The sequence below is a fragment of the Thamnophis sirtalis genome, unplaced genomic scaffold (genome assembly GCF_051295495.1).
Source record: "Thamnophis sirtalis isolate CommonGarterSnake01/CBP01778 unplaced genomic scaffold, rThaSir2_p1.2 scaffold_4, whole genome shotgun sequence".
Lineage (NCBI taxonomy): Eukaryota > Metazoa > Chordata > Lepidosauria > Squamata > Natricidae > Thamnophis > Thamnophis sirtalis.
The window spans coordinates 35,459,115-35,531,203 of NW_028261384.1; the positions used below are offsets into that span (position 1 = coordinate 35,459,115).

At 37.9% G+C, this 72,089-nt stretch overlaps 2 protein-coding genes across 2 annotated transcripts; both read left to right on the forward strand.

The window, feature by feature from the left end:
- Positions 1–271: 271 nt before the first annotated feature.
- Positions 272–51,479, forward strand: SCIN (scinderin). Its single transcript, XM_014058543.2, has 16 exons — positions 272–676; positions 5,611–5,765; positions 6,681–6,842; positions 11,776–11,925; positions 23,832–23,924; positions 30,792–30,924; positions 31,947–32,035; positions 35,687–35,902; positions 36,910–37,031; positions 38,434–38,524; positions 41,324–41,494; positions 42,407–42,584; positions 42,688–42,809; positions 45,392–45,469; positions 47,633–47,693; positions 49,938–51,479. The coding sequence occupies exons 1-16, from the start codon at positions 475–477 to the stop codon at positions 50,069–50,071; spliced, it is 2,157 nt and encodes a 718-aa protein (XP_013914018.2). The 5' UTR covers positions 272–474; the 3' UTR covers positions 50,072–51,479.
- A 7,930-nt stretch (positions 51,480–59,409) lies between these two features.
- Positions 59,410–61,877, forward strand: ARL4A (ARF like GTPase 4A). Its single transcript, XM_014058542.2, has one exon. It carries the CDS (start codon positions 59,695–59,697, stop codon positions 60,295–60,297), a length of 603 nt encoding a protein of 200 aa, XP_013914017.1. The 5' UTR covers positions 59,410–59,694; the 3' UTR covers positions 60,298–61,877.
- Positions 61,878–72,089: the final 10,212 nt, after the last annotated feature.

A 72,089-nucleotide genomic window follows, 5' to 3' on the forward strand; every position in this document is an offset into this window, starting at 1 on the left:
GCTATAAATGAACATAAAGAGAAAACCAGGTTGCTGGAAGAAAAGCAAGTTTCGCAGCCCTTTGGCCGCCCCGAGGTTTCCTGCTGGCTCTTCCTGAACGAACTCGCTGTTCCCCGAGACAAGTCGTCTTTCAACCGTTCGGAGGCGCGGTCAGTGGACTTCCCTGTTCCCAGTGGAACGTCGAGGCAAGAGGCGGCTCTCCTGCCAAGCCAGCCCAGGTGCGCTTCCGAGCTTAGCGAGGCGTCGGTCTTCTGAGCTGGAGAGCTGGTAAGAAAGTGTAAATAAGACACGCCTATCGGGACCGCTCCCCCTCCCGGGGCGCTGGAGGGCCCGGGCAGACTAAAGTTTATAAAGCGGAGAGAGTTGCTTTGCGTTTCGCAGATGAAACTCAGCAGCTGAGACGTGCACCCGACTGAAGTGAGGACTTTGGTTGGTCAACTTAGTTTGACAGCTTGAAGCAGAAGACGCAACGAGATGGCACCTCCGGAGCTTTATCACAAAGAGTTTGCCCGGGCAGGCCAGAAGGTCGGGCTGCAAATCTGGCGTATAGAGAAGATGGACCTGGTGCCGGTGCCCGAACCTTTGCACGGCGATTTCTACGTCGGCGACGCCTACCTGGTGTTGCACACCGTCAAGAAGAGCAACGCCACCTTCTACAATCTGCACTATTGGCTAGGTAGGGCGCTGGGTCACTTGTTGGGATGGGGCAATTAATGGAGCGAAAAACAAAGCATATCTAAAACCATATTAAAACTTAAATAAGCTTTTTTGAAACTAGAGCTTCCAGAGGGATCAAACTACAATTGCTAACACATTCGATCAACTCTGGTGTAGTCTAGGGATGAGCAGGGTAGCTCTCATTGCAGAGATATAGGGCTGGAAGGAGAAGTTAAGCATAATAGTCCAACATATATTGGAAGAGGAACTGAGTTTAATAGTATCCAACAGAACTAAAAGTACCCACTACTTAGGAGGGGTTAATAATAGTCCAAGATATCTGAAAAGTGCTGCAGTAACAGGAACATGCTTGAAGAAAACTGACTATCTTTGATAATTGAAGTTGCTCTCAGTTAGGAGGAACATATTTGCTGGAAAAGCAGCTATTGTTCCCAGTGGATTTAGAGGGAAAAAATGAAATATCTCAGCTTTTAGCTGAACAGAGCACAAAGAGCTCAAAGTGAACTTAGCAGCCAATTTAGGAATGCATAAATAAGTCTTTCTGTAGAAAATACTTAGCTCACAAATTATTTCTCCTTGTTGCTCGCCAGATGTTGTATGGCTGCAACACATTTAAAGTTTGCTATCCAAATGTTACCCAACTTCACTCAGCTTTTCCTTGCAGTATGTATAGCAAAGGCTGTTGCTACAGTTTAGTTTAGTGGCATAGGCATGCATAGCAAAGTTGATTCTGGAGAACAAAAGTTACATTAAAATGTTACAAAAAGAAGGGAGTCTTGTACTCTAGTTCAGCCTTTCCCAGTTTAGAATTCTCCAGATGTGTTTCAACTGTGGCTTTTATAATTCATAACAAAATTGTTGGCTGTGAGTTCTGGGAGTTCTGTTGCAACATGCCAAGATGAGAAAGTTTGGACTAGATTGTAGACGCCTGGGATAAAAATACAAGTATTTTGTACTCTGTATAAGGCACATGTTCAATAATGGTGGTTCTATTGATATATGAAATAATGTCTACAAATGTATAGTGATATTCCCATAATGCAGCCAGATTTCTGGATAAGGTACCTGGCATTGACAAGATTTCATTTCTGCTAAAGCAGCTGCATTTGCTGCCAATTAGCTAATGATCAGATTCCACATTTTGCTTTTTCCATGTAAATCTACAGTCAATTTGGGAGCAGGATAACTGATAGGTCATCTGTTCTGTTCTCAGCAGTCCTGCTGCATTAATCAAGATTATCAGTGTCAGCAGGTAAGTTATTTGTAGGATCTTCTCTGTAATAGCACCAGCAATCATACTGTGACCTGGAAATGGTGAGGTTTCTACTTAAGGGAGACCAGTTAGCAAGATAGAGCATCTCCAGATTAAGTGGACAAGTTGGCATGAGAAACTATTTATAAATTGCAGAGTACATCACAATTTACTTGATTTACATTATAACTTCATTATTCAATTGATGAAAATTTCATCATTTGCAGCAGTTTATGTGATTTGCATACTGATGCAAATTATTTAATTTGTCATAACTGGTGCAAATAATATGATTTCCATAATGATATTAAGGACATGAGGTAAACTGTAATGGCAATTTGCTCCAGTTAGTTGAATCAAATTCTAGAAGGTGAAGGTTTCAAGGTATTGAACATATTTTATGCACTTTTTAAAGACTTATTGAATGTTGAATGAATGGTTCAATGCTTTTTAATTTTATCTTTTTAATTTATGCTGTTTAATTTATTGTCATTGTCAAATTATTTCAGTAACATATTCGACATTACTTTGTGATGCATTTATGTCAAATGTGTGAAATAAATAATTCAGGGTATTTTGAAAGACAAATTCCAGGAGGGTGAAGTCAATTTCATCTCTTATACTGTAAGAAATGCAGAAAAAAATGTCTTGTTAAAATAAAGCCATTATATTTTTATGGTACCACCAGGAGCTATCTGGTGTAATAGATGTCACTTTCTTACTGGATTTCTGTAGTGCTGGGCAATTATGTATAGCAATAGCATTTACACTTATATATTGCTTATATATATATATATATATATATATATATATATATATATGTATGTATGTATGTATGTATGTATGTATGTATGTATGTATGTATGTATGTATATGTATATGTATATGTATATGTATATGTATATGTATATGTATATGTATATGTATATGTATATGTATATGTATATGTATATGTATATGTATATATATATATATATATATATATATATATATATATATATATATATATATATCTTGTTTATCAACTGCATCTCACCTTTGTCCAGTCAATTCAATAAAAACCTTCGCTTGTATTACACATACATGCATGCGCGCATGCACGCACACGCACACACACACACACACTTTCCAATTCTTCAGACAAGAGTGTTGGTTCATCTGTGTAATTTGGATTATGCTTAGTAGAAATAATTATTTCTGGGTGAAGAAATGATGTAAGGACAGAGGGGAAAAATGTCAGCCCATTTCTCAGGATTCCCTTATCCAAATCAGAACATGAAAATAAACTAGAAAGGAACTGAGAATACTGGCGAACTGAGGAATTCCACATTTTTACTATGAGGTTCTGCTATTTTAAATACAGTACAATGGTATGTAAGTATCCTCTGTAATTTGTAGCTGAGATATTTAAGCAGCTTATGACACAGCGTTTTTCTGGCTCAATTTTGTGTAATTTTTCATATGTTCACATGTGAAAGAAAAAAGTCTTCACTTGCTTAACATGCTTCTTTTAAATATTCAGCTATAGTTACAGTGTTATGCAATATAAATGTATGTTTCTTTGTTCTTGATTTATCTAAAAAAAAAAACCAACTTTTTCCCCAACATTCAATATCAGTGTTTTCTGCATCTGATGGAAAATGATTTGTGCTTAAATATATGAAACTATTTTGTTAATGCTTCTGAGGTAGAGGTGAAACCTCTAGACATGCTTTAAATTAAATTTGGCTGGATAATCTTACATTCACATGGGAGTACAAGTTTCATAAAAAAATGGTGTTCAATTCAGTGGATAGAATTCAACTTCATTTTCAAAGGAAAATAGTCTCTGAGAAAACAGAATTTGGACATTTCAGTTACAGAGATAGTACAGAGATAAAGCTAAATGAAAATTTGTACTCCTAGTTTGGAAGACGAGCAGAAATTTGCTACTGATAAATGATTTATCAACAAATTATTATTCCATAAAATAGGCTTCAAATGGGGGAGATATGCAACTCTGTTACCATTATATCAAATGATAGATTATTTATTGTTAGTTTGGAAATGAAATCAAGCTATAATTTTAAAGCAACGTATCTGTTCCAGAATTCATTTCTTTTTAGCTGTTTGTTGAATAAGTTTGTATAGCAGCCTCACAAAATAAAACAAAAATAATTATGTATTGACAATGTTGTGCCTAACCAAAGTGAACATATGACTGACAATTTCACTAAAAACTGATTTCTTATTGCAAACATTAATTTGCCAATTCAGATAGTGCCCTTATCATGTGGTATGATGGTATGAGTTATATCTAATTTGTAAAGTGAGGTAGTCTCTCATATTTATTCATCATTCTGTTAACATATCAAATAACCAATTTTCCATATGGTTCATTGAGAAAAGGAGACTCTTGATTTCTACAAGAGCTGTGGTGGCTCAGTGGTTAGAGTGCAGTACTGCAGACTACTTCTGCCTCCTGCTGGCTGCCTGCAATTTGACCATTCAATTCTCACCAGGCTCAAGGTTGACTTAGCCTTCCATCCTTTGAGGTCGATAAAATGAGGACCCAGATTGGTGTGAGCAATATGCTGATTCTGTAAACCACTTAGGGCTGTAAAAAGCACCGTGAAGCTATATATAAGTCTAAGTGCTGTTGCTATGTATTTAGGAGAAATGGAACTAGTTACAGTATTTTGCTATAATGAATAATATAAATTTTTCTGAAGGAGTTTTATCATTTTATAAGTTATTAAAAGATAGCCATTAAAAGATTACACTTTCCTGAAACATCCCACTTAGCTTGGATGGTGTCAAAAAGGACAGTGGAAGTCATTGAAAAAGGCAGTGGAAGTCATTGAAACAAGACCAAGCTTGGAAGAAAAGAAATTCATTTCCTGATGTCCTGATTCTTCCTGATGTCCTGATTCTTCAGTTTTGCTAAGTGCTTTTTGGTAGTTCCCATTAAAAAAATGAGCTTAGTTTTTAAAAAAGTGAAATTTTCTGATCCTAACCTGAAAGATGGTATTAGTGATATATTTGCTGTGAAGACAAACCTTCAGCTATGTTTGGATACACAGAACTAAAACAATTTTTGGAGATGAGCAACCCCAACAGAAGTAATTTGCAAAGCCAAAGGGCGGAAACTACGTAACTAAACAATGAAAGTACACAGATTTAATTATTTAAGAAATAAATAGAAGGAAAATACAAAGCATTGGGATTATAGGTAGACCTCCCTATACTTACGAACAGATGCTTAGTAACTGTTCAAATTTTCAATGGACTCTCCAAAAGTTACTTACAACCTGATTTCAGCCTTACAATGACCCAGGCTCCCATGGTTATGTGATTATATTTTGGCTGCTTGGAAACCAACTCACTTTTATGGGTATTCTGTCATCGTATGGGCACATTTTTTGACTTTTTTTTTTTGCTGATATCCTACCATTGGAAGACCCACTGGATAAAATGGATTTGCTTAATGACCATCATAAAAAAATGCTGAAAAGCTGGGTCTGATAAATGATTCCTCAATTTACCATTGTAATGATTTATGACTGTAATTCCAGCTCAATTTCAGTTGTAAGTCAAAGATTACTTTTAGATAATTGAGAATACATCTGTAACTGAGGAGAAGGCAAAAAAATTGTCATCAACTATTTCTTTAAGTAGAACCATACTATACTTCCTCATAGGTAAAGAATGTACTCAGGACGAAAGCACTGCAGCAGCCATCTTTACTGTTCAGCTGGATGATTATCTTGGAGGGAAACCTGTGCAGCACCGAGAAATCCAAGGCTACGAGTCCACACAATTCGTTGGATACTTCAAAGGAGGCATTAAATATAAGGTATAGCATGACAATAAGAGTCTTTTTCAAGAATTATTTACATTAAAGAATCAGTGTAATATTAAATGTGAAATCAAAGGAGGTCGCAACCCTCCTATCCATTTTAAATAATATGCATAATTACTACCAAGCCTCTTTAGCTAAAGAATTATATTATGAACTCAGTGAGATAATTCAGTCGATGAACTCTTAGATTAGTGTACCTTCTTCAGTGTACTAGGAAGTTGTTTCATGAACTATAGTTTCCTGGCTATCAAGGATGATTGTTAATGAAGAAAATGATAGGACTTCTTTTTTCCTATAAGTGTTACTGATATATTTTTTTCAGATTTAAAAATCAGAGTAACATAAGATTAAAAATAGAAAAAAGAAAAAGCAAGAAACAAGAAAAGTCATTAAAATTGCTGTATTGTTCTCTAATTAATTTTTCAGAGAGTTCGGAAACCTAAGCAACTGGACTGCAGAATTTCACTGATGTCAAATGAATAATAGTGGAATTAATCAAGCCTTAAATGTTTTTAAAATGTTAAGATAATATTTTAAAAGCCCCCCAAACTAGAAAAAAATGGGAAGCTGCTTCTAGCATTCCCTCTCTGTTTGCATTGTATAGCCCTGTTTATTATAGCTTCTTTCTGCCAAAAGTACCAAAAGACATATCTGTCTTTGATATGAAGTGATTCTCGTTTATCTCTCATTTCTGCTGAAGTCACTTAGATGGAGTTGTTACTGCTGATTACACCTGAATGTGGGAAAACTAAAGCAAATAAGTTTTATGGTTTGCCTGTATGTAATGGAAGCTTCAAGCATATAGTGCATGCATAGTATCCAAATTTAAGTTTTCTGGAAATGTGTTTTGTTATGATCTCTAATATATGCTTCTAAAGCCTAGGTTCTTTGATGTGCTTGTTGTTCCAGGCAGGTGGCATTGCTTCTGGTTTTAAGCATGTAATTACAAATGACCTAAGTGCTCAGAGACTCCTACATATCAAGGGCCGGAGAGTAGTTAGAGCTACAGAAGTCCCCCTTAGCTGGCAGAGTTTCAACAAAGGAGACTGCTTCATCGTAGATCTTGGAACGGTAAGTTGTCACAAATCTTATGTTTTCAAAACAAACAGGAGAGAGTCCTGCAAATATCATATAATGTATAAATTCAAACCAGAATGTCTTGTCTAGCCGTACTCTGATCTGAATGCTTTGCCAAATGTGTTGGTTAATAACTTTAATAATTCCCCCTTACTGAAAGCACTAGGTTGAGAAAAGGTTTTCTGAAATTTATATGATTTAAGACTCAATATTAAGCATCAGAGGAGGTTTACTACTATTAATTTATAGTTATAGCTTGTACAGGTTACAAAAAGAAAATTTGCAGGAAATCATGTTTCTTAGAAATCCTAAATTTGTCAAATAAAATCTACATTTTATTTAAGTAATCTATAACTTTATCTTTAAAAATGGGTGCATATGTACATATTTCCCTCTGGGTATGTTTTGTTTTGTTTCATTTCGCAATAGAAAGTAGAAATGCTACTGAAGAACTGAAACAATTCTATTCTCACAAGACAAGAGTCAAATTTGATATATCCTCCATTTAGTTTCTTCCCACTATATGTGGTCAGGAGGTATGATTCATAGATAGAAATTTTCATGGAATGTGGGCCAAGGGTCATAGACAGAATTATGAAAAATACTATTGATACGATTTTACTGCAAAAGGAAACAGAAATTGCAGATGTGAAATGCTCAAAAGCAATGGGACGAGAATGAATTACAAATATACCTGTCCATATTATGGTCTTGAGTAGGCCTTTTAGATTACAAGTTAAATAAGAATCTGAAATGTGAAGCAGCTGATAAAAAGGTAAATTAGATATTAGGATTCATTAATACTGTAGGAGTATAGAGTTCAGGGTATGAAAAGTAATTGTTCCACTCTATTCTATCCTGATTAGAGTAATGTGACCAAACATCCCGATTTCAGTGGGACAGTCCCTCTTTTGAACAATTTGTCCCGCATCCTGGGCTTTTAAAAAAAGTCCTGATTTTTTTTAAGATATGAAAAAGCCTCCAGCCGCCTTGAGGCTCTCCTAGCAACTGGGAGCGTATATTCTTCAAGCCGAGTGCATTCCCGCCCACGCGTCCTTGGGAGCTGTTGCCAATGGCTGAGGAAGGAGAACACTTTACTTCATGTGGAGACCGCGGGCTTCCCTCACGGATTTTTTCTTCTTCTGTTGCTTTGAGCAGCCCCTCCCCTCCCTCTTTCTCTCTCTCTCTCTCTCTCTCTCTCGGAGCTGCCAAGCTGTCTCCGAGGCTGTCCAAGCTCTGCCCCTCCCCCGCCCCCGCCCCGGACTGCTGCTTCGCCTCAGCTGCTCGGGGCTTCTAAATTGGCATTGTGTGTTGTTTGGGGAGGGGATTACTGTGCCATAGAAACACAGCATATGTCTCACGTGGCTGATAACCTGGTCTCTATACAGAAGAGGTAACTTTAAAAACTTTGGAGCGAATCCAGAAAGAGGGGAGAAAGAGGCTGAAGGAGTGTTTGCATAGGAGGGGGAATTTATAAATGGCCCAGTGAATCCAGAGGAGGAGTGTGTGTGTGTGTGTGTGTGTGTGTGTGAGAGAGAGAGAGAGAGAGAGAGACTATCACTAAGTGTTGTAGCTTCTGATTCTTGATGAATGTATTCTATTTTATTTTTCTTCATGTACACTGAGAGCATATTCACCAAAGACAAATTCCTTGTGTGTCCAATCACACTTGGCTAATAAACTATTCTATTCTATTCTATTCTATTCTATTCTATTCTACTCTACTCTACTCTACTCTATCCATTTCTATTTCAATTCTAATAAGGAGTTTAGCTTCTCTCTCTTGAAAATGTAAGCTAGCATAAGGCATTATAATGCAAGCTAGCTTTAGCTTTCAAACAGTTCATTTAGTGACCAAAGTTACAATGGCATTGAAAAAAGTTACTGATGACCATTTTCACACTTAGTGACCATTTTCACACTTAGTGACCATTTTCACACTTAGTGACCATTGCAGCATCCTCATGGTCACGTGATCAAAATTTTGATGTTTGGCAACAGATTCGTATTTATGATGGTTTCAGTGTCCTGGGGTCACATAATCACCTTGTGTGACCTTTTGACAAAATATAAAATTTTTAATCAAGCCCCCCCCCCCCCCCCCCCGGTCAATGGTGCCCTCTTTACCAATCTGAAAATCTGGTCACCTTAGATTAGAGCCCACTTTTCTATGCCCCACATTCATAGATTACTCTGACAAATTGGAGCACATTTCAATGATGGCTACCAAGAAACTATGGAGTGGAAACCAAACTTTTGAGGAAATGTTAAATGAATGCATACAGTATGTTTAATCAGTGGTAGATTATTGAAAGGAGATAAGCTATGAGTTTTCAGATAAAGAACCACGTGAAGTTGTAAGTTCTTCTTCTTCAGGGTTCTTCAAATAGAAGCCAGATGGTCATTTGTCAACAATGATGTAATGCATCCTATTCTCTGCAAGAGGCTGGATGAGGTGATGCCTAAAGTCATTCCAGCTTTATGGTTTTATGATTCATGTCATTTAGAAGATTGTGGTCATTTCTCTGGCAGGTAGACAAAGAGAAACATGGAAATATAAAACATGGCTTTTATAGACACAAAGTTTTCCTAGTGGCAAGAATATAGTAATACAGTTTTCATTCATAGAGATTTGGGAAGACAGAAGTTTATTATTCATTAGAAACAGCCTGTAGTAATAAGTGTGGAAATTAAATGGGCCAAGACCAATTGCCAGGCGCTGCTGGTCAGTGTTATGACAAGGAAAGAATTTTGCTATTGGGACCTTGCTTTCTTCCCTTTTCTACTTGCTGTAGAAAAGAAGAATATCTTTTTTGCCTTCCTTATCCTTTTTATTTTTATACTAACTGGCAAACAACACATACACCAATTTTCAAGGAGCTACATGGACCCTATATTAAAAGTTTTTGATCCAGGCTGTCATGGAAATAATGTCTCAATTTGTTAACAGTGGAAAATCCCAGTCTGAACAGGATGTTTCTCCAGAGTTCTGTGTGGGGAAAAGCAGAAGCTATTAATGGAAACCTTGAAACTAGTTCTTTTCATATAAGTGTAGCAATGATTGTTTTACTTCTGATGTTCTAAAAATATACTTCAGGACCTTGTCTTACCTTCTTTTGCTTTAACTCTCTTTACTTTTACCATAGGAAAATTGAAAGAACCGATATTGTCCTTCTCACTCCTTTTATCATTATGTACTGTTTTCTTTTACAAAAAGGACACTGCTAAAATGAAAAGAAAAATTAAACACTTTGTATTTGTATTTGTAATGTGTTCACTATAAGCAGAGAGTTCTTTCTAAATCTATCTGTTCTATTTAGAAAAATCTACCTAATATTATGCAGTGAACCTCAAGCGCATGTGTGTATGTGTGTGTGCATGACACAGACATACACCTGACACAGGTTGCTGCCGAATTACAATTTTTAATCAAGCACAGACAGAAATTGCTACATAAATGGTGATGATATTACCTGTATTTAAATCAATTTAACTTCAGCTAAAACTAAATGTTAATTGAATAGAATTACATGCCAAGCAATCATTCATGCAATATTTATCTAGAACAAATATTAAATATTTTCTAAACAAAATTTTGACGTTAATTTTCTGTTATATGCTTTTATACCATTGAATGTATTTGTAAATTCATAGTACAGTATGATTTTAATTTTTGTTCCTGTTTTGGAATGTATTATGTGCAATAGAAATTGATGGAAATTCAAATGCTCCATTGATATCAAAAACAAAATTAGTTCTGTAACTTTTTCTGAGCAAATGTACCCTAGTGTTCGTAAATAAGAACATGCTATTTGCTTAACTGTTAGTACTATTTATTGCTAAATAACACCCAGTATTAACAGATTATCACATTTTCCTTTTGCTCTATTTTTGGAAGTAAGAGGAAACTTTTTTAGGCTGTGTTTGGACCAATGGATCAGCCATAGCCCCAGAGCTGGCAATTTTTGTACTTGGGTGGCTGAATCATGGAGAATGAAAATGCATCTCATTTTCTTTATATGACTTTTATTGGAGGAGTACGAGTTCTGAGTTCGCTTTTAAAATCCTTGTTTTAAGTCTTCTGAGTTCACCACTCAGTCAAGATGGGTATCTCAAAGTAACACTGCTTAAAATGTGTTTGTCAGCAAGAACAGAATCAATTTCTAATATGAGATAGCTTATACTAATTTTCAGTGTTTTTCATCTCATTTTTTTCATTAGCTAGATGTTAATGGCAGAAAGAATCCTTTGAGAATAAATTTTGTTCAGAACTTGTGATTTATGTATCTGGAATGTATATGCATAGAGAAAAAACATGTGCAACTCTGCTTCATATTATGAAAATAGAACTTTCCTTGTGGAAATATAGAAGCTCCAGAATATTAAGGTTAACCTACTGGATTGTATCATCTCTATTCTGGAACTACAATTCCAGAATTTATAGCCATAAAATATGGAAAGCAAATCTGGAGGCACTAAGCTTGAAAAGACTGGCCTAGAACTTTTCAGAAGAAAAAAAACTTTCATAAATGTAATCCATATTAATATTAAAGAACAACATATAAATTCCTGTGAAGTACAAAGGGGGTTTCACAGTTTTCTCAACTATGCTTCTATATTCTAAGACAAAACAAAAAGAGAGGAAATGTTTAACTTCTGCATTTTGCAAAGAAAGACAAGCACCTGGAATTCTAAAAATAATTTTGTCAGTAAAATACATGTTCAGGGTATTTGCTTGGATTGGGGGCTCATGTTCAAGTCCCTGTTGATCCCAGAGCTTACTGGATGGTGGCTGTCTCTCAGTACCTCCTCACTGATTGTACATCAAATGAAGGAAAGTCCTCAAGCATCCTACAGTTTTCCTACTTCACATTCATGCTTTCCTAAGTAAATTCTGTTAACTGAAATTGTGTTTGTTTTGTTGTAGCATATTTACCAGTGGTGTGGCTCTACCTGCAATAAATATGAGCGCTTGAAAGCTACTCAGGTTGCTGTGGGCATTAGAGACAATGAACGGAATGGGAGAGCACAATTGATTGTTGTGGATGAAGGAAGTGAACCCCGTGAACTCCTAAAGGTATCATATTCATTTGCTTTACAAAATGCCTGTTAGTTGGATAATTTATCTAGCCTGTCTCAGGCCATAGTTCCAAATCTCATGAATGATTTTTTATGTGTGAGATGGTATAAGCATCTTGTCAAGGTTAGAAAGGAACTTTGATTAAAACTCTTATCCTCTCATCCTTGATTTATGTCAGAAGTATCAAAAATGCAGCCCCTAGGCAGGATGTGGCCCATGATAGAATTGTCTCACAGGGTTGTCCTGGAAATGGCGAGAGACAAGCCTGTGCTGCCCCGGGCCTCCCAACCCGGCCATGCCCAACCAGTTGGCCACGATGACCATGCCATGCCATCCCACCCAGCCCCATGGGTAAACAAAATCCTGATACAGCCCACAATGGGATAGACATTCCTGATTTATATAGATCAGTAGTGAGCTGCAGGCTGAAGAAAGTGAAACAAACACCAGAAAGGAATGGGTATTAAAAAGTGACCTGATATAGTTTGAATGAGTGAATGAATGAGCAAATTGAAATGAAATTATCCTATGAGACACCAAAGAATATATCAGTAATTGGACAACTCAGTATAAAATAGGATCAGGAAAGAAATGTTTTTATTCAAAATTTGCATAGTAAATGTTTGTATATTTATACAATAAACAGATTTTATTTCATTCTCCTTCTTCAAGGAAATGTAGAGGCCTGAACAGGCTACATTCTTGAGTTGCCTAGGAGAAGCAATCATATTTAATAAGAAACCATATGGATATGACTTTGGGCAACCAGAGACAAGGTTTATTTGTCATAGTGTATAAGAGACAACTTTATATGATGATAGTGTAGAATTCTGTTGAAAGAATCAGCTGTGGAAATCTTAATACAACAATGCTATATTGCTCTTAAGGAACAGTTTGAAACCTGGGAAAGAAACATTCAGAACTGTTACTTGAACCCCCATACTTCAGTATCACACCAACAGTGGCCGAAGAGAAGGCAAAATTTGGATCCATGCATAGTGATAAAAGTATAGCTGTCTCTGTCCAGTTTGTTTCAAAGGAGACAAAAACAACTCAAGTTGTGCGAGCTTTGGTTTTTTGAGAAATAGTTATGAAAATGACAGGGGATTTGGTGTCAGTAAATTCACAAATTGAACAGAAAAACAAAAACTTGCTTGGAGGATGATTTGCTTTGTTTACAGGCAGCTGTACTTTCCATATAATATAATTTGGAATAATATAACGTAATATATGCATACACACACACACACACACACACACACACACACACACGTTTCCTGTACTTTCAAACTTTTTTAGGCTGTGGAATGTGTTGTTAAAAAAAAAGAAATCCCAGAATTCCTGATCAAGATGCAAAACTTTTATGATGGAAAATTGCCTATGATCAAGCAGACTTTTTTAAACCTTTACTCTCTCACAGAACTTGTGGCTATTTATTATATTAAAATGGCAGAACTGAGTCCAAGGTAATGTATTCAATTTATTTTTATAAAGTCCTTGAACGAATACAACACATGATGATTATAATCTCTAAAGCACAGATTTCTCTACAGAGAAGCCAACAAGAAAGTTATGAGTTTTTGTTCCTCTTACTCAGGATTCTAATTTGCCTAGATAACTGCATGTTGAAAACTATGGGATAGATGTATCTCATTAAATCTTGGAAATAAACACTTATCTTTTAACTAAATTTACTGCCATTTTCTTCCCCCTTTCCTGCTGGCATTATTTCAAGTATAAAATAACTTCCTTATATCCTTCACCGAATAATAAAAGTTAAACAGTACATTCCCTTTTCAACTTGCAGATAAGATGATAAATGATCCATGCAGGGTGACTTGAGATTTAAGAGGCACATGTCAAACCTGCAGAGAGAGAGAGAGAAAAAAAGAGAAAGAGAGAAGGAATAGTCATGTAAAAAAGCACCAGATGGGATAAAGTAATCTGCATTTTCATTTCTGCTCTTTGAGTAATGAATTTGAAGTTCTCTGATTTGACTATAGCTCTAATCCCATCTTTTAGAAGTATGTAAAATTTAACAAATATCACAAATGTGCCATGCTGCTATGCAAACTTTTTGAGAATAGTGAAATAGTGGCTGAAAGTACTATAGTTACAGTATTACCAATAATTAGCAACTGCAGACTTTATTTTATCCTGAAGACCATTGGACCATTTATCAAAGTAGTTGATCATATGCTTCATGAAGTGTGCAATAGTCGTTAAAGACTGAGGGTGGAGGGTGAGCATTGTTTTATTGTATCAGCTTGTATTAGATTTATTGGGAACCAGCGGTTCCCAACTTTCTGGCTTTGCGGACAATGGGAGGGGGAGAGGAGATGGTTCATGTGAGCAGTGGGCAAGCACATGCACCAGTGGTGAGGTTCAAACTTTTTACTACCTATTATGTGGGCGTGGCCTGTTTCATGGGTGTGACCTGGTGGTCACGTGACCAGGTGGGCATGGCCAACTTGTAAAATGTGGTGAAACTCACTTAGCAATGCCCTTGCTTAGCAACCAAAATGTTGGCTCAGAAACTCTGGCATTTGAAGCACGCAAGTCTTAAAGCTGTCAAGTTACAAGACCCTTGCACCCCTAACCCTTTAGAAAAAAACCCAGGCATCTTCAAACTTGACAACATTAAGACTGTGGACTTCAACTCCCAGAATTCCTACTCCAGTCATGATGGCGCAGGAACTCTGCCATTTGAAATGTGCAAGTCTTAAAGCTATCAAGTTACAAGGCCCTTGTACCCCTAACCCTTTAGAAAAAAAACCCTCATGAGGTTCAAACTTGACAGCTTGAAAACTTGTGGACTTCAACTCCCAGAATTCTTCCTTCCCTCACTCAGTTGCTATTGCTCAGCTGCTGTCCTGGGCTGCTGCCAGGACAAACGAGGTCTTGGGAGGGACCTTCCCTCCCCCTTCAGAGAGCCCATGTTGGGAGAGAGACTGTTTTGAATGTGGGTGAACATGCGGTTTACTGGCCAGTGCCTCCTTCACTTGTTCAGGCAGGCAGAGAAGGAAAGGAGGCACATGATAGCCAAGGGCAAAAACGCTCCCCTTCGCCCTTGGTGGCGAGGGTGCTTTATCATGTGCCTCCTTTCTTTCTCTGCCTGCCCGAACGAGTGCCCGAACTGGCCACTAAACCACCTGCTCGCCCACATTAAAACCAGCCTGCTTCCTCTCTCCCAGCATGGGCTCTCTGGAGAAGGAGGGAAGATCCCTCCCAAGACCACTCTTGTCCTGATGGCACCCCAGAACAGCAACTGAGCAATAGCTCAGCTATCTGCTGTGGCGGCAGGGCTCTTGCCATTGCTGAGAACATTGCTGGCAGCCACTTCTTGCCATTGGCTTCACCAAAAGTAGCATCAGCAGCAACAGGACATGCTTGGCGAAGGGAGAGCCAGAACTGACTACCCAGGATTGTGTTCACCCGCTGACTTGAAAATTTCTGTTTTGTCAGCTGGGAGGCTGGCAAAAAAGCCCCCATTTTCTTGTTACCGCCAAATGGTCCATGCCATCCTCCTACGGATTGATGCTGCAGGAAGAAAAGAAGCCGATTTTGGGTGGGACCTTGCCTCCACCTCCAGAGAACCCATGCTAGGAGAGAGGAAGCAGGCTTGTTTGAACGCGGGCTGTTTGGGGCCAGCACTTCCTTTGCTCATTGGGGCAGGTGGAGAAAGCTAGGAGATGCGCGATAAAGCATCCCTGGCACCAAGGGCAGAGGGGAGCACCTTCGCCCTCAGCTATCGCATGCCTCCTTTCTTTCGCTGCCTGCCCAAATGAGTGAAGGAGGCACTGGCCACTAAACTGCCTGTATTCAAACCAGTCCGCATCCTCTCTCCCGGCAAAAGTTCTCTGGAGGGGAGGTCCCTCCTAATACCTTGCTTGTTCTGGAGGCATCCTGGCAGCTGAGCAAGGGAAGGAAGTGTGCCATAAAGCAGTCCCCTGTCCCCTCACATTTGAGAAATGTTTGCATAGAAATACCCATAAAATTTCTGTATCATTTATACATAAAACTGATTTTATTTATTTTATTTCGATGTAAGCAGAGCTATCCTGTTCTTTTTTTGTTTGTATACATAGAATTTTACTTTTTTCTGCTTTACAAGTAGCAATTAAATCATGTTATTAATTAACCTGCAATTCTTTTTCGCAGTTCCAAATGGAAAGCAGATCTCTTTTACAAATAGCCAAATTTCTAAATTAAATTCAAATTAAATTTTTTTAATTTGAAAAATATTTAAAGTAGTTTATCGTGGCTTCATTATTCCGAGTATGTCACAATTATTCCATGGATTTGAATGAAAACCTATGTTTTCTATTCACGATTTTTACATGGCAGAGTTTTTAAATGTTCCTTCAATGACTATACATAAAGTAGAATATATTTTTTCATAAAATCCAAGATATTAAAAGTGTTTTTTCTTCTGATACAGCAAAGCAATTTTTTGAAAGGAAGCTTTTATTTATTTAATTTATTAAACAATTAATTTGACTTTCAATATACTTAATTGGTTAAAATCTATAGAACTATAACTAACAAACTGAGAATATCATTCTTTTAATAATACAGCTGGCCAGTCTGTCCACCTTTATGATTACATAGTGACTGGCACAGTGGGCATTCTGATTTCCCACTGTGAGAATTATTTAGTTAACTTGAGTGCTTTCAACATGAGGACAATTGAAGTAATCTATAGCAAACATGCTTTTCTTTATTTCTTTCTCACATCTGTCATGACATTCTGCTCATGCTTTTCTGAAAAAAACAAACTTTAAAAAATTGTTTGTCAGGACCAGGATTGGCTCTCATTGCTTAAACTAAAAAGAAAAGCAATTCAAATGCAAACAAATAATTTTTAAATGTCATATAGGAGCCTTAGATTTGGTTGGTGAAAATCTTGTGTATCATTGCCTTTAAAATTATTGATTTAGGGATTAATTACAAATGCTTTGTAGAGATATATGAATAGGATCTCCCATAATTTTCCCCCCATTACATATGTTATTGTTCTGAGTGTAAATGGATAGTTAACTAGAAAAGGGTTATAGCCAGATGAATCAACAAACAAATAGTGTAATAGGTGTAAGGTAAATCTTTAAAAAATCTTCCACTTGGAGTTAAACACAAATGATTGGCTATTCTGATCAGAAATCTCTATTTTAGTAATCATAAACTTAGAACAATTAACCATGGGCCCATGGCTGCATTCACTTCACCATGTCCTATCTAATACAGCTGACCCATTGTGGATGCTTATCCTCAGCCGGCCCTCCATTGGTGCTTTCCCCCCACCATTGGTCACCTGTCATTTTTCTGCCACCCCGTCATTCCAGGTGATTCACAGAAGGACACTTGTCCCCAGCCAATAACCTGTGTGGGACAAATAGCCACACATCTGGGTGCTAGGCTCCACTCCGCAGCTTCTGCTCCCACTGCGTGTTGTGTCCTACCTGATCCTGCTCTGCATCCAGCTTCCCTTGGATGCTCTAGTGTTACAAGGAGGATATGGTGCAGAGCGGATGTGGGTGCAGAGCGGGGTGAGGCAGGAACAACAGGTAACAGCAGCTGCTGCCTCCTGAAAGACTGGGAAGGAGAAGGCCCTGTCCCTGACTACTCTTCCATCAAGTGAACTGCCGGGAAAGCCACCAACCTGGCACAGGCAATCTTGAGGGGGCAGGCTCCCAGGCCAGCCAGCTTCAAGCTTTGAAACCCTAGCTTTGCTTATCGACCTAGAGCCCAATTTGTTGAACTGATGGGATTTGAGGTCCCTGCGCCAATGCTTGGACAGGTGCTTCCCAGGGCAGGATGACCACTCACCAGAGCAATTTGTAAGTGTAGCTTATGCAATTCCTTCTGGGTCACTTGCAGCACTGTTGAGTGTTCCCTTCCTTGAGATTTAGATGGAGAGAATTGGATACGGGAGCAAATTGGGGAGGGGGGTCTCTGCCAGGGTCTTAAAGCTTGACGTTCACTGGCCCAGGAGCCAACCACAATGTCAGCAACCCTGTCTCGTCCAGGTTGCCTGCACCAGATTGAGGTGGCCTAAATGGGTCTGAGGGCTGGGCCTTCCGTTTTCCAGCTTTTCAGAAGGTAGCAGCGGCTGTCGCCCATTGCATCCTGCCTGGCCTCACTTTGCACTTAGCTCTTCTTCAGAATGCCAGTGTGTCCCAAATATTAAACTAAATATTAAGTTGAAAGACTTCTCAGAGGATTACCCCAATGATTTCTCACATAAAAATTTCCAAATAAATGGACATTTATCAAGGATTTCAAGGGAAACTCTTGCAATGAATGGTTACACACATCATTTCTTTCTTTATGCAAGCTGAAGCATTCTTGTATAAAGTGGTTAAACAGCTTTCTTAAGAAATTACATTTTTTCAACTCTTTACACTTAAATTATAGTATATTCAATCAACTTATATATTCTGTATTATTGTGTCCTTAGCATGTTAACTACGCATATGATCAGAGGTGCTTGGATAGTTATAAATGACGTTCAAGACTCTACCTTGCAGTTATCAATATAGTCATGTCTTCTTTTACATAGAAAGTTTTTATTAAACTGTTACAATTTATTGGAATAAAGTGAAATAGTAAAAGTTGTTAGTTCCACCAAATATGGAAAATTAAATTTGGGGTTGAAAATTGGCACTTGCTAACTAAAAACAGTTTATTTTTCGCAGGAACTAACCATATTCCTCCAATTTCAATTTATTTTAAATCCAAACAGAAAGTTAACATTATTATGCTTTTAATGATAGATGATTAGGCTGCTGTAGAATACATCCATATTTCTGAATTCTTTGTGTAGTTGAACAGTGCAAGTATGACTAGATTCAGGAAGTAGTTAAAACTTATCTCAAGGAGTACTTCATGATTTAGCACTTCTATGAAACTCCTGGAAAATATTGATTACTTTGGAATGAAATGTACCTGATATGTTGAAAATTCTTTCACTGCCATTCCAGGTCAAATTGGAGATTCTCTGAAAATCTTGAACAGATCTTAGGAGGCTTTAAAAGATTGGGGGGATGGATTAGATTAAATTACCTCAAAACAGAGTTGATATTTGTTAGTAAATATTTGAGTTGCACTAGGAACTCAATCCTGGATATTTTAAATGGAGCATGACATTCATTTACTTCTGAAAGATTTGGTTCATGAATTTCTAAATTAATGGTTCTTGCCAGAACAACAGATTAAGCCATGCTTGGAGTGGCTTTAGCCCAAGTTTACCTGGGACAATAATTGCAATCCTTCTTTACAATAAAGAAGCCAGTTGACATATTTTGGAAGCTGCTACTTGTTAAAAGGGCAGTTGGGAATTTTTTTAAAAAAATACTTGAATTATCAGCCTTTAAGCAGTTTTAAAACATTTAAAACTTTTAAACTCTTTAAATGTTAAAACAAAAAGCCAAATGCATTAAAACTAAGTTAAAAACTGCTTAGAAATCTCAAATTTCCTTCTCACGAGCCTAATTACAGGAGCACAAAAACCTCTGAACATTTTTTTGGAAGCCAGTTTGAAAGTGCAGTCAAATAGACCTTGGATCAATTGTACCCCAAGATGTCCATTCCTGTTGTTTTCTCTAGCCTTAAAAGCCAAGATATACTCCACAGTATTCCAGATGTACAATATTGACTTGGTAGATGTCTCTGAAGTTACTTGCCTGCTCTTTCTCCTACTTCTCACTTAATGCTGTTAGAGAGAAAACTGGCAAGTAGCGGCTGAGTAAACATTTCCTCTTTTTGCCCTTTTCACTCAGTGCTGCTGCCAATGGCATCAGAACTTCCTCTCCAGGCCATTGTCTGCTCTGGTTTTTCCTCAGCCACATCTCACTTTTCTGCCCACTTCCTATAAGGAAGTGCCATGTGCTAGTCTGAGACAAACATTGCCTAGGCCTATTTGAGCTATGGAGATTCTCAGTCATCCAGGTCATGATTGTCCCAAAGGTCCTACAAAGTCCAGTTGCCTTTTGAAAAAAAGTACCTTTGAGACTAGGCCCACTAAGCATTTTCACGCATGTACAAAGGAATCCTCAGATTTAATCAAAAAGTTATTTCATTAATTATAACCTATTCAACTGAAAACATCTTAGAACAAAGGAAATTATGTTCATCATCATGAAGGACATATGAGAAAGATCCCTTATCATGAACTTAACATAAAGATTGATATGTAGAAGCAAAGATGGTCATCCAAAGATGATCATCCAAGCAACCCAAATAATTCAGGGATTTCATAAATATCAACAGTAGTTTAAAATAAGACTAAAAACACACTGGTCATCAGTATACTGTAATTGATGAAAAAATGATATATGGGGGTGGAATTGGAGGAACTGTTTGATTTGGCAGTTGATCATTTTCCCAACTACACTGAAAATAATTACTGTTAGGTCTGCTCTTAATCTCTCCAGCAAAGTAAGAAAGGGCCATATACCAAGAATAAGATAATGCCACTGTACTTGCCAGCTGGCAAATACAATTTTATTTATATTATTGCATAATATCTTGCTAGGATAGAAAAATATAGAGGTAGCTTGTTGTTTTAGATATGTTTAAAGTGCTTTTGTTATCGTTATACTATATTGCATTGCTGTTTCTCCCTTATCAAATATTTGTATTGTCAACATGGAACTCTACATCATAAATATATATATCCTGACCTGGGTAATATTGCATTGCAGTTATCTTATTTAAATCTATTCTGGTTAGACATTAACTTCATTAAGCCAAATGAAGTTAGTTTTTCTTTACTAAATATGAAGAGAATTCAGTGTATTTATACTGGGCAGTGAATTTCCAACACTCCCACATTTGGTGCCTAGGTAGCTCAATTTTTAAGAATTTGCTTTTGTGATTTTCTCATTTTAATTGTACAGATATAGTTATATCTTGAAATTATATTTCTTTCTGCCATTAAAATGAAGTAGACTTGAAAACAAGTCACATACAGTGTCTGGTGTCCAAGAACCTTTTTTTACATCCAGAATATCAAATTATATAAACTTGCCGATTGTTAAAGTGTGCATCTGTTTTTGAGATTTGCACAGGATTTGGCCCTTAGATAAATATTTATAAATAGATTCATTTTAGTACTGAGCTATATTCATCTTGATTATATGCCCTGGTATCAATGCATTCTGTCATTCCTTAACAGGTGTATAAAATGGGTTTGGAAATTGAGCAGGCTTAATTAGTACTTGTATGGGAGACTTCTAGGAAATATTAGAGCTTCTGAGCTAGTTTGAAAAGTTAAAAAAACCTCTCGGAATATGAAGAAGGCAATGACAACCTACTTCTTCCAGGAAAACCATGTGGACATGTTCATGGAGTCACCAGAACTCAAGCTAAACTTAAAGAAGATTTTATCTTTCTTGTAATCGGTCCAAAATATTCCTAGTTTTGGGGAGGCAAGGTAGTGACAGAATGGTTTATATAAAATGACATGTAATCTCTCTTAGTAGCATTTTTTTCTAAACCTTTCAAGAAATTCTATAAGTTCATTCTGTTCATTGATATACACATACCATAATTCCCATAAATTTTCTTTAAGTATTTAGTTTGTTTTTTGATATTGTATTTTAAATTTTGACAATGTGACCAGACCAACTGTATTTTAAATTTTGACAGTGTGACCAAACCAACAAATGGGTAGATTGGTTTTTCCATTTGTTTGAATTTTATGATAGAAAACATAACTATGAAATACATATTTTAGATTTTCTTGAAAGAGGTATATGTTTAGAAAAGTACACTTTATGAAAGAATAAATTCAAGAGAACATTGTGAAATATTTCTGTGTGAACTTCCATGGAAATTGGAACTCAATGGAGTTACAAAGAAACACGTGAAATTGGCATGGGCCACAACAGGAAGAACTATTTTTCTCTTGGCATTAATCCTATCTTGTGGTCAACTGACTTATTAACCAATGGGTTTGGAGCCACTGCTAAGTTCTTGCCTTTCTGCTATTGTTTGGGCACTTGTGTTTTCCCAGTGTTTGCATGTGGTAGCTGAGGATTGTATTGCTCAGTCTTGCAAAAATAGGAAGCTGCTTTAATAGCATGAAAATCGGCTTGTCTGTGTATCCATATGCTGCAAAGCACAGCACCTTTCTGGAATCAAATTGGAAAGATAGTGTGACACTAGCAAATTCTTCGTGACCCGTCAAAACCACGCTCGACTAAGCCGCGCCCGATTAAACCGCGTTGCTGATGTCATCAACAGGGCGACAACAGCCAGCGTGGAGAAAGAAGGGCGCTTTAAATAGCACTTTGAAAGCAAGCCGATTCAACTTAAGGTAAGGGTTAGTTTTAGGGTTAGTTTTAGGGTTAGGTTTAGGGTTAGGTTTAGGGTTAGGTTAAGGATTAGGTTTAGGGTTAGGTTTAGGGTTAGGTTTAGGGTTAGGTTTAGGGGGGTTAGGTTTAGGTTTAGGTGTTAATTTTAGGTTTAGGGTTTACAGCGTGCTCCTGTCTCCGCGCTGTTGTCGCCCTTTTGATGACATCAGCGACGCGGTTTAGTCGGATGCGATTTAGTCGAGCGTGGTTTTGTGGTGGAACCCAAATTCTTCAAGGCTTAGTTTATAGTCATTATTGGGACAAAAGTAAAAAAAGAATCAGAAAGTCTGAAGAAATCACATAACATATTAAAAACTAGCTGAAAACAATAGGCATAAACTAAAAACAATACCAGAAGCTAGCAGAATACCAAGAAATGTCATATGCCCCTGATGGTGAACCTATGGCACGCATGCCACAGATGACATGTGAAGCCATTTCTGAGGGCACATGATGCATTGCCATGTTAGCTCCAGTGCGCACGCACACGTTGGCCATCTGATTTTGGCCATAATTTTTGGCCTTTTTTTTGCCCTCTGGAGGCTTCAGGAAAGTCCCCTGAAAGCGAAAAACCGCCCAACATGCAAACCGAAAGTCCGGGAATGGATTTCTGCTTGGCGTATTGGACTGTTTTTCACCCTCTGGAGGCTCTCTGAAACCATTTTCGCCCTCCCCAGGTTCCTAGAAAGCTTCTGGAACCTGGGGAAGGTGAAAAATGGGTCCACCATGGCATCACATGCCAAAAGCAGAGAGAGGGGGGTCACACATGCATGGGGGGGGGTCACATGCAGGTATGGGCAGGGCACATAGAATTATGGGTATGGGCATGCATGAACACAACACCCCCTGCACTCCTCCCGGCTTTTGGCATGCAATGGCAGAAAAGTTCACCATCATTGTCATATGCTGTTAAAAACAGGAGGTATCCAATGAAGTGATCACATTTTTAAATAACTTTTGCTATGATTATAAAGCAACTGTTAATAGTTCTGCTATGATTATAAGCAGAGAATAGATTTGGGTCAGGATCACGTTGCTGAGGGCTGGTTTGCACATGTGAGTGCTTTGTGTGCACATGCGCAGTGCAATTAAAATTGTTCTGCGCATGTGCAGAACTCAAAAAACAAGATGGCCTGGAGAACTGATTCTAGGGCATGGCAGGCCTGGGTCACTGCCGGTTCCCGTGATTCAGGCTGCCAAACCACTACCGGTTTGGCTGAACCGGTCTGAAGTGGTAGGAACCCACCACTGGCTGAGAGAAAGTGAAATATTTCCATTGGATAAATATGTGAATGAACAAGTTTAATACTCACTACCTTCCTAGTGTGTGTCTGTTTCAGATCAACCCCTTATGATCCATCTTTCCAAAGGCATGAGGCATCTGATTGAAGTTGTAAAATTTAGGTGGGCTTATGTTGGTGCCACTTTGAAACAACCAAAATCACCCCAAAAATGGTCAAGAATGTTTATTCTTAAGTAAAAATAGTTATTTTATTTATATTACTTTGCCATTCTATCTCTCTTTCAACCCAACTTCTTTATGTTCAGGTTTTAGGACCCAAGCAAAATCTTCAAGAAGGCAATGACAATGATGATGAGGCAGCTGATATTACTAACAGGAAAAATGCTAAACTCTACATGGTAAGAATCCTCTTTGTTATGCAGTTCTTTTTATATGAAGCAATGAAAGCATGGTCTTTTAATGGTTTGATACAGCTACTGTGATATAATTACTTTCATACGCCTCCTGGTAGTCTAAATTAGTTATTCAAATGCTTTCAGCCATTTAAATCTATGACAGATTTACCACATTAAAGATATGCTATGTATATCTTTATGATACGATATATATCACGATATATATCACGATATATATCACGATGTATATCACGATGATATACGATGTATATCACCAGGCACTGTACTGGTGTGGCAAGTACAGAAATTGGTAATACATGCTTCAAGGTAATCCTTGCTTAACAACTGGTTGCTTAATGACAATTCAATGTTATGACAGACTCTCCAAAAGATAATTATGATCCATCTCAGACATTACTAGAGTTTAGAGTTTTATTTAGCTTGTATGCCGCCCTATTCCCGGAAGACTCAGGGTGGCTAACAATAAGAAGGGAAGTGGGGTACAAAAATAAAAACAACAATTAAAAATTCAGCAACAGTCATAACATAGGATGGGGCTGGATAATTCAACAGCCCCAGGCCTGCCAGAACAGCCAGGTCTTAGTTGCTTTGTGGAAGGCCGGAAGGGTAATAAGGGTCCGGATCTCAACGGGGAGGTCGTTCCAGAGGGCCGGAGCAGCTACAGAGACGGCCCTCCCCCGGGGGGTCACCAGCCGACATTGGCTGGCAGATGGAATCCGGAGGAGACCTAGTCTGTGGGATCTAATAGGTCTTTGGGAGGTGACTGGCAGGAGGCGGTCTCTCAGGAAACCAAGTCCGATACCATGTAGGGCTTTAAAAGTAACGACTAGCACCTTGAAGCGTGTCCGAAGACCAATGGGAAGCCAATGCAGCTCGCGGAGGATAGGTGTAACATGGGTGTACCTAGGTGCACCACAATCGCTTGCACGGCTGCATTCTGGACTAGCTGAAGTCTTTGAACATTCTTCAAGGGCAGCCCCATGTAGAGTGCATTACAGTAATCCAGTATTGAGGTGACAAGGGTGTGAGTGACTATCCAAAGGGCCTCCGGTCCAGATATGGTCGCAATTGGTGCACCAGACGAACCTAGGCAAAGGCCCCCCTGGTCACAGCTGACAGATGATGTTTTAGAGTCAGCTGCGGATCCAGGAGGACTCCCAAATTGCGAGACCTCTCTGAGGGGCGTATAATTTCACCCCCCAGGCTGAGAGATGGAATAGCTGGATCATCCTTGGAAGGGAGCATCAATAGCCACCTGGTCTTGTCGGGATTGAGCTCAAGCTTGTTCGTTCCCATCCAGACCCTGACAGCCTCCAGGCACTGGCACATCACTTCTACCGCTTCACTGAGTTGGCATGGGGCGGACAGATACAATTGTGTATTGTCCACAAATTGATGATATTTAATCCCGTGCTGGCGTATGATCTCACCCAGCGGCTTCATGTAGATGTTAAATAGGAGGGGGGACAGGACCGAACCCTGTGGCAACCCATAATTGAGGGGCCTACTGGTCGATCTCTGCCCTCCGACCAACACTGACTGCAACCTGTCCAAGAGGTAGGAGGAGAACCACCGAAGAACGGTGCCTCCCACTCCCACCTCCCGCAACCGTTGCAGAAGGATACCATGGTCGATGGTATCGAAGGCGCTGAGAAGTCAAGAAGCACCAGGATAGAGGAATGACCCCTATCCCTGGCTCGCCAGAGATCATCGATCAGCACGACCAAAGCAGTTTCCATGCTGTAACCAGGCCTGAAACCGGACTGAAAGGAATCCAGATAATCGGTTTCATCCAAGGACCGTCAGAGTTGAGAGGCCACCACTTTCTCAACAACCTTCCCAACAAAGGGCAGGTTGGAGACAGGACGATAGTTGCTCAAAATGACTGGGTCCAGAGATGGTTTCTTCAGGAGGGGTCTCACCACCGCATCCTTTAGGAGGTGCGGGAAGGACCCGTCCCAGAGACATGTGTTAACTATCATCTCAGTCCAGCCACATGTCACCTCCCTGCTGGTCAAGACCAGCCAGGAGGGACACGGGTCCAGTATACAAGTGGAGGTACTCACCGCTCCCATGGCCTTGTCCACTTCCTCAGGAGCGACAAGTTGAAACTCGCTCCATAAAATTCACTCAAGACCTTCCCCCGGTACCTCGGCTGGTACCGTGCAATTGGAGTCCAGATCTGTCCGAATCCGAGCAATTTTATCCGTTAGAAACTGAACAAATTCCTCAGCTCTACCCTGTAAAGAGTCGTCCACATCCCTCCCTTTCAAGAGGGAGTGGTCTAATCTAAACAAGGTGGCTGGCGCGATTCTGCGGATGCAATAAGAGTGGCAAAATGCGCACATTTTGCCGCCCGTATTGCCATGAGATAGGTCCTGATAAAGGCTCTCATCAGTGCTCGGTCTGACTCTGAGTTACTGGCCCTCCAGCGGCGCTCTAGGTGTCTCTTTTGCCGCTTCATCTCCCGGAGTTCCTTGGTGAACCAAGGAGCTCTCCTGGATCCACTACCTCGGAGAGGCCGTAAAGGCGCAATCCGGTTTAGGGCTCTCGCTGCCGCTGTATTCCAAGCAGCGACTAAGGACTCCACCGGATTGTGGACAAGAGTGTCAGGTATTTCTCCAAGCGCCATCTGAAATCCCATAGGGTTTAGCAGGCGCCTGGGGCAGAACCACCTAATCGGATCCTCCTCCCTACAGTGGGGGATTGGTCTCTGAAAGTCAAGCCTCAGTAGGAACTGATCAGACTATGACAAGGGCAAGATCTTAATGCCCCTCAAATCTAGATCACGTCTCCACTGCTCCGAGAGGAATACGAGGTCAAGTGTGTGCCCCGCTGAGTGAGTCGGACCCTGGATTACTTGGGTCAAGTCCATGGCTGTCATGGAAGCTATGAACTCCTGCGCCCCATCAGAGTGTCCACCAAGCGAAGGCAGGTTGAAATCCCCCAGCACCATAAGCCTGGGGAACTCTACCACCAGCTCGGCTACTGACTCGAGCGAGGGGACGGCTGTTGCAACACTGTTGGGAGGAAGGTATGTTAGCAACAAGCCCACTTGACCCTCAAGGTCCAACTTCACCAACAAGGACTCACACCTAACAAGCTCCGGAGCAGGGATCCTACGAGGAACTAATGATCCTCGGATGATGATAGCCACTCCCCCACCCCTTTACTGGGGTCGCGGCTGATGAAGCACCTGAAACCCTTCTGGGCACATTTCAGTGAGGGGGACTCCTCCCTCTGGGCCCAGCCAGGTTTCAGTAATACATGCCAGGTCTGCCCCCTCATCTAATATTAGGTCCTGGACGAGGGGAGCTTTGTGAACCACAGACCTGGCATTTAGCAACAACAGCCCGAGACCAGAGCCCTGACAACTCTCACCATCTGGTCCTGGAGTGGAACTAGTAGGGCTGGAAGGAGGGATCGCTGTGACGTAGCGAACCCTCCTTCCCCGATAATGGCTAGCCCTAAAGTCCTCTCCATACCTGCCCCTCCCCGTCATGACCATAATGCTCCGGCCCACCTCCGCACCCATAGACCCCAATTCCCTTCCCGCAGCCTCCGCTCTCCCCAGCAGGCCATTTATGTCAATCATTCTAGGACGGGAGGTAGACCAGGGCCCCCTACCACTTCTGCAATAGCACTCAGTGGAGGAGGCACCTGGCTGTATTCCCAGTCCACTCAAACATACACTGCCACTCACCCATACAGTCCCCAGGTGAATCAATTAAAAAACAGTTACAATGATAATAGGAATTTAAAAAGTGGGTACACACATCAACAATCACACCATACACACCTCATTCATAAAATTGCAGAGAGATTAGATTTGCACAATTCTTAGATGGAACTACCACACGCAAACTCCATAATCATGTGATTGCATTTCAGGTGCTGAGTAACTAGGTTGCATACATGACTGACTGCTGCGTCCTAGTCAAGTGATCCCAATTTGTAACCTTTTTTTAACTTGCTTTATGACTATAATAAAAATGGTTGTAAAAATTGAGTCAGGTCACATGGTGATCTGTCAAATGACTGCATGACTTATTATTGGGCTCAGTTGTAGCTATTAAATATGGATTACTCATTTAATATCATCATGAGGATTAATATAATCACATATTGTAATTTACATATTTAAATTTGTATCGGGATTCAAAAGCTAATGCTGGTATTTGGATTATGACATTGTAAGAGACCATGTTGTGTTCATCCATGGCTGTTGCCTGCTGCCCTCAACCTGACACTTTGAACCTATGTTCTAATAGCTTTCCCCTTAAGAGTACTATATTTATTTTCTGTATTATCTGACACCCTATTAAAGCAAACATTTTATGGAGGGTGTATATTTACATTTAAGTAAATGCAAATGTGGCTCCCCTTGAGATCATTCAACTGAAACCTTGGAAACAAGGAGAAAAGTGAATGGACTATTATGCATGTTGATTTTTTACCCAGTTTCAAGATTTTCACTATCAACTGAATAACAAAAAAGGACTTTTGACATTTTAGAGTTCTCCATTCCAGGAAAAACGTCATGCTAATATTTGCCTGTAATTATATGCCTAAGTAATTACAAATGTATGCAGAAGCAATTATAAATAGTTATTGTGTGAGAGAAGAGAAATTGACAGTCCACTGCTTTCCTTAAGAAAAGATGATCAAGAAAAAGGTATCAGCTATTCTTGATTACCTAGTTATTCTCAGTGATTAACAATAAGAACCACTTTACAAATAATACCTTAAATTGAAATTATAAGCTACTAATCCTGTTTTTCTGGCCTGTGACTTAAACAATAGAATTTCTTGTTGTAGAAAATAACGGGACACAAGCCAGCACTTTAGAGAAGGAAAAGTTTATTTGTGCAGGTTCAAAGCAAAGAGTAAATGACCTGAACCCCAAGTGAGATAGCAATAGTAATAGCAGTAGACTTATATACCGCTTCATAGGGCTTTCAGCCCTCTCTAAGCGGTTTACAGAGAGTCAGCATATTGCCCCCAACAATCTGGGTCCTCATTTTACCCACCTCGGAAGGATGGAAGGCTGAGTCAACCCTGAGCTGGTGAGATTTGAACCGCTGAACTGCTGATCTAGCAGTAGCCTGCAGTGCTGCATTTAACCACTGCGCCACCTTGGAGATTCAGGGACTTCCTTATATAGTGGTGATGACGCATCCTCCCCATCTTGCCATCAACCATCTGTTAGTTTTGGAAACACTTCTCAAGAGTTGTCCTTGGGTTACAGAGATATAGAGTCTATAGAATGTCATAATACATGGGTCAGCCAACGGACAGCACATCTGGTCTTTTGAGGAATTAATAATATATGTCTAATACACAAATTAACCAATAAGCAGGCGGATGGGCTAAAATAGATTCCTTGCCTCAGCATATTTTGGATGCAGACATCAGCCTTCTGCTGATACTATAACTCATGTCTAACCGCGCTATATCCTAAGAGTAAGCTAAGCAGTGTGTATTTTGAGAAGTCCAAGCTTAATATCATGAAGCCTTAGTTTGGTTCAGGCTTGAGGCCTACCTTTTGGTTCGGCCTGCCACCTTACTGATTTACATTGCTCATACAATTTCAGAGTGACAGTTTCTCTAAAGAACTTCAGTTACTTGATTTTAATGCTATAAAATAGTTATCTTCATTTTTGAATTCGAATGCATTATAAATGAGAAAAGAAATTACCTAAATTATAAAGTATAATAGTTCAGCTCCCTCTTCTGGAAACAATGGGAGATGAAGCATGAGAGCACACCTGGTTCTTTGGGAAATAGAATGGAATGAAACACTGATTCACCACCTTTTTATGCCTAAGGTAAAGGAAAGCTGACACCTATTTATAGAAAGATATTTGTCACTGTAAAAGCACCACCTTGAGTAACTGGAAAGGATTTACATATATTTAATATAGTGCTATATTTGATCCTGTTCAGCTGGTTAGTCTTTCCAAAGCATGTGATATATTTGCTATTAAATAGACCGTATTCAGATAAAGGATCTTTACAGAGTAACAGAAAAGCTTCTAATTTGCAGTCCCTGCTGGTTTTAATGCTTCCTGTTTTTAGCATGACTAGGAAATTAAAGTGTATGTAGGAAAGGCTTTAATTTTTGGCTTCTTGCATTTTCATTTTTTTATAGCACCAATTTGTTATGTCTAATGAGATGAAGGCAGCAATTGTTTTCCTTTCCTTCTGCTCCAAGAAAAGAAATTGGGGTTATTAGGAGATAATTCAATAAAGAATGTTATTAGTAAACCTTCAGCCTCTTTTCTTTGCAGAGCTCCCTCTGTAATAATTCATTTTTAAAGTTTCAATTTACATTATTTAAGATTACTTAATTTAAATAATTACAATTTACTTAATTTTTATAGTTTTAATCTAAGGTCTAGGGGCCATGGTGGCACAATGGTTAGAGTGCAGTACTGTAGGCTATTTCTGCTGACTGCTATTTGCCAGCAGTTTGGCAGTTCAAATCCCACCAGCTCAAGGTTGATTCAGTCTACCACTCTTTCGAGGTTGGTAAAATGACACAGATTTTGGGGGGCAATGTGCTGATTCTGTAAACTGCTTAGAGAGGCTGGAAAGCACTGTGAAGCAGTATATAAATCTGCTATTGCTATTACAATACCCTGAAGCAAAGCCAGTAAAACTAATAAAACAATAGAAACCAGATTCTAGTATTTTGTCTTTTGTTGCATCAGGAGCATACAACTGGCAGTTGAATGAAATGGCACCCCCTGTATATCCTTAAACACATACATGAACTTTAGAAGTAGTAACCATGTGAAATTACTTGAAATGTGATTTGATCTTAATGTGAATGTCCTGCATATTCAGGTCTCCGATGCCAGTGGCTCTATGAAGATTACACTTGTTGCAGAAGAAAATCCCTTCTCAAGAGCAATGCTTTTGTCTGAAGAATGTTTTATATTGGATTATGGTGCGGCTAGACAGATATTTGTATGGAAAGGTAAATGGAAGTCTCTTTACTTTCTTTTTAAATGCTAATAAAAGTTTAAAATGAAAGACGCTGGCCTCAGAAGAGAAAATTTGACATGAGACAATTTTCCTAGCCAGACTGTTATACTCTTAGAAAAGTTTGTCAGTGAAGTTTGAAGGCCTCTGAATATCTGGATTCAACATATCACTCTGGCTTCTTGCTTTATTACTGTAACTACAGAGTAAAAATATTTTTTTAAAAAAAATGACCAAAAGGAAAAGGAGAAATTTCCTAAGATTTTTATCCGCCAGAAAGAATTTGCTTTTGGGGTTTCCACTATCATAGTCCTCCAAGGAAACCTTTGTTTTTGCATGTGGACATACATTGATTGATACAAATTCTGAAGTCTTTGTATCTGAAGAGATGAAAGGTCTTTCCTGGTATATCATTATCTATAACTGGCTCTTCGATAAAAGTAAAACTGTTTTGGACATGTAAATGGAAGTGTTGTGAAGTCATTAAATATGTATTTAGCATAGATTCTCTTAGATGTTTGTGTGTATGTGTGTTGTTTTTGCTGTTCTTTGTGTCTTGGAATGTATTGATACTGTAAAACATTCATCATGTTGAGAATACTGTTAAACATGATGGTGGTGGGATTTGGGAGTTAAAAGTCTACATTTTAAGATTGCCAAGTGTGAAAAAGCTGCTATAAAAATCTACTATGATAGATCTCTTTCCTGTACCCAATAAAGAACACTGTAAACCTGGCCAGATTAAATTAAGTTTTGGATTATAATTCATAACTACCACTTATCGAAAGCTTTGTTCTCTAAATCAGTGAATAATATAAATTGCCACCTTTTTTGCTGGAATCTTTTCTTGTTATGACGTTGAAGTTATGCTGCCCCTCCCCCCCAAAAATCACATTGAGCTTAGATTCAGTAATAAATAAATAAAAACTGTCAGTAACAGTTCTGAAGTTTCTGACATGTTCTTTTCATTGAATTACTTAATGGTTATAATATGAACTGTCACTTTATATTAATAAGGTAAAAATGCTAATCCAGATGAGAGGAGAGCTGCCATGAAATCAGCTGAGGAATTTGTTCAACAAATGAATTATCCTCTCAACACACAGGTATGCTTATTTAAGAAACACCTGCTGTTTACATAAGATTTCTAAAGTCATATTAACTACAGGTGTAAGGCTATCATGATCCAATTACTATGGGTACAACTGAGGTGGAAAAGATATTTCCTGTATATTAAAATGTTCAGATGGAAAAATTATTTACTATTTCATGTCCAGGCTTAAATTTTTCAATTTATTATAAAAATTAAGATTGTCAAAATTAAAAAAACACCCACATAAATTCCTAAAGTAAACAAAAAGCACCATAAAATCAGATCAAAAACTGTAACAAAATCTATTACATATATGTGATCTAAAAAGCAGCAAAGTCTTATAAAATAGAAAAGTCATACAATATGATACTGGCATTGCTAAACAAAGGCAGTTTGTCAAGCAGGCATTATTAACATTTGTTAGCAGCACCTAGATGAATACCTCAAAAAAGATCCACCTACTATTTATTTTGCATGAGCATAAACATTCATGTTGATTATTCCATATACTTAAATGCAACAGAGATTTCAAGCAGAAAGAAAGAAGTAAGGATCACTTACCTGGAAAAGAATAACAATAGACTGAGGGAGGACAGGGTTTGGAAAAATCTGAGTAGTTGCAAATGCATGATAAAGCTTTCCTGTCTGTCACCAAGAAATAGAAAAAGAGACTCAAGATTTGCAAGAAAATGAACTACTTAAGAAAGAAAAGGCAGCAATTTGCAGGCTCCAGCAACCAAAATTAACTGAAAGGCAAAAAGAATTGGCTGGAAAAGTGGTTTAAAACTAGTAAGAATTGATAGCAAGACTGAGACTACCTTCTTAAAGCAAACAAAGAGCAAACAAAAATATCTCTTATTTGAGATATTTCAGAACATTAACCTGAAAACCATTTCAGCATTAATACTTGTGAAACAAATCAGTTAATGTATTGTACTGCTTGCATTGTTATCAAAGATTGAGATGTGAAAGCAAGGAATAAAAACAATTTAAAAAAACCTGTGGAAAATTCTCTTAGAATTGAAACTGAAAGATGTAAACGAAGATCTGAATAATTTGCAACATCTAAAACTATGAAAACAAAAAAATAAACAGTGGAAACTGATTCTAAAATTTCAGTGGTTTTTGGTAAATGAAAGATGATTTTGGCTTTTAAAGATCTGTTTTGCACATCAGCAACCAAAATAAAATGAATGAATGGCTTAAAAAAGCATGGCATTATCAGAACCAAAACTACAGCTTATTATCAAGAAGAACTAAAACAGAGACGATGTTATTTATCAGGAAAAAAAAAAACCATACTGTAATATAATGGTCATAAAAGCCAATTCAAACAAAATTTAAAATTTAGAGCCAATCAAAATAAATTCTAAAAGAATATTGATTCCAAGTACAGATAATTCTCAGCTTACAAGCGTTCCCTTAGCAAATGTCCAAAGTTATGCTATAAGTGCTCCTTAGCGTTTGCAAACAAGTCCCAAAACTATGACTCTTGCAGCACAGTGGTGATTTACATTTTCTTTACTATTCGTTTCTTCATGTGAATGATGCCTTCTGCCTCTACCACTACCAGTTCACATGATCTGGACCAAACCAGCAGAAACCCACCTCTGTTGTAGCACCATGGCTGTTTTTCAGCTTTACGAACAACTGCAGTGGCTCTACAACATTTGTCCTGAATGTTGCTGACTGAAATGGAACTTCTGAGGAGTAAATCTGACCCTCCAACACTCCGTTTGGGCCTCCAGAGGTCTTGCCTAACCCACTGCAGGCCAAAATGGAGCTTCCAAGGGGTGGATCCAGCTCTCAGAAACTCCATTTCGGCCTGCAACAGGCTAGAGGAGGTCCGTGGAGGCTCTTCAGAGGGGAAGAGTCAACCCTCAGAAGCTCTCTTTTGGCCAGCAATCTGCCAGATGAGGCTTACGGAGGTCCGAACCAAATTGTAAAGGGGCACACACATCTGACAGGCTAGAGAGGAGACTGCTTGCTAGATCTTCACAAGGTAAGTGATCTGGCATGGCAGTTTGGAGGGAAGCAATTGTAGGGCCCTTGAGGTATTTTAGTGGGTCGGGATGGCCTTGGGTGGTCTTAGGCAGATGTTTCATTATAGGCCCCCCATGGCCTTACGTATCCTGAAATACCTCATGTGCACTTAACGAGTCTCTAATTCGATTAGCAAATGCATGAGAAAAAGGAAGGAATGATCCCTTTCAACATACGAGATATCATTTCCATGAATCCTTGGGTTATAAATGGAATGGGGAGGTTCCATTACAATCATAACTCAAAGACTACCTGTACCATCAGAGTGGACTAGTGTTTGTAAACCTAAGCAAAATTAAAATAAATATAAATGAATGTAAAACATTGTTAACATAACCATAAATATTTAAAAACAAATTAATGTTACTTTTCGGGACAGAACTATGAGATCATCCTATTTAAAATAACAAAAGGACATTACTGAAGATGGATTAGAGAAAATTGCCTAAACGTTTAAAGAGAAAAATGGTTCAGAAGTCGTAAAAAAATATATCAAAAAATGAAGTTTGCCTGAAATTGATAAATTGCATGCAAGCTTTAGAGGAAAAAATGATTTAATGATTGTTTTAGACAATGATCCCCAACCTTTTTGGCACCAGGGGCTGGTTTCATGCAAGATCATTTTTTGATGGACTGGGTAGAAAATTTCCCCCATTACAGGGGGAATGTTTCAGAAAGAAGAACTATTTGCAGAAATTGTATTTAGACATGACTATTAAAAAGCAACAATTAAAATGAGATTAGAAAAATTGAAAATTAAAGCACTAATGGACATTTTTTATCAATTGAAAAATACTAATGGAAAATTAGACACTACCAGACCATGGTAATGAATTAGGAATGGCACATTAAAAAAAAAAAGAAGAAGAAATATTTGTATTGCCCTGGAACAGGTCCTATGGATTAACGCCATTAAGCCCAAATAGGAAATGCTAGTTTAGACAGTAGATGCTGAGATAAGAATGAAACAAATAAAATTGGATTTAGTGAAATCATACAGATTGATTTTCCAAAAAAAGGCATGACTGAGCTTGCAAAATACTATTTACATAAAAACTATGGTTTCACTATCAATGAATTGCTTGTGAGATGAATTCACAAGTAATAATTATAAGTATGCAGTCTTGTTTGTATTCCAGAATATTATGGAATATGATCCAATCTTTAAATATTCACTATGATCTGGGGCATAGTTAGAGATTGGATCAAGTACTGTTTGATACATTTTTCCTACAATATAGGATGGTGATGGTGAACCTATGGCATGTGTGCCAGAGGTGACATGCAGAGCCTTTTCTGTAGGTATGCACACTGTTGGCAGCTGCTCTTCCAGGTTATGGCACACTCTCTTCTGGGCTCTGGTGCGCTTCATGTGAGGACCAGATGTCTGGGCCGCATGCGCGCAATGGAACCCAGAAGTGCAGCTGGATTCTGCGCATATGTGCACCAGCCAGCTGCTCTTTCCCAAGAACTGGTGCTCCAGGGCACGCATGGTCCAGTTTCGGCACTTGGTGCCGAAAGGGGTTAACCATCACTGATATAGGAGAAAAATAGTACTGGTAATTATATGTATTTCAATTATATATATATTTATATATATTTTCTGTGATTTGACATATAGATTCAGATTCTTCCAGAAGGAGGTGAGACACCCATCTTCAAACAGTTCTTTAAAGACTGGAAAGACAAAGATCAAAGCAATGGCTTTGGAAAAGTGCATGTCATGGAGAGAGTGGCAAAAATTGCATCAGTTGAATTTGATGCTAGCAAGTTACATGAATCTCCCCAGATGGCAGCCCAGCACAACATGATAGATGATGGCTCTGGGAAAGTGGAGGTATTTATGCATATTGACCTTATATTGCTGCCCACTTCCGATACTTAATTGTTTTGCTTTATGATAGTATTTTTGTAATATTTTTATTATCACAGTGCACTTGTAATTGAGGTATTTTGGCTCATAAATATAAAACTTTACTGCGAGATACATGGACATATCTTTGCACAATACTTTAACTATTAACAGCTGCAGCAAACTTTACATCTGGTCCTCAGGTCAGGGGAAGGGTAATTGATTGTTCTTTCACTTCTGCATCCCTACCCAGGCTTCAGAAAAGCCTTTCTTGGTATTAAAGGGAAATCCCGCCCTCCTTAGGGAAAAATATCAGGGAGAGAGTGATTTTTATTTGAACTACAAGTAAGGAAGAGACAAAAAAACGCCCCCACCCCTCATTCCTGCATGCATTATTCCCAGTGATGATTGCTTCCTGTATCTATAATTAATTAAGGGAAGTGAGATGTACTTATATTCTGTGGATTAAAACAAAACTTTGAAGTTTCGTTGTTTGTTTCCTCAGTTGCAGAATCCCTTGCAGATTTTTTAAAAAAATCTGTTATAATTTCTTCCCTTCTAATTTATATTGCACAGGAAGATGAGAATTATTATACTGTGTGATTTTTTAACAAAACACAACATGCATGATTTCTTCAATAGTGTTCCTAAAGACAAGAGATCTCTGTTTAAATCACAAATAAAAGACCATTTAAGGGTTGCAGGATACTAATGTTTTCCTTTTCTCCAAGTCACAGATGTCTGAGGTATCAAATCTGAATTAAGTAAAAGTTATTATTTTGACACTTAATATTAAATTATAAGTGTGTCTTGAATGTTTCTAAATAGGAAAAAAAGTAAACTTATTCCTTAATATGCCCCAGGATTTATTTATGCTATAAAAGATTTCAGACAGATTATCCGTCTGGAAATGATAGTGTATCAAAAATTCTGTTTGAGGATCTGCAAAAGCTATGTACAGTAGTTTGCCTTTCATACCTTATTTTTCTTAGATTTGGCGAGTTGAGAGTAATGGCAGAATCCCTATAGAACCTGGTAGCTATGGGCAGTTTTATGGTGGTGACTGCTACATCGTATTGTACACCTACCCTAAGGGCAAGATTATCTACACATGGTATGTTTAGTTAATGTGCTATTATTGTGTTAATATGATTTGAATAGTCTGTCTGAAACTTCAGGCATAGAGACTCATACTAAGCATAGTTCTGTGCTTCAGCTTGTCTTAGGACAAGGATGGACCTATTATTTTGGGGTAGCTAGAATGGATGGCATCACCCTCTGCCAGTTCTCAGCTTGTTCAGAAAGGGACTTTCACCTGAGTTTTCTGAGCTGCCTCAAAAGTGGTTCCTGACACCTTATTCCATATTTTAAAATAAATATCTTCATTCTGATTGATTGATATGACGCACTACCCAGTCTCTACTTTTGTTTTAGGCAGCCATTTTGTATTGGACTAGGTAAGGTAAAGGTAGAGGTTCCCCCACACTTGCCTACCAGGAAAGATTGACCTTTTGTTTTGGGGGACTGCTGTCTATTCCTTTGCTTTTGTTTTAACTGAGGTAAATTGACAAGAGTTCACTCCAGTTTCTATTCTTTGAGAGGAATAATGCAAAACTGTTTTTACCCCACCATGCTCACAAAAGGGAAAGGAATTGACCTTTGCTTTTCTTATATGGGTGAAAGTGGAAAAGAACCAGGAAATGTAACAATTGTGGCTGTATTACTCATGGCCTAGATAAAAGATCTGGCTATCACTGTGGCCAAAGTGGAAGAAAAGGTTGAATTTGAAAAGGTATTTCTTAAATTGGCTTAAATTCCAGCTTGGTTTATGCAAGAAAGGCAAGCAGCTGAAAACCAGAGTGAGAGAAAATTCTTTAGTTTTACTACCAAAATAGCTCCATTTACCATAAAAACCAACTTTGTTTTAGATAAAAGATATATAACCTCAGTCCTTTGACTTTTGGTCCTGTATCACTCAAACTCTGAAGTATAATACATTTGTAATGCAATGAGTTCTAAAAAGTCTGGAAGAGAGAGCAGTTAGCACAGCCAGTCCAAAATCGACTGAGTCTAAAAAGTGGGAGGACACACCTCAGAGGCTATGACATCATGTTTGGTAGACTCAGTACTATTGGATACTGACAGAGTTAACCCATGCATAGCTGCTGTCTCCACCTGCCCAGAGAAGGGGCATACCAGGTAAGAAACTAATGCCCATTTTATGACAAACGTAGGATTCCTTTGTGTCCCTTCTATTACTATAGAACAGAATTCCTTGTTACTTTAAACGTATTAGTGTCTGCCTTAATCCTAATCTTCTAAATTGTTGATCATTTTAAGTAGCTTTTGGAATAAGATTACATATATGTTTTGTATTTCTGTGGTTTCATTTTTTCCCCAAATGTGTTCTAACCTCACTATTTTATGCTTCTTGACTCAAAAAAAAAGTTATGCTTTGTGTAATCTTGGGGAGATTGATTTAAAATGAGATTTAATTGTACTTCTTCCATCCACAGGCAAGGAGCTCATGCAACTCAAGATGAGCTTACTCATTCAGCATTCTTAACTGTCCAACTTGATCGAGCACTTGATGGACACGCTGTCCAGGTTAGAACTCTATTGAGAAATATAAAAATCTTGATGGTGCAAACTTGAGGAAACATGAGAGAAATAACAAATAAAGCAACAGTGTTTGGTATGTAATTTAAACCACTTTTAAATTGCATACCAAATATATTCATATTTTTTTTCTCAGTTTTAGTAAGAACATTAATTCATTTTTGGTCTTTATGGATATTTTTAGCTATTTTTAATGCTGCTTGTTCTTTACAGAGAACAAAAACATCTCCTTACTTTTTGTTACACTTACAGATATAATTATGGGTCTGGAGGCTAAAACTTATAAGAACATTTGTAGGAATTGGGCATATCTGGTCTAGTGAAAAGAAGAACTAGGGGAGACATAATAGCAGTATTCCAATATTTGAGGACCCACCAGAAAGATGAGCGAGTCAATCTATTTTCCAAAGCACCAGAAGGCAAGACAAAAAGCAATGGATAGAAACTAATCAAGGAAAGAAGCAACATAGAACCAAAGAAAAATTTCGTAATAGTGAGAACAATTAACCAGTGGAAGTTGTTGATGCCCCATTTCTGAAGGGTTTTAAGAATTGACTGGACAGACACTTGTCTGAAATGGTACAGAGTCTCTGGCTCAAGCAGCGGATTGGACTAGAAGACCTCCAGTGCTATATTTTATGTTCTAATTAGATTTTGAAAAGAAACAGATTTTTCAAAATCCTTACTAGATAATCTAGACTGCAGTTAGGTTATCCGCCACCAGATGGCACTGCTGCCTATTTTTACAACAAATATAAAGCTCTCCAAATGTTAAATTCTAAATAGTATTATGCTCTTTTTCTAGGAATGTCCATAAGATCATGGCTACCCTCCTCACTATTTATTAAGTGTCTCCATGGTCAGACTCTGGATTACGTACAACAATGTAACCAGTTAAAATAAGGCCAGATAATAACAATTAAAAACCAGAAAAACACAATATTAATAATTATAATTATCAAGTAATTATAAATGTGTCTACAGTCAGTTTGGACCAAAACTATGATGGATAAGAATGTTTTTGTCTTGCAAAATGCAAGTTGGGAGGATGAGTCTATAGTAATTCTAAACCATATAAGGACCAACAAAATAGAAGCAAACTTCACACTAGAAGTGTGAATAAAATTGTAGAAATCTCAAATCTCAAGACTGTGTTCAAAAGATTGATAGAGACTAAGATTACTATGCAAGATGAAATGCCATTTGTAGCAAGTAGGGAAACATTCTACCTCATATGTGCTCACTTTTCAATTCCGTCAAGTCCTCTCCTACCACCAAGTTCAGGGCAAGCTCTTTGAGGAGATATGCCATCCACTTGAACAACTCTTACTTTTGGAATACTGGTGAGAAACCAGGAATTAATATATTTATCAAGTTCCTAGTAATCCATAATACTTATTGTGTATGGCCAAGGGGCTATGTTGCTTGAAAGTTTGCAACACTTACAGGAAACTGGCACCCAATGTGGATTGTTGAGGGAAGCTTTGATAGTCTTCAGTGCCTATAAAAATATGGTGTCTACAAAGAATCACTCCTTCCCTAACCTGTAATGCAGATTTTTCTCCTGTTGTCTCTACCTATCATTCTTTTCTTCCACTCACAACTGATTCACTTTAAGGTACAATTAGACAACTTCACATTGTCCTTTTGAAACTGCACTATAACCCAATCAAGTTACTTTAAAGAATTCAAACAAATATATAAAAATACTGTAAACAAATGGCCTGAAAGAGGAGTAATATTTTGGAAAACATCCATCCAGGAACAGAGTCCTGTAATTGAGAAAGACTGCTTCTTGCCTTTTTGTTTATCTATTCTAGATACTAGAGTATTCATTTTTTGGGCATAAAAACAGTTCTGAAGGGGGGGGGGAAGAATAGTGCAAATATTTTTAAGAATAGATAGATAGATAAGAATAGAATAGAATAGAATAGAATAGAATAGAATATGAAATAATTGGGTTGGAGGGGACCTTAGAAGTCTCGTCCAGCCCCCTGCCCCTGACAGGAGATCCTAACTATTCTGGACTTTCTTTTGGCTTGATGGGATTGATATATATGACCATAGAAAGTATTAACAGTTCAGAGTAATAGAGTTGGAAAGAATTCTTTATTAAATGCTCCTGCTAGATAAAGATAGTTTCAGGAAAAATATTTTTAGTAAAACCTAGAAATCAGTTTTCCAAAGTTCTTTGTTATTGTGCTAATTTTTTAGCCACATCTGTTTTCTACATTTTTAATAATATGGATTGAAAATGTACATTGCTCTTCATATATATTGCTAATGGTCCAAAATATGCCTCAGGTTTTTGGCAAAGCAATTTAGCACAATGTAATTTAGATTATTTTTGGAATGTTTGAAGAACAGACAGTGTTGAGGAGGTGTTAAAGAGGTTCCTTGAAATAGATATAGGGTTTTCCTATGTGTGGTAAACACCCCTGTTTTCTTCTGAATTTACATGGAAATCTTCCTGAATCACACAGAGATACACTCACTCCATTTTACTTAAGGGAATTTTTAAATTGCTGCAAGCATGTCATACTGTTGCTATGGTGTGAGAGAGAACAGACTTAAAGTTATATGCTTTAAAGTTATAGTACTGCATGCTTGTTATAATCTTATTATAAAGCTTACATTTTTATATCTTGTTTTAAAGCTTACATTATTCAATAAACGATTCCTGCCAAGATACAATGGAGTTCTATTGTTGAGGCTAGAACTGGGCAGTAGACTTTCTCATATAAGACTTGTAAAATATCCTGTATTTTATATTAAAATACTTTGCAGATTAGAGTGAGCCAAGGCAAGGAACCTCCACACTTGTTGAGTTTGTTCAAAGATAAGCCACTCATTATTTATAAGGATGGGACCTCCAAGGCTACAGGCCAAATGCCCCCTGCTGCAACACGCTTGTTCCAAATTCGCAGAAACTTTGGATCCATCACCCGGATTGTAGAGGTAACAAAGTCCCATTCAGAATTTTGTTCTCGTTATAACTAAATATAATTAGTTATAAAAGCTAGTTAGTCCAATAATTTTCTTACAGATCTATCTCAGACTTGAACATTATGCTTTTTGTATTTATGCTTCTCCTGTTATAAATTATTCTAATGAAATCTAGCCAGTTTGCAGCTTAAGCTAATTTGCATTCAATGAGCAAATTTCCATATATATTTTGGGATATTTCAGCCAATAGAAATAATGCATAAAATTGTATTAGAAAAGATAATTCTGCAAAAGAAATAAAATTTCTTTTTTGGGGAAAAAGGTTTTTAAAAATCCATAGACTAATCCATCCATTAAAAATTGCAAATGGGTACAAAACTGGAGCAAAATAAACCTCAGATAATCAAAATAAGAAACTGAATAAAACAATTGAGGTAAATGTATAACTGAGAAAATATAATTCTTTGCTTAAGAGCTACAATACCATAAACCAACTTGTCTCCAAATTGCAATCCAATAAACTAAGAACAAGTCTGATTAAGTACAAATTAAATCCCATCTTCTCTCCCACACGCCAAAAAAGATTCCTTCACTAGAATATTGATATATTTAAAGTATATGAAATACTGGCTGCACTTCTGATTTGCTTGTTATTATATATTTTCTGTTCCTATTTTTATGATTATTTTGAGTGCCTGTGTACTGAATATGCGCATGTGTGTTTATGTGTTTGTAATGGAAACTTCTAGTTATTCTTAAGATTATAAATTACAATTTGTGTCTCAATTACATAATATTTGATTTCAATGACTTACTTCCTTAGCTCAAGCATATGATGCTTAAAAAATAAATTTTGCTTACAATATAAAGTTCAGAAATGGGGGCAAACAGAAAAAAAATGAATCTGTCTTTTCTTTATCTCAGGTTGATGTTGATGCAATTTCATTAAATTCCAATGATGTTTTTGTTTTGAAACTGCCAACTAAGTCTGGGTATATCTGGATTGGTAAAGGAGCAAGCAAAGAAGAAGAAAAAGGTGCTAAGTATATAGCTGGTATCCTAAAATGTCAAACTTCAAGAATTGAAGAAGGTCATGAACCCCGTGAGTGTGCAAAAATAAAATAAAATAAATCTCGGCATGACATGGTAATCAGGAAGTGAGTCTTTAATGTTTGCATGGTAATTTTTGTGTGGTTACTTTTTAGAGGAATTTTGGACTGCGCTTGGTGGAAAAAAACAATACCAATCATCACCCCATTTGCAATCTGAATCAGAAGACCATCCGCCTCGTCTATATGGTTGTTCTAATAAAACTGGCAGGTTTATAGTAAGTTTAAGACAGGTTTTTTTTTTTCAATTTAGTATGATTGTTTATTTCTTGGGCATAATACTATTATTTGAATATGTTTTAAGTAAATATTTTTTTTTTGCAGGAGCATAAAATATAAAGGAATATTTTATAAAGATTCAGATATTAGGTCTTGTCATAACTAAGGTGACCAGACATCCCGCTTTTGGCAGGACAGTCATAATTTTTCACAATTTGTCCTGCATCCCGCGACGTTTTAAAAAAGTCACAATTTTCATGGGTGAGTGGATGAAAGGGCATCGGCAGTGCTGCCAGGACCCGCTGTGCGAGGATGAGGGAAGAGCAGGGCGGGGCCTGAGGGAAGCTGGAGGGAGGGGGCTCGGAGGGAGGGGGAGCCAAGATGGCAGTGGCTGAGGAGGAGGAGGTCTCGCAGCTGCCGCTGCCACTGCCACAGCCAAGGAATTGCAGGATGATAGTGGCTGTGCGCTGGGAGGGTGGCCTATGGGGCTGGAGGCTGCACAGCGGGAGTGCTGCCAAGCACTAACAGGAGTCGCGAGGTGGGCTGGCCGAGCAGCCTCGTGTATGCAGCTTGCCTCTCTGCCCAATGGAGGCTGCCCTGCTGTTGGTGCTGCTGCGCCTCTGCTCTGCCACGAAGATGCCATTGCCACCCCCGCATCGCAGCCAACTCGCCCCGGGCGGGCTGGAAGGCTTTGGGCAGTGGGCGTCCGGGCGGGAAGAGCCGGCGAGGGGATGGCAGTGGCATTGCCACCCAGGATCTGCCCGAAGCCTTTCTGCCCACCACTGGCTGCACTGCGGCGATGGCATCTTCAGCGGTGGAGCAGAGGCGCAGCAGCACCAGCAGCAGGGCAGCCTCCATCAGGCGGCGAGGCTAGTGCTCAGGCTGGAAGGCTTTGGGCGGCCAGAGGGTGATGAGGCCAGGCAAGAATAAGAACCTGGGCATGCTGGGTACGTGTTGGGCAGCCCTTCAATTTCTCTACCCCCCCCATCAATGGTGTCCCGCTTTACCAATTTTCAAATCTGGTCACTTTAGTCATAACAGCATCAGGCACTTGAGGAAGGGAGGAGGGTACCTCAGACAGAATGATGGTGGAAACAACCTTGTTCCTTTTCTATGTACATCAGTGTTGCATACATGTTCAAAAAACCAGGATTTCATTCGCAATGCTGTATTGTCATTTTGCCTATTTTGATCCCTTTCCCACCGATGTTGCCGCTTTGAGATTGATGGAGTAATATTGGGACACTATACATTAATTTTCAATTGTTTTCTTCTTGTTGACGTTTAAACTTCATTCACTATGCTACTATATGGTTCATTGATTTAAATGTGGTCAAAGTAATACGGCTTCAAAACTTTCAGAATTTAGTATGCAACATGCTAAATATGAGTTATATAAAACTGAACTTTAGAAATATAGTAAAACAATTGCATTCTTTAAGAATTCTGTCATCTGATCTAGAAAAATAAAAATAAAGAAAAGTAATTTAACGAGCTAAGTGCAGATGATTTTAAAGTGTAGAATACTTTCCTTTGGCCAGGATGATCAGAACAAAATTTTAAACAAGTAAAAACATGTTTACCCTTTACATAGCATTACTGTACATACACAATTTATCAAAATAAAGGGTTAATATTTCTGATTTTCTAATGAAATTTCAAGCCTACATTTCAGTTCTACACTCTTGAAATCACTAATTTTGAACTTTGTTTAAAGTAGGATGATAAGATTTGAAACATTTAGTGAGCATATTCTCTTAATGATATAAATGGGGCAAGAGGACATCTTAGCAGTTTCTGCATTTGGTAGGTTTATATTGCAGCTAATCAAATGAGAATACTATAATCATGAGTCAAGTAACAGGTACAACACAAATTCCCACACACATCTGCTCTCATTTACAAAAACATACTGTTCTGTATTAAAAGTTTTTGTCATGAACATTTGCTAATTAATCTTTTTTAAAGTATGGTAAACTGGTGCCCAATTAATGTTTTAGATTTATTGCTATTTATTCTGTATTAAGATCTTTTATGAAGGTAGTTCTGCAGTAAACATGTTCATTGTAGCCTGTAATTATAATACCAGTGGAATATTTTTGTTCAATGTATTGTCCTCTGTTTAGACTGCCCAAGAAAAGGTGTGCCATATTGTTGGGTTTCTTCACATATGCATCTGAAATTATATATGCTGGTGTATTGGCTAAGATTTCTATGGAAATCTTGTTGTCTAAGCCATTTTGGTGTACTGCTTTTAACTCACTATAAGCTCCTATCTTCATGCAGGGTAAATGAACTATTGTTTGTTTAGTATTATACTTAGCTTTTGACAACTTTCTTCCCTTACTTGACCTGAATTGCTAATGTCATTTGGTTACGACCGCCTTCTTATAGTTGCTATTTTTTTCAGCTTTTGCAGTCTTATCTACTTTTCCCTTTTTTCTCCTGGTTATAAATCTGCCAATCTTAAAATATATGATTGTGATGTTAACTTATCTAATTAATAAGGAGATCTTTTAGTTTATCATGGGTGTTTTTAATAAGAGAAATGTATGATTCAGTAAAATATTATTTCCTAAAGATTGAAGAAGTTCCTGGAGAATTCACTCAGGAAGATTTGGCTGAGGATGATGTCATGTTGTTAGATACTTGGGATCAGGTAAAATAATTTATTTTACTAGAGGATTTCTGTATGACAGAAGCTACAGTATAGAGCTAAGTGTACAATATGTACATGATACAAAGATATGTGTCATTTAAAATAAAGATAGGCAATTAAATTTTGAATTCTGTATCCAGCAAATAGAAAAGGAGGAGAGAAAACGGGTAAGGTTAGAAACAATTTTTACAATGCTTATTTTGTGTACTTAGATGACAGTGTTTTTTTTTTTTAAAAAAGAGTGAAAAGTAATATTCACATGCCTATACCCATTTGAGTCTAAGCTCATTCCTAACCACAACTACTTAAAAGTGAATTATTTAAATAAATGAGATTAAGATATAATCAAGCTATTTAGCTCTCATCAGCTAGCCATACCCTTACTGGGATTCGAACCTGGGCTGTTTTTACATATTAGGCAGATATATTAACCTCTAAGCCACAGGCTCTCTTCCCTTATCAGCTGAGCCAAGGAAATGATTACCATATTTTTCAGAGTATAAAACGCACCTTTCCCCTCAAAAGAGAGGCTGAAAATCTGGGTGCATCTGATACACTGAATACAGCATTTGCAAAATGGCCGTGCAGAGCCTGTAGAAGGCTTTCAGAGAGTTCCTGGAGGCTGGGGAAGGCAGAAATGTGAACAACGTGCTGGTTTTTTCCTCAAATTTGCCCTCCCAGCCCCCAGGAGTACTCTATAAGCCTCCTAAAGGCTGTGCATGCAATTTTCTTTTATGAAAAATGGGCCAGTTTTTGCAAAAAAAAAAAAAATGGCCATTTTGCTCATTTGGGGGGCATCCGCAGGAGCACTCTGCAAGCCCCCTAAAGACTATTCATGTCTTTTTGATGGTGGAAACGGGCCGTTTTTGGGAGGTTTTCTGAATACAAAAACTTTTTTAAAAAAAATTGTCTCTTCAAAATCTTGGTGCATCTTATACTCCCAAAAATATGGTAAGTGTTATGTCAAAGCACCTGGTATGCCCAAATATGGGAGGGAGTATACTGCTTCCCATGTATGTATGTATGTATGTATGTATGTATGTATGTATGTATGTATGTATGTATGTATATATGTATATGTAAATGTCAATGGACAATGAGATTGAGGAAAAAATGCAAGATGGAAGATTTTTAAAAACAAACAAACTTGCATACTAAAATAAAATTGGGGAGAGGGGATTTTTTTTGATATTACAAATTCCATTATGTTTAGTCAATGGCTAATCCTTATTTAAGATGCTGGCTGGCATCTTTAAATGAGTTATGCAAGAATTTAATCTTCAGTGTTTTAATATTAATTTGTTTTAATATTAATTGTTTTATTATGGCTTTATGTATTGTAGGTTTGTATGCTCATGTTTTATTATAATTTTTAACTTTTTGGAAGCTATCCAGTAGAATCCTATTAAATGGTAGGGTATTAATCAAGTAAATTAGGGAACTCTTTTAGAATGGAGGAGTATTGCCTGGAAAGTGAAAGACTTGAATGAATATGTCTATACTATGAGCTATGAAACAATACCTGGTTTTCAAATGTAAGGAGGAAGAATATGTTTGCATAGTAAAATAAACACTCAGACAATGCTTCATGCAAGAAGATACATGTACAATTTGGTACTAAAATAAAACATGGAAATGCATTTGCTGGTATAGTAATCCTTAACTTATAATTACTTATTTAGCGAACATTCAAAATTATGTCATCATTGAAAAAAATGACATAACTGGCTGTCACACTTATAACCATCAGTTTCCCCATGGGCACATGATCAAAAATTGGATGCTTTACAACTGGCAAATATTTATGATGGTTGCCACATCCCAGAGTCACGTGATCGTTTGAAAACTTTATATGGGCTTCTGATGAGCAAAGTAAATGGGAAAATCAAATTTGTTTAATGACTGTGATTTACTTAGCAACTATGATGAGTCACTTAATGATTATGTAAAGTCAGTCATGACTCAGTTGAAGACAGTCTCACTTAGCAATGGCAATTCCAGTCCCAATTGGTAGTAAGTTAAGTGCAACCTGTAGTGTTTTAGTAAATGAGAAAAAATAATGGTTTAAACTGGACACAAATTTCCTAACTTCATCTGTAGAATGATTCCCAAACTAAAGTTCAAAATCTGATATATGGGTTTTCCCTCCCTTATTATTCCAAGGTATTTGTCTGGATTGGCAACGATGCTAACGAAACCGAACGTGCTGAATCAGTTAAATCTGGTAAGAAAAGAAACTAAATAGTTGATTGATTTGCAGTATGCTCATATTTTAATTCAGTGTTTCCCTTCAGATATGCATCTATACTTCTCTATCAACGTAACAATTTAAAGCAAATAATTCAGAAGAGTATTAAATAGGAGAAAAGTTTTCATTAAGACATCATTTTTCAAGTACATCCCTTATTCCTAGAGGACAGTATGTTATGATGAGTAAGATAAACCAATTATTTTTTGTGACAATAGCAGGTGCACATTTGTTTGTACAGCCAGAATCATCCTTTATCACACTTCTTTTATATTTTTTTTCAGTTGTTCATTAGATAAATTTAGACCATTTTGCAAATCCATATTTCTATTTTTTTAAATGCCTATCTAACATGTACTACAAAAATATGGTAGCAAAGCACTATAACTTTTTCTACCTGCTTGCTGCCATCTAAAGGTTGCTCAGGTTTTGCATTCCAAATATGATATCCTGGGTATTTTGCAAATGGTTGCAGTGTTTTAAACACAGTGTTGATATGCATCTGTATACAAGCCTGAAAACCCACAGTTAATCCGGTTTCTTCTGCAAGAGACTGATTCTATACTGAGATGATGATGCCTTCAAAATGTATGGTCGGCACAGGTTTAATAGAAACCGCTTTTCAATAATAAGAAAACAGGTATTGAAAGATAAAGTTTAGGTAAGGATGGGTTGCTTGTGTTTTAAAACCATTGAAGTGTGGTGGCTTTTAACTGCAAGTTCTCTTTATATCATCGGTTAATTGTTTGTACAGCCAGAATCATCCTTTATCACACTTCTTTTACATATTTCTTTCAGTTGTTCATTAGATAAATTTAGACCATTTTGCAAATCCATATTTCTATTTTTTAAAATGCCTATCTAATATGTACTACAAAAATATGGTAGCAAAGCATCTTACATTTTGTAGTTATAATGAATTATTTTAAGTTTTTTCTTTGGCTGTTGCTCTGAGTATCTTGACATTTGTTCGAATCTATTTCTTTTAACTATTGAGACCTTTAAACTATGTTTATAGAACATGCTGGTACACAATAGAGGTAGTTTTCACTTAACCATAGATGTAGTTCTCATTTAACAATTATTCATTCAGTGACTGAAGTTACAGTGGTGTTGAATGAATAATTGTTGCAGCCACTGCAGCACCTTGGTGGTACAGTAACTTATCATCAACCCAGTCATGGACACCCTATTCTTTGTTAAGAGTGGTTAATGCAATATAGGAGAAAGAGTAGATTGTATTGTGCACTTTGCTTAGTTTTGGTTTAATGTATTGTGCAAATAAAATCAAAGTACTGTAATTTTAAATTCATGGTTTGTGCCTCAGTATCATATATGAATCCATCCATCATCATTCAATATGAAGTGTGAACCCAATTTATTTCAGTGAGTCATATATCAATGCGTACGTACGTATGTGCATACATATACGTATACATATACATATACATATATATATATATACACACACACATATACATACATACATATACATACACACACACACATCACTTCTTTAAATTACACATCATTCTATTCAGTATTAAAATACATTACTAAAATTGTGTTATTTGCATAGAAAATATAAAATTAAAGTTAAAATTTAAACTATTGTGTCAGAACTTTCAGTGATTTAACATTCATAAAATTGGATAATTTTTAAATTATAAAAAGGACCAGCTTATCATAGATAATTTTCTTAAAACATAAGATACCTAATAACAGCAGTTTGGTTTAGATATATTAAAAATCATTTCATTTAATACCACCCAGCTTGTGCTCTAAGATCAGCTGGGAGTTGCTCTTTGTGGTTCTTCTGGTATGTTTGTCTCTGTTTGCAGGACCATCTCAATGATGGTATCTAGTTATGGGACTCTCTTTTCAGATGTTTGGCTAATCCTCAGAATGTCCTATTTATTGTAAACAATTCAAGATTTATGTGTAAAGGAAAACAATTACTCCTTCAGCATTCTGTTTTAATGTTGCTGATTATTTATCTAATGAACTTTTTTTAAAAAAAATCTTATTTTTAAACATGAATGATTTTATTAGAATAGCTCTATACCAGATTTCCCATACTCCACTTGGGCTCTAGGATTCTCTTAAGCGGAAGAATCATGTAGAAATTAAATAAAGCGATTTGGAAATTAGCTAAAAATAGAACACTATTTTGCAGTGATATATTGTCATATTATTTCCCATATATTTCATGTATTTCAGCCAAAAACTACATTGAGACTGATCCTTCTGGAAGAGATAAAGGGACTCCAGTTGTTATTGTAAAACAAGGATTTGAACCTCCAACATTCACAGGCTGGTTTTTGGGTTGGGATTACAACAAATGGAAGAACTAATAGCTGCAGAGCACTGAACCATGGAAAACATATCATAGCTGAACATTCTCCAATAGTTTTGATTGCAAAAGAGATTAAAAACAACTATTATTGAGATCCATGCCTTAATTTTTGGTGTATATTTAGGGAATAAAACACATGTCACATTCTATAAGCATAAATATGTGCTCCCAGCATAATTAGAAAATGTCCTTTCATAAATACATTGTTCAGAAAGAAAGAAATCCAAAATCTCTGGGCAACATTTAGGGCTATCATTGTCAATTTCACTGACTGAACACCAGAACTCCACTCTGAAAAGACATTATAGAATTTCCATAGTTTAGCCTTCTTTTCTGCCTTTAGCTTGGCTTATTATGTGCTCGTCTATTATTAACCACAGTGTGATTGATTACTAGCTCAGTAATGTGTAGCTTTCTAATTAAGTATTTAAGAAAGATTGGTCTGGTTGTCCAAACTTTTCTTCTGACTCATTATGTTGGTGCATCATTTTAGTTTTGCTTATACTTCAATCATAAAACCTCTATTTTTCATCTATTTTTATGCTAAGACATGTACAGTAATCACAACTTAACTCTTGAAACCTGACATTTAAAGACCCAGAGAATTGTACAGCCCAAGGAAACTCCCAGTTATTGAAAGAGGCAACTATGCAATACGTGAGCTTGTCTGTCAATGCTTAAGAAAGGAAGTGAAAATAGTTGGTGTTTATATTCCAAGTTATTTAAATATTCCTCTAACTTTTGCATCTTATAAAGCTCTGTAGGAAGAAATCTATATACTGTTGTTCAGAATAAAGAGTTGCCAACAACAATGTTATTTATATTTCATTGACATCTGAACATTTTAGAAAAACTTTTTGATCTATCATGGTTCTGTTATGATCTTTCATACAAAACTACAAAATTACAATGTGATGACCATTAGATGGCAGGAAAGAAATACAGAAAAACTCATTAGTTACTATTGTTTATTGAGATTTTTGCAGCACTGATCTGGTAATCCTGTATTTACTGATTATAAGAATATATCTCAATAATAGTATTAATTTTTTTGTTTCCAGTTTAATATGTTCTGATTTACATTCCAGAACTTATAGTACTTACGAGAAACAAAACTATTATGCATTATTAATTGGATTGGTATGTCTAGATCTATTTACTATATGTTCAGTTTCTGATTAAGAAAACATTATGGAAGCCTGCTTTGACCTATAATTCTCTCTTTCTTGACATGACCAACTATAGTATTACGTTTGATGAGAACACGAAGGATCAAGATGAATAAATGTTATAAAAAGTGAGAATTGTTCAGTTTCTTATTGATGAGAAGCTTATGATAAATTAAACATGAGATTATTTTAAATATGAATTTTATACTTCAAATTAATAAAGCCTCTTAATCAAAACTATTGTTAAACTGTTGTCTTCCTTTTATATAATTATGTTTGATTTACTTACATATTCAAGTTGTTTATTATCTTGATCATCTTTTAAAGAATTTGTGTGTGTGTGTGTGTGTGTGTGTGTGTGTGTGTGTGTGTTTATTTGTGCTGATAAATAAATCTATTTCAAGCTATTTAGCTCTCATCAGCTAGCCATACCCTTACTGGGATTTGAACCTGGGCTATACTACATACTAGGCAGACTTCTTAGCCTTTAGGCCACAGGCTCTTATCCGTTATCAGCGAAGCCAGGGTGACAAAGGCAACAGTAAAAATATTGGGTTTCTGTCGTGATGGATTCTTGTGACGAGCCGATTGACAGATGATGGAAGCAGTTAGCTTCCTCCCATAATTGGGGCTTACCAGGGGTTGTAAAAATCATATATATATGATTTAAGTGACTGTTAAGTGCAATATTTGTTAAATGAATTTTGCCCCGTTTTACAACCATTCTTGCCTCAGTTATTAAGTGAATCACTGCAGTTGATAAGTTAGTAACCCAGTTGTTAAGTGAATCTGGCTTCTCCATTGACTTTACTTTCCAGGAGGTCACAGAAAGGGGTCAGATGACCTTGGGATACAGTAACAGTCATAAATAAGAACCAGTTGCCAAGTGCCTGAAGCTTGATCACATCATCATGGGAGTCTGGAAAAATAATTGTGAAAAAAGGTCATGTCACTTTTTTCAACTGTTGTAAATTTGAACAGTCACTAAACGAACTAAACAAAGACCTTGGAGGTATTCTAGTCCAACCCCTGGCTTAAGCAGGAAACCCTATACCATTTTAGGTATGTGGCTGTCCAGTCTCCACTTAAAAACATCCAGTGATGAAGTACCTACATCTTCTGAAGGCAAGTTGTTCCACTGGTTAATTGTCCGCACTGTTAATTGCTTCTCTCCTTGATTAGTTTCCATCCATAGTTTCTTGTATTGGTCCTTTTGGTGCTTCGGAAAATAAGTTGTTCTCTTCTTTGCGGTAGCTCCTCAAATCATGGAATACTGCTATCATGTCACCCCTAGTCCACCTTTCCTTAGACTGGCCATAACCAATTATTGTAACAGTTCTTCATGTGCTTTTGTCTCCAGGCCCTTAATCATTTTTTATTGCTGCTCTTTGCACTTTTTCCAAAGTCTTGACATTTTTGTAATGTGATGATTAAAACTGGATGCAGTACTCTAGATAAAATCTTATTAAGGATTTATAAAGCAGTACTAATGCTTCATGTGATTTTGATTCTATGCCTCTGTTTGGTCTGTACGACCAAGGATTGTATTAGCTTTTTTAGTTGCTGTCACAAACTCTTGGTTCATGTTTAGGTGGTTCCACCCCAGGCGCCTTATGGACCCTCCGGGCTTTCAGACGGCGCTTGGTGTTATACCTGATACTCTCGTCCACAGTCCGGTGGAGGCCTTGGTCGCGGCTTGGAACTCAGCGGCGGCGGAGGCCCTAAATCGGATTGCGCCTTTACGGCCTCTCCGAGGCAGTGGATCCAGGAGGGCTCCTTGGTTCACTGAGGAACTCCGGGAGATGAAACGCCAAAAGAGACGTCTAGAGTGCCACTGGAGGTCCAGTAAGTCCGAGTCAGACCGAGCACTGTTGAAAGCCTGCATCAGAGCCTATCTCCTGGCAATTTGGACCTCATATTTTGCCGCTCTGATTGCGTCCACTGAGTCCCGCCCAGCCGTCTTGAAAGGGAGGGATGCGGGTAACCCTCTACAAGGTAGAGCTGAGGAATTTGTCCAATTTCTCGCAGATAAAGTTGCTCGGCTTCGGACAGACCTGGACTCAAATTGCTCAGAGCCAGCCGAGGTACCGGGGGAGGGTCTTGAGAGGAATTTATGGATTGATTTTCAATTTGTCACACCTGAGGAAGTGGACAAGGCCATGGGAGCAGTGAGTACCTCCACTTGTGTACTGGACCCGTGTCCCTCCTTGCTGGTCGCGAGCAGCAGGGAGGTGACACGGTGCTGGATCCAGATGATAGTTACCACCTCTCTTTGGAAGGGGTCCTTCCCACCCCTCCTAAAGGTGGCAGTGGTGAGACCCCTCCTGAAGAAGCTGTCTTTGGATCCGGCCATTCTAAGTAACTACCGTCCAGTCTCCAACCTCCCCTTTGTGGAAAAGTTGTTGAGAAAGTGGTGGCCTCTCACCTCCGGTCCTTGGATGAAACCGATTATCTAGACTCCTTTCAGTCGGGATTCAAGCCTGGCTAGAGCATGGAAACTGCTTTGGTCGCACTGATCGATGATCTGTGGAGAGCCAGGAACGGGGGTCATGCCTCCGTCCTAGTGCTCCTTGATCTCTCAGCGGCCTTCGATACCATCAACCATGGTATCCTTCTACGGTGGTGTCCTCTCGGACAAGTTGCAGTCGGTGTTGGTTGGAGGGCAGAGGTCGACCCCTAGGCCCCTCAAGTATGGGGTGCCGCAGGATTCGGTCCTGTCCCCCCTCCTGTTTAACATCTACATGAAGCCGCTGGGTGAGATCATTCGATGGCACGGGATAAAATATCACCAGTATGCGGACGATACACAGCTGTATCTGTCCGCCCCGTGCCAACTCAGTGGAGCGGTTGACGTGATGTGTCAGTGCCTGGAGGCTGTTAGGATCTGGATGGGTGTGAACAAGCTTGCACTCAATCCCGACAAGACCGAGTGGCTTGTGTTTTTCCCTCCCAATAATTGGCCTTGTATTCCATCTCTCAGGCTGGGGGGTGAAATTATACGCCCATCAGACAGGGTTCGCAATTTGGGAGTCCTCCTGGACCCACAGCTGACCTTAGAACACCATTTGTCAGCTGTGACCAGGGGGACATTTGCCCAGGTCCGCCTGGTGCACCAATTGCATCCCTACCTGAACCAGGAGGCACTCAGAACAGTCACTCACGCCCTTGTGACCTCAAGACTGGACTATTGTAATGTGCTCTACATGGGGCAGCCCTTGAAGAGCATTCGGAGACTTCAGCTTGTCCAGAATGCGGCCGCGCGAGCGATTGTGGGTGCACCTCGGTACACCCACGTTACACCTATCCTCTGCGAGCTGCACTGGCTGCCTATTAGACTCCGGATACGTTTCAAAGTGCTAGTTGTTACTTTTAAAGCCCTACATGGTATTGGACCTGGGTACTTGAGAGACCGCGTCCTGCCAATTACCTCCCTGCGACCAATTAGATCCCACAGATTAGGCCTCCTCCGGATTCCATAAGCTAGCCAGTGTTGACTGTCGACCCCCTGGGGGAGGGCCTTCTCTGTGGCTGCTCTGGCCCTCTGGAACAATCTTCCCGTGGAGATTCGGACCCTCACCACCTTCAGGCTTTCCGCAAAGCTTTTAAGACCTGGCTGTTCCAGCAGGCCTGGGGCTGATGAGTTCCCAGCCCCACTCGAATTGTTGTGGCTGTTCAGGAGTTTTAATCTGTTTTTTGTAATTGTTTTGTCTTGTTTGTTTTTTGTATTACCCCCTCCCCTATAAGTTTGTTAGCCGCCCTTAGTCCCCCTGGGGAATAGGGCGGCATACAAGTTTAATAAACCATAAACCATAAATGATTATCCACTAGGACTTCAAGGTCTTTCTCACAGTTACTGTTTTTGTGCCAAGTTTTGCCTAATCTATACTTATTCCCTTGTTTTTTTCTGCCTAGGCGTAAAACCTTGCATTTATCCAAATTAAATTTCATGTTGTTGGATAGGGCATATTGTTCAATATCTTTTTGGATACTGAACTTGTCATCTGCGGTGTTGCCTATTCTTGCCAGCTTAGTGTCATCTGCAAATTTGATGAGTTCCCCTTCTATTCCCTCATCTAAGTCATTTATGAAGATATTGAAGAGCATACTGGGCCTAAGACAGAACCTTGTAGTACTCCACTGCTTACTTCACTCCATGTAAATGTAGTACCATTAAAGTCTACTCGTTGAGTACCATTTGTCAGCCAGTTACAAATCCAACTGGTGGTGATGCTGTCTACCCATTTTTCTAGTTTACCAAGAAGTAGGTTGTTGTCTATTTTGTCAAATGCCTTGCTGAAATCTAAGTATACTGTGTCTACAGCATTTAACTATCTACTAATTTAGTCACTCTGTCAAAGAATGAAATAAGATTGATTTGGTGTAATCTCTTTTTAACAAACCTGCTACTAGTTATAGCTTTATTTGTTTATAGAACTTCACAGATCTGTTTTTTGATTATTTTTTTCCAGTTTATTCTCAAGAATTGATGTTAGGCTCATTGGTCTGTAGTTTCCTGGGTCTGTCCCCCACCCCCACCCCTTTTTTTAAAAGATGGGAACCACATCAGCTCTTTTTCAATCCTCTGGTAATTCTCTGGTGCTCCAGGATTTTTTAAAAGCTATGGTAAAATGATTCTGAGATAACATCTACCAGCTCCTTCAGAACTCTTAGATATAATCCTTCAGGTCCCAGTTATTTCTAATCATATAAATCACTGGAGGATCATACAGTGTTCCAAGTATCGTAAGATTTGGAATTCTATCCATGAGGAAAAATATTCCAGAATGTCTAGATTGCCAGTCCGATTCTTTAAAAAAAATACATACTGCCCTAATTGCTACGTTATATGAAAAAAAGGAAGCATCAGAAATAATATACAAAGGTACTGCAATTGCATGGTCCAAGATTTGAATTTAAGGATGCTTTTTTCCAAATAGAAAAATCATTTAAAAATGGATAAATGATGGGGTTATTTGGTTTAATACTTTTAGAAATTTAGTTTAGCTTGGAGAAATATGTGATTTTATACTACAATCATTTAAACCAAATACAATTTCATGCCAAAAATATTAGTCAAGCCTGGAAAGACTGATTTAATACCACACACAACCTTAGTGTAGCTAATAAGACTATTTTGACTTTATACATGAAAGCTGTGAAAACTTTCAAATGCTTATGATTCTGTTCCACAAAAGCTGATTTATGTCACACAGACATAATAAGTTTCATGACAAATATCGGTTTAAGTTAGAAGCTAATAAATAAAAACTTACTCTTACTCAGAAACATATCTATTTCATAACCTAAATATTTTCATTCCCCAAAAAACTCATATAGCAAAAACCAGTTTAGCAAGCAGAGATTTGTGACTAAAAATGGTTTAATTCTGGTTTAATTCAGGTACAGATTATTTTATATTGTGGGAAGTTATCATCCAGCCCTCTTCCAGAAAAATGAAATGTCTTAGGAAATATTGAAAAGGCAGAATATTTATCGGGATATGAAAAGAAACATGTTTTAAAAGACAGAATAGTTGCCTGTAGCTTCCTGCCCATCCCCACTTTGTCAATAGGCCATCGAGAAGGCCAGGCTAGTCCACTTTACATAATAAAGACTTCTCCACTGCAGCCTCAGGGGTGATGGGAGCAAAGGCATGATAATGTTGGAAATTTACTCAGCTGAGCACATGGCATCTGAGAGCTCATCCATATCTGGATTCAAAACACAGCCTAGAAAGTAGCCCCTGCATGGCCCCACAGGAGTCTGACAACCAATCAGAATACATTTCTTGCACAGGAATAGGAAACAGAGAGGTGGGACTAAACAGGGTATAAAAAGCCTAGCAAGCCCCTCCTTCCGCCCTTCTCTTCTTCACCAACATTGAAGCATGTGATCATCTTTTCTGTTCAGGGCTCAGGTCATGTGGCCCTGTCCAACAATAAACCATCTTTCCAAGCAGCTTCCATATCTCCAGTGTCTTTTCCCCCACTTGGAGCTGAACCCAGAAGGACATTTCTTTCAACAATATAACCTAACATCGACTTATCTTGAAAAAGATTAGTTCAGGCAGATTTATGAGCTTTGCAAATACTATACCAATCTATTTTGCAAAACTTTTATTCCCACCACACACAATGCCTTAGATAAATACTTGTGATTTCATTCCATACCCTATTTTGTTAAAATATGTTGCTTTCATGTCACAATCAATAGCCTAGTTTTTAGCAATTACTCAGGACTGGTTTGAGAGATCTTGTGATTTTATAAACTAGACCCAGGGTGTAAGTAGTCAAGATTTGAGATTCCACACTACATAACCTGGATTAGCTTTGATTTATAGTTCCATATTACAAGTGCTGAGGCAGAGAGCTTACTGTGAGGAACAGCAGATATAACAGCATCTACATTATGAATACATATCATACAAAATTAAATGTTAAATTTAAATCTTTTGATTTGACAACCTGGACTTGAGGAATAAAGCCAGGCTATAGTACTAATAAGGGATTTTGAGCTTATTGATCAGAAAGGTCAACAGGTTGGTGGTTCAAATCCCTAGTGAGCTCCCGTTACTTGTCCCAGCTTCTGTCAACGTAGCAGTTCGAAAGCATGTAAAAATACAACTGGAAATATAGAAACCACCTTTAGTGGGAAGGTAGCAGTGTTCTGTGTGCCTATGGCTTGCCATGACCATGGAGACATTTTGGACAGTCCTAGCTCTTCGGCTTTGAAATGGAGATGAACACTGCCCCCTAGAGGCGGGAAAGACTAACACTTATGTTCCAGGGGAACCTTTACCTTAGTACTAATACCTGGAACAACACTGGAATAAGATTGGAATGGCTATCAAAGTTAATTATAATTAAGTAGCAGAGAGAAGAATCTCTGGCTTATAAACTTCTTGTGGGTATGCAGTTTATCAACATGAATACATGAGTGGAATTCTAAATTAACATTACCAATTTTCTAATTAGAACCCCCTGTACATTTATTTACATAGGAATTAAGGGGGCATAGGTTTTCATGGCTAGGGAAAAGGGAAAAACTCTTCATCGTGTAGGTTTGCTTTTTTGTTACGGCGAGTTTCTTTTAGGAACAGGAAAAAAATAACATTTCCGGAAAATCATCAGGTAACCAAGGCTGCGTGGATGGCTCAATACGATCAATACAGAAGAATGTATTGACCAATGCCCAAGGCGCCCGGTCTGCCATTCACGTGACCTGGCCGAGAAGCGCTGAGGAAGGCGATGCGTAGCGGGGAGAACTCCGAGGAGGCGGCGGCGGGGCTATTCGGGAAAGACATGCCAGAAGCCGGAGGGGGTGGGGGAGAGGGAAGTCTAATAGTTCTAAAGCGTTTGCTTCGGCTCTTTGCCGGTTACTTGACAGCATTATTTGAAAACGGTTGCTAGGAAACGAGTGCACGGGGAGGCCAACAGATGAACTCTTCAGTTATTGCGCCTAACGCAGCTGGGTTTGTAAAATGTGTGAAAAGCTGGTTGGGCGGAGCACCTCTGGCCATTATTTCACCTCATGAACCTTGAAGATACCCACTCCCCCCCCCCTTTCCGCGTTTAGGAAGAAAAAGAGGATTACGAGCAAGGCTCCCAGAAATCAACGTCAATGGTGGCAGGAGTAGCCATGTCAAATCGCCCAAGAGACACAGTTGTTCTTTAGCCCTGGCAGTGTATTTCCTGCAAGAAAAGGAGGACGGAATCTGAAGCCAGACCGAAGAGGCAGTTTTAGTTTCAGCGATCTTTCCCTTCCTCTCGAAAACAGGACGGGAGGCAACTCCCTTTCTGTTGAAAGCGTAAGAGGGACAGGCACTGCAGCACATTCCGTTCTCAACAGCTATGAATGAAGGAAAAAGCGGCGGGAGAAGGCGGGGGTAGAGAACAGGCCAGCTCCGGCGAGGTAACGTTGCAACTTCCTCCTGCCTTCACGCGCTTCAGCTTCACCAATGAGGTTCAAACAGATTGGGCAATCGGGTTGATGGGCGGCTGTTGGAGCCAGTAACTGAAAGGGGAGAGCAGAGCCTGCAGAGTGGTTTTCCTACTTTGCTGCCCAATTGCTTCCTCGGCAAGGCCGCCTTGATCCAATGGCGAGTGGAGCTAAACGAGGGGGGTGGGAAGCATGAGGGGTTGGGTGAAACGGTAAGGAGGCGCGGCCCGACCAGAAGCACAGGCGGGTTTTGCTGCAGCGTTGGAAGGTGCCTTCTCGGAGCCTCCGGGGAAGAGGCGGCGAGACTTTTCGCTGAGCAGCGGATCGGGATTTTCTGCTTTCGTAGCTTGCTTTTTCTGCCCTGCAGTCGTTGTCTGGTCTGACCCCCTGCGTTCGCCTGCTTGCCAGGGAAGCAGGATCGTCACTGGGAGCCTGGGACAGGCGAAAAAGCCTTGCGGCGGCGACAGCAGTGGGCGACTGGTGCCCTCTGCTCGCCGCGGGCCCCTCCCCTGCAATGGGGAATGGGTTGTCGGAGCAGACGCCGATCCTGTCGAGCCTTCCTTCCTTCCAGTGCTTTCACATCGTGATCTTGGGTCTGGACTGTGCCGGCAAGACCACCGTTCTCTATCGATTGCAGTTCAACGAATTCGTCAACACTGTGCCCACTAAAGGTTTCAATACGGAGAAAATCAAGGTGACGCTGGGAAACCACAAGACCGTCACTTTTCACTTCTGGGACGTCGGAGGCCAGGAGAAGCTGCGGCCGCTTTGGAAGTCCTACACCCGCTGCACGGACGGCATCATTTTCGTGGTGGATTCCGTGGATGTGGAAAGAATGGAAGAAGCAAAAACGGAACTTCACAAAATCACACGGATTTCCGAGAACCAGGGAGTGCCTGTGCTCATTGTGGCCAACAAGCAGGACTTGAGACATTCACTGTCGCTTTCGGAGGTAGAAAAGATGTTGGCAACCAGCGAGCTGACCTCTTCCACTCCCTGGCATCTGCAGCCCACTTGTGCTATAATAGGAGATGGTCTTAAAGAAGGACTGGAGAAACTGCATGACATGATAATTAAACGAAGGAAAATGCTGAGGCAACAGAAGAAGAAAAGATGAGCTGCTGTGACTGTAGGGGTGAATTCCTTCTTGGTATTTGACAAAAAAAAAAGTCAGCAGCACCAGACTTGCTCATTTGGATCTTGTACAGATTGATTAAATATGCAGCCTGGTGGGAAGTTTTGCGGGCAGATGATTTTATCATTTCTCTATATGTATTTGGGCACTACTACTTTAAAAAAATAGCTCTCTTGTTACATAGTACAAAGAGTTCAGGAAACTGATGGGTGGGTAAATGTAATCTGGATATCTAAATAACCAAATAAAACAATGAAGAGTGGTTTGCTTGATGGTATAGTCATGTCTGAGAGTGCCTTTGCAAGAAAATTGCATTCAAGGCATTAGTTTTTCACTTACTGCTTGTGTCAGTAGGGTGTTTAGATGAATATACAGCTTTAAAACAATATCTATTAACACGTCTAGATCTAGACAACCAGTATTTAAGAGGCTGTGAATGTGAAAGATTGGTTGAATGGGATATGCTTTTAACTGATTTCTCTTAAAATACTATTTGGAAAGCAAATGATTTAAACTACCACTATTGTGGTAGTCATATTATTTGTAGCTTGGTAGAGAAAACAATATGGACTATGTAAGAATATGGATGAGTTTCCTGATAATATAGCATGTCTTGGTGTGTAGGAGTTATTTAGAAATAGCTGTACATCTTTAAAGCAGTGCTAATCAGATTTGGACCATACTTATTTGTTCCAAGAAGACATGTTTTAAACAAAAAATCCAAACAGACAAATTACCATAAGGAGTTTCAGGATTCTTATAGTGCAATATTACCTTTAGATTAAATTGATGGCAATAAAATTTGATCGTGGTTCAGTATAAGTCAAACTAACATCAGCAAAGCTACATATACTTTGTGCCCAATATTGTTGAAATGTACTGCCAGGTTTTTGTAAAAAAAATTTTTTTGTAGTACTAGGAATGTACTGAATCTTTATACACTTGAAAACTTTGACACTGTGGAAAACAAGAGTTTAAAGATGATACGTCTGCTCTAATTATGCTTTAAGCTTTTCTTGTTTACAGTCATGCAAACAGTGTTTGGCATGTAATATTGAAACATTTCTTATTGGTACAATTTTTTTTCCAAAAAAATCAGTTGGTATGGGTAACAGGTCAAAGGGCTAAAGTGAAGCCTGTATTACTCTACTGGTGCTGTGAGAAATTATAATTCCAATACTAAATGAACTTGAACATAGATTTGTCCTTCCTTCAGCACAACCAACAAAGTATAATTTTATTGATCAGATATAGGGAGGGTTAACTATTGTTCTGACTGTTAAGAAATAAAAACTTCTGCAAAATCAAATTTTATAGCCAGAAACTGGTTAGAAGGTAACCAAAAATGCACTTTAGTGTTTTCTAATACTGAAAGTGTAAGCTTTTTTTTTTTTAAAGAAAAGAAATCCTGATCCTTTTCGAAAGAATTGAAGTAGCTTCTAATGGAGCTTTTGTATGGTGGTTATATGTATCTGCACTAGTGACATTAAAAGTCACTTAATGTCTATATTTATAGAAATGTAGATCACTTCTTAAACCTCAATAAATTCAATTCCAAGTAATTCATTGAAACAGAAGTTGAACGCGTTTTATTGTGTTGATTTTGCTTTTTATTAAGACTGCATGAAACTGAATTCTATTCATGTGACATTTGTAAAATGTGACAATGTTTTAAAAATCACTGGTATCATTAGAATTTTAATGGCAATTTGCATTGTGTTTTGTCTATAACAAATATAATTGTTGATACAATTTGCTGTCTCCGTTTTGTGATTCTAGTGTCTGACAAGTTTTAGTACACAATAAATATTCTCACTAAGTTGTAGAATAATTTAGCTGTTCCAAAGGTGTGGCACATTTCTCTGTAATCTTATCTTAGTATACAAATGTTTTTCATTTCTTCCCTTGAAGTCTGGTCACTCTTTCAATTGAATACAAAATGTAAGGGGCTAGTTCTTGTGTCTCTAAAAATGACCCATGCACACAACTTGACAATGTATTTCTGGTAATACCTGGAAGTATTATGTTTATGAACAGTCATTCTGTTCTGAGAGCATCCATTAATTAAACTCCTATATTTATGTCATAAAAGCCTTTAAAAGTCCTAGTACTTTCTGTGCTGCAAAAATTGAGATACAAAGGTTGGTAACTTGTTAAAGCAATAACATTTTTGCTGTTTACAGCCTGAATTGTCAATGGAACTGATCAAGATAGAGCCAGATTTGTGCTGTTTTTGAAGCTTGGTAAAAGTATGCCCACCTAAAACTACAGATTGGAATTTTAGGGGAGGTTATTTTGCAGTTTTCTTTCCCTCAGCCATATAAAATAAAAGGGAAAAAAAGGTTTGTTTCCTATCCCCAAGGAAAGAGGTGGGTTTGGCATTTTTCATTCTTTTTTATTCTACCACAACCCCTAGTATTGAATAAACCTTGTTCACTCTTGTTGATGAGATATGTATCTCTAAAGAACAAAATATACTCTTTAGATGAATGTTGGGCTTTTACTAGGTATTGAGACAAAGCAAAATCTGTGGAAAGTTGTAGAAAAAATACTTCCTTACAAATATTCTAAGACTCTTGATCAATATGAATCGTTGCACAGGGTAGATATTATTTGAATAAGTTGGATATATTTAATGGGTCTACCTAAGCTACAGTTTTGGAAGTCAAATTGTGTTTCTTAAAAGATCAGCATATCATTTACAGCATTTTATAAAATTCTGTTTTTATACATCTGTAGCTATTTTAAATATTCTAGAGTTGAGTGAATTAAAAATCACCTGTTTCCTATTTTAACTAGGAAATAAAATACAAAATTACATCACAGATTCTAGCTATGTTTTGTGCTGGTAATGTTTTACAAATTGTGGCAGGGTGGGGGTGGGGGTGACAGTGACGATTAGTTCTAGGCCATTAAGCATTTAAACAATGATATTTTCTCATTCTAATCTGATAAAGTAGTGCCAAGGAGTTCAGCCAGACATATAATCTACACAAGTGTTGATGGAAGAGAGTGATTAGCTACTATTTATTACTATTTTTCTTTTGAAAAGTGGTGCACATACTTGCAGATTTTGCAAATAAATGCCATAGTTTGAATAATGTATAAAAATGGGGAGAAATTGAATACCTTCTCTTAAATGTGGGACAATTCTTTATATCCATGCTAAGTTTTGTTCAACCTTAGGAATGTTGAAGTTTTCATTTTTGGAAGAAAGAAACTGCTGGAAGATTTTTTTGAGACTTGCACAACAAGCTGCTGATCCTTTAGAAGCAATGATCCGAAGACCCATACCAAAGGCTGGCTATGCTTGGCAGCATATAAATACTTCAAACAAAAACATTTTTCTTTAAAACTGTTATAAACCATTATTAGAAAGTAGCAATTATACACATGCAGAATCTAAATGAGTAAACATTGGCTGAAATTATTTCACCAGTTTACAAAGGGGATTTTTTTTTTTTTTTTTGCAGGATTGTGTTTCCCTATTCAGGACTGTCAAGAAAAATCCTGCATGGCAGGTTATTTGAGAGGCTGTGAAAAGGCATTTTAGATATAAGGATTTCTAAATATACCCCACTGTTGCTGAGATCAGATGAGCATTGTTATCCAGTTCTCAAAGCTCTGCTGGCCAGCTTCAGGACTTTTTTTCTCACTGCAGAATATAGCAAGGCTGTGTTCACTCTGGGGTATGTGTAAACAGGATCAGGGGATAGAAATCAGAAAACACTTGTACTATAGAGTTTTTGTGTTCCCATTTTAGAGTAGGGGTCATTGCCCAAGTTACCTATAAAAGTAATATATCTCTATTATCTTGGAAATGCAAGTTGGCCTTGCTTTTGAAAATTGAATAGGCTTTAGATGAATGTATCAACAAGTACTGTTACTTCATTGTTTATTAATTTGAGTCACATCCCCAACTTACTACTTTTCTATAATGTAGTAGTACAGTATCTTGTTCATTAATAATTCATTCCTGCAAAGGCAGGAAACGTAACATTCTGAAAAATGTGTATTAACATGATAGGCCACCCCATCCCATTCCACCCTCCTTTAAAAAGGATGGGCCCTGAATTTTTTTTATCTAATACCTCTCCATGCTTTTATCAGTGGCAACAGCCTTCATGACTTGCTCAGTTCTGAAGTGCTTTTAGAATGGAAAGAAGTATCTGACTAAGCAACATTTGATAAGTAGGTGTAAAAGTGGGATGTGGCTTCTCTTCATATAGTACAATAAAACAAAGGGGAAAATATTAGTTTTTATTGTGGACTGAGCTGTTCCTAAACGTCTTGGAATACAAGCAACAAAAAGTTGGCAAGCCTAACCTTTTGCTTTCATTCTGCTTCTTTCTCACTATATTGAAAATTCTGTTAAAAGTGGGTTCGCTTTTGACTACATACTATCAAGCATGTAGATCATTATTCTGTGCTATTATCACTTAGCATAGTGTGCTCTATACTATGTAACCTCAACCAAGGGGCTAAACTATATGAAATATTGGAGACTTGTAATTGATACCTTCAACCTATAATTTGTGTTAATCATTCTTGCCTATAAAGGAATTACTTTTTTAGTATATGAATGCAGGACAAGACATTTAACTTCTATGACTTCAAATATACATTTTCAATTAATCTTAAACAAAGCAAGTGATGGTCTTTTCCTCTAACTTTCATTATTTGATATGGATCAAGCACAATGTGAAATAAATTGAAGGTTTCATTTGACTTTTTAGCTATGAGTTGCATTTTATTGAGCTTGAAAGCAGCCTACTAGACATATGTGTTACCAGTTTAGATTGCTCAATGTGCCATCTTTTCTTTTACTAAGGTCAGTGGGGGTTCCTACCGGTTCAGAATGGTTCAGATGAACCGGTAGTGATTTGGCGGCCTGCCACGCCCCTGAACTGGTTCTCCGGGCAGCGCTGTAGGTGCTGCCATCTTGTTCAATTCTGCGCATGTGCGGAATAATTTTTATTACACTGCACATGCATGCAAAACATGCATGAAGCGCGTGCGCAGCACGCGCACAAGTGAACTATAGCAATAGCAGTAGACTTATATACCGCTTCATAGGGCTTTCAGCCCTCTCTAAGCGGTTTACAGAGAGTCAGCATATTGCCCCCAACAATCTGGGTCCTCATTTTACCCACCTCGGAAGGATGGAAGGCTGAGTCAACCCTGAGCCGGTGAGATTTGAACCGCTGAACTGCTGATCTAGCAGTAGCCTGCAGTGCTGCATTTAACCACTGCGCCACCTCGGCTCACACTACCGTAACTCACACTGACTAAGGTGATGGACAATTTAACATATTTAATGGGCACCATTATAGGTAATACATTTATCAGACTAGTCTGCAAAAATCTATCACTAAATGGCTACCAAGAGTTTTTGTTTCTCTGGAGCCATGTAATGGCTGTCCATATTTATGCAGTCCGCTTCTGATAGACAAAATAGGGAAGGGAATCTACAGAAACCCTTTATTCCCCATGTAACTGGAATTGTGGCAAGCAAAACTTGATGGATGGATGAGACTTGTTCTCAATGCTCTTCAGCAAGTCTTTGGGGCAAAGATGGAAAAGGTATGTGTTCCATGTTTAAGACAGGGATGCTGAATTTTGTGCACTGACTTTTTAAGTACTAACATTCATTAACTTGCTTAAAACAAAATCTATTACTAAAAAAAAATCAGTCACTCTCTTCCATAATACACTGCTATTCCTGCAAAGGAATCATACAGATTTTATTTGTTTTCTTGTTATTTAAATAGCTGCAATTCAAGATTCACAAAGAAGCTTTAAATGGAGCCAGTGCTATGGGATTTGGCTGACCCTATGATTGTCATTATATTTTCTCTTTTGGCTCAGAATAGCTTTAAAAGCAATAAAATTATTTATCTGATGCCTGGCTTCAAGCATCTTATTTTTGGAATTCTGTCAAAATATGATGATTTAATTTGACATCACTACTAAGATGTACATAAACTAAAAAACTTTTTTTTTGCTGTAATGTATACAATTCAAAATTTACTTTTTAAATAAAAAGTATTAGGCCATGAATCTTGAAAGTTATCCAAAGGTTTTTGAAACTATCTTGGACAGTATTTTAGGATATGAGAATTAGAGTGCAGTACTTGCCTATCTGGATAAATAAGTGTAGCAATTGCAAAAATATTCAGATTCTTCCACAAGTGTTAATAAACTAATCAAACTCAGAGGTGTGTTGCTCTTAGTTCGACCCCTTCGGACGAACCGGTAGTGGTGATGTGGCCAGGATCACAGAACCAACCGGCAGCTACCAAGGCTAGCTACACCCCTGAACTGGTTCCCCATTGTCTTCTGCTGTTGCCAGCATGTTTCTGCACAACAGAAAACAATTTACAGTCAACTGCATGTGCGAGCAAAGTGTGGCATGCACCTGTGCGAATTGCGCACAAAGTGAACCAGTACCAACCGGTACAGGAACCCATTCCTGGAGCAACTGTTTCAAATTAATCCTTTCATCTCCCAATCTTTCTGCAATAACATCTTCCTGCTAGAGTTGCTGATCTTTTTTTAAAATATTTTTTTTATTTTTTATTAACAAACTTGTAAAATACACGCACACAAAACCTAGGCGTACACCACATTTACACAATACAATACGAACAGGAGCTTCCTGTTCTTTCTAACAGCAATTATCAATCGATACCACTCACCTTATTTTATTTCCCTTTCTATGTATTTGATTTGGATTTCACCATTCTTAACGATCTTATTTTACTCATAACTATTATTTTTGAGTATTGTTATATTCTTTCATTGATTCTTGTTTCTTTCCTACATCCACCTTTATCCCATATCTGGTAGAATTCTGATTCTTCTTTTCCCTGGATTTCTTTAGTTAGTTTGTCCATTTCAGCACAATCCATAAACTTTCTTATTATTTCATCTTCGCTGGGAATTAATTTGTTTTTCCATTTCTGGGCAAAGGCAATCCTTGCCGCCATAATTATATGTAGTATTAAATACTGGATTTCTTTTTTTTATTTAGCAGACATTATCCCTAATAAAAACACCTTCTGGTTTCAGCTGCTGATCTTTTTGCTGTACTGTTATCTAAATGCTTTCAACTGAATGCTGTACAACAGCTGTAAAAAATATGCTATACCAATTTAGAATGGCATGTCTAAGGACAAGATGTAATTTTTGAAATGTTATCTACTATTATTTACTTACTTACTTACTTACTTACTTATTTATTTAATGCAAACTGGATCAGACGAGATAAGCTGATACAGCTACTTCCATCCTGGGTCTAAAATTCACAAGATAGCATTAGCTAGTTTACCTTTCCTTCTGTTTTGACTTTGAGGCCTTATTTAATAGCTGCATAACAGAGAACGTTTCAAGAAGTTAAGATTGTGAAGGACAAAAGCCAATGCATTTTGAAAAACTCCTCTAGGCTGTTTTGAAATCATGAACACAGTTATTATACAACTAGTATGACCAGATGTGTTTTCTTTTCAGATCATTGCCACACTAAGCACCAACTGAAGTAACAATAAAGGAACATGGCCTCTTAAAGTCATGGATTCATATTGTGGAAATGGCTTTATTGGACTCAAGTTCACTTTATCAAATACATTACCATTGCCTTACATGCACTTGCATAAATGATTTAAGTCAGCATAATTTTTTAATTGGAAACATATAGAATAGATGCATGCATCTCTGTAATAATACCAAGGGCAACACATACTTCAATGTCGTAGAGAGAAGCTGGAATCAGTGCAAGAAAAAAAAGTGCAAATCACGCTATGACAAAAATCTGGACCTTGGAGCAGGTCTAGATTAAATTAAGAAGACTTAACTGAATTTAAAAAGATTTAATTTGTGTTTGGTCATTTATTTTTGTTTCTTTATTGCTTTAACCTAAGTGAATTCGGGTATGTGTTCAAAATGGAAAAAAAATGTGATATATAATAATGCATACAGTATAGTAAATTCAACGATTCTGGGGCTGATCATATACATATATAATCAACTCCTAAAGCCTTCTGCAAATCTAAGTTTTTAGAAGGTAGTAAGAATGTAACCCTCTGTGGGGTCACTGAGTATCCCACTCTTGCTACCATCAGGTTTTTTTTTGGGGGGGGTGTTTAGGCTGGAAAGGGAGCCCCTCCCAACAGTGACTGCTGCTAAACTTCTTCCTATCATGTTTGGGGATAAGAAGGAACTTTAGGCAGTCATTTTTATTGCCCATATTGCATAGCAGAATTTGTCTGGGAAAAGTGTCATTCTTAAATAGCCAGGCTTCAAGCCATTATGGTTTTATAAGTAACAATTAGCATATACTCTACAGAGTTCCTTTTTGAGGGAAATGGGAAGTTTAGAAATATGAAATATAAATGAATGAGTGAATTGCACTTAGAAAAAAAACGGTAGCCAATGCATTTCCTGCAGCAACCATGCAATATGGCCGTATTGAGATTATTTAATAAAGGTAACAGGTGACACTTTGGAAGAGCTGAAATAGCCAAGATGTCTTCAAGGATAGTAGGCTATGGACAGTAAATATACAGTAGCAATTCAGTTGAAAACCAATTGCATACTGTCTTTTCATTTAAAGGAAGGTGTACAACTTGACTAATTTTGTAATCTGCTTTATGACACATGACCAATATTCTCATTTAACCTTAAAACTTCCTTCTTGATGTGTTGGCCTACAATTTTGGAATAGCACTAGGCCATGATTACAACTAAATATCTGAAATTAATATTGATAAGGACATAGTGCCTTGACTGCAGATTGAACTAAACATTTTTGTTGAATAGGTTATAACAAGTTGAATTCACCCAAATCAACTCAAAACCAAGCAAAATAATTTAAGGGCTGGTGTGATGCATATACTTAGTTTGTTATGCTGGCTTTTATATAAAAGGTATATAAAGTATGTATATATGACATGCTATATTAAGATTTGGGATCGCCTATACATGCATAAAAACATTCAGCTTAAGACCCATTTTGGTTCAGAAGTCAACCTTATTCCTGTGGGATGTATTCTGGCAATTGTACACAGAAATATTTCTGCTGTATATTCTGAGTCCTGGAAGCTGTATTAAATGCTCAATGAAAATTAACACAAAAGCAAACTACAAATTAAACTTTTGCTTTAGGTGTACAGAAAAGCATATGCATAAAGTGAGCATTCAATATTCAGAGATACAAATCACAAGTTCAGGGAATATCAAAGAGTTGTCTGCTTCCAATCCACAGTTCATTCTGGTAATCCAAAGGCGCATCAGGCAGAGCTTCAAGAGGGGAAGCAGAACATTATTTATCACAAAAAGCCAGAAATACATTTGTTCCCTTTTTTTGTCCTTATTACAATTGGCTGAATCATGCTTCTTTCAAGTATATAACTTTGGTTATTTTAATTTGCATAATTTGTGATGCATTTTCGCTCCCAAGCCTTTGCCGACCTCAGGTGCTGAATCAGCCTGCACCTGTGTCTTCTCAAATTTCTCTTCCACTGATGCATTCCCCCTCCTACTTACTACAGTGCAGTTAATGTATTGCTTGGTTAGGCTGTTCAATTTCTAAATATGAAGAATGAATCTGATTTCTAAGAAATTGAGATTTATCTCTGTCCCACAATTAGTATTGGTTGATAACACTGACTCTTCAAGAGATTTATCTTTCATTAATTTATCCAATCTGTTTTTAAAACTATAAAAATTAATAATGTTATCATCGCATTGTATATTGATTAATTTCCTAGATTGATTATAAACTCTATGACAAATGGGTGCTAAAATGAGAAATAGTTAACACCATGATCTTTCTAAATGGGGTATGTCAGTTCTTCGGGGAAATGGTATCTTTATTTTTGTTCAATCTTCTGAAATCAGAGGAGCTAGTTATGCAAAACATATGGGACATGCCTGTATAAACCCACAATATGATAAAAAACTTTTACATTCAGTAAAAATCCACATTTGAACAGGCCTTTTTTGTAGATTTTTTTTTGTTTTCCTCTGTTCCTATGTATTATGACACTTTTTTACTAGAGTGTCCCATTGAGGATTTAATGCATTATTATTGGCAGTAAAATTAGGATGTAGGATGAAAACTTGATTTAATGTACTAGTTTGGAGGAGGAATGTCTGTTAGTCCCAGGACAGCAGTTTTTAATGTTGTATTATTTGTGTAATGATGTCTTTATCTGAAAAATTAATGTAACTTTAACTGCCTCATCTGAACTCCTTTTGGCGGGGGGGGGGATGGCAGGAGGAATTGCAGATGGAAATAAAATATTTATAAACGCTAGTGGATTTAATAGAACTACTGACCATTTCTTAATGCTTGTAAATCTAAGAGTATCAGAAATCAAGGTTAGGAATAGAAGAATAATTCTGTCTAATAGCCAGCAAAGGTGCTTAAATAGCTAAATTGCTGAAAAGGACTTCTTTGTTGCCCCTGAAATTGTGCTCCGCATATCAGTGCTTATCTAGAAGGACTTCTAAATTGTACAATTGGTTCTTAAGGGAATGTTCTATTCTATTTAAGATCTGTAAAAAAAAAAAACCGCTTTTGGATTTTGTGCATGTGATGGAAAAATGAAAAATTGATTTTGGTTTTATTGATCAGATAGGTTTGTTGTTATAAAAATTGATATTATATATTATGATATAAAAGTAAAAAGTTGAGGTTGTAATATTATCTTCTACTGTGTTAAAGAGAATACTCTCAGTACATTTCCCCCCTTCCTCCTTTTTACTCCACACTTTCTTTTTCCCCCCTTTCTCCTCCCTTAGTTTATATTATTTTTATTTACCTTTGTGTTTTATATTCTGATAAACTAATAAAAGCTGACGTTAGCAAAATATCTGTAAAAAGGGATTGCACTGTATATATAAAGCATCTCTATCTAATTGGGATGTTATTTGCCATTCCTAACTGCTTCCTAACATGTTCCAGAGCATCCTTTGGAGCAAGAGATGGAAATGAGAGAAAATGCAAACTTTTTCATATAGAAGAATCTATAAAGAGGATCAAAAATGACTCTGCAACTGAAGAAGCTGAAGGAGCTTTTTGGATGAGAAGAGAAACATTTTCAAGGAAAAACCAAGTCCAGTTGCCCCAAAGGTGCTTTTTCAAGAGGCAACTGAACTTCCTTGTTTTTCTTTGAAGACATTTCACTTCTAATCCAAGAAGCTTCTTCAGCTCTGACTGGATGGGGGGAAGGGAAGGATTTATACTCCTTGCATTCTTGCATTTGCATTCTTTTAGCAAGTTATTAAGGCCACTTGGAGGTTTATCAGTGTTGTCCAGGTCACCTGAGTTGTACAGATGGGTGTGGAGCCTTCTTGGAACGGTTGAAAGGACTGTGTTGTAGACTGCAGATAGATGATGTCTATAGACAGGTCCGGTTGCCTTTTGAAAAAGCACTTTTGGTGAAGTCACAACTCTTTTTTTTATGCGCACATTTAAAGAAAACCAAACAGACTCTAAACCAGAGTTTCTCAAAGTAGCCAATATCAATTTGCAAAAATCAATGGGTCAGTAAATATCTGGGGTTCAATAGGTGATTGATAATGATGGAAGGTTGATTGAGGTCAGTTAATCTTTTGGGTTTCTTTAGAGTTCCTTACCAGTCCCTAATCTTGAAGATAAGGTATCTTAAGGATAAAATAATGTTATCTGGGGTTGGATAGTTAACCGCCAATGAGAGTGGCCTTAGTTGTCTCTGTGGTTGTTGTTATTCATAGTACTGTTAATTAAAATA

Coding starts and splice junctions, on each gene's coding strand:
- SCIN (XM_014058543.2), top strand. CDS start 475: ATGGCACCTCCGGAGCTTTATCACAAAGAGTTTGCCCGGGCAGGCCAG. Junction 5,766..6,680: donor AAGGAGGCATTAAATATAAG/GTATAGCATGAC, acceptor TTGTTGTTCCAG/GCAGGTGGCATTGCTTCTGG. Junction 41,495..42,406: donor CCATCACCCGGATTGTAGAG/GTAACAAAGTCC, acceptor TCTTTATCTCAG/GTTGATGTTGATGCAATTTC.
- ARL4A (XM_014058542.2), top strand. CDS start 59,695: ATGGGGAATGGGTTGTCGGAGCAGACGCCGATCCTGTCGAGCCTTCCT.